The sequence below is a fragment of the Leopardus geoffroyi genome, chromosome C3 (genome assembly GCF_018350155.1).
Source record: "Leopardus geoffroyi isolate Oge1 chromosome C3, O.geoffroyi_Oge1_pat1.0, whole genome shotgun sequence".
NCBI lineage: Eukaryota > Metazoa > Chordata > Mammalia > Carnivora > Felidae > Leopardus > Leopardus geoffroyi.
This window is the reverse complement of record NC_059338.1, coordinates 70,325,109-70,395,240: the sequence shown is the minus strand read 5'-3', so window position 1 is coordinate 70,395,240 and position 70,132 is coordinate 70,325,109. Positions and strand designations below refer to the sequence as shown.

At 49.4% G+C, this 70,132-nt stretch overlaps 2 protein-coding genes across 5 annotated transcripts; one reads left to right on the top strand and one right to left on the bottom strand.

The window, feature by feature from the left end:
- Positions 1-14,643: 14,643 nt before the first annotated feature.
- LOC123585348 (zinc finger protein 252-like) lies at positions 14,644-38,368 on the bottom strand. Of its 4 annotated transcripts, XM_045453383.1 has the most exons (6): positions 37,932-38,368; positions 31,513-31,724; positions 29,327-29,401; positions 28,814-28,940; positions 28,125-28,238; positions 14,644-18,795 (listed from the first exon to the last, which is right to left on the bottom strand). In XM_045453383.1, the coding sequence occupies exons 3-6, from the start codon at positions 29,363-29,365 to the stop codon at positions 16,436-16,438; spliced, it is 2,640 nt and encodes an 879-aa protein (XP_045309339.1). In that variant the 5' UTR covers positions 29,366-29,401; positions 31,513-31,724; positions 37,932-38,368; the 3' UTR covers positions 14,644-16,435. The 4 variants fall into 4 exon arrangements, with proteins under 4 accessions (XP_045309339.1, XP_045309341.1, XP_045309340.1 ...); XM_045453385.1 differs by lacking the exon at positions 29,327-29,401 and having other exon boundaries at positions 37,932-38,367; XM_045453384.1 differs by lacking the exons at positions 31,513-31,724; positions 37,932-38,368 and adding an exon at positions 30,788-31,412.
- CC3H8orf33 (chromosome C3 C8orf33 homolog) lies at positions 38,293-40,425 on the top strand. The gene is made up of 6 exons (XM_045453387.1): positions 38,293-38,577; positions 38,666-38,711; positions 38,849-39,027; positions 39,263-39,347; positions 39,511-39,657; positions 40,006-40,425. The coding sequence occupies exons 1-6, from the start codon at positions 38,572-38,574 to the stop codon at positions 40,143-40,145; spliced, it is 603 nt and encodes a 200-aa protein (XP_045309343.1). The 5' UTR covers positions 38,293-38,571; the 3' UTR covers positions 40,146-40,425.
- Positions 40,426-70,132: the final 29,707 nt, after the last annotated feature.

The window sequence follows — 70,132 nt, the reverse complement described above, 5'->3', positions numbered from 1 at the left end:
GTGGATGTTGAAGGTGATTCCGGTGAGAACTCAGAAAGAAAATGGGAGTGATGTAGAGAAAGCTTCCATCTTCTTAGAGAATACATAAATAATCATGAGTAGAATGTCAGAAGAAATATGCATGGTAGAGGCCTTTCTGATGAGTCTCACATGGAAACAAGAAACATGTTATTGAAAACTGGAGGAAAGGTGATCCTAGTTATAAAGTGCCAAAGAACTTGGCTGAATTGTGTTCGTGTTCTAACATTTTGTGGAAGGTAGAACTTGTAAGCAATTAAATTGGATATTTAGCTGAGGAGATCTTTTTTAAACAAAGCCAGTTTTTTTAAGTGTATTTATTTTGAGAGAGGGAACACACATGAACAGGAGAGGGGCAGAGAGAGAGGGGGAGAGGGCATCCCAAGCAGGCTTTACTCTGTCACTGCAAATCTGGATTCAAGGCTCAATCTCACAAACCATGAGATCATGACCTGAGCTGAAATCAGGAGTTGAATGCTTAACTGACTGAGCCACCCAAGTGTCCCTAGCTGAGGATATTTCTAAATTTTTTTTTCAACGTTTATTTATTTTTGGGACAGAGAGAGACAGAGCATGAACGGGGGAGGGGCAGAGAGAGAGGGAGACACAGAATCGGAAACAGGCTCCAGGCTCTGAGCCATCAGCCCAGAGCCTGACGCGGGGCTCGAACTCATGGACCGTGAGATCGGACCGCGAGATCGTGACCTGGCTGAAGTCGGACGCTTAACCGACTGCACCACCCAGGCGCCCCATAGCTGAGGATATTTCTAAGCAACGTATTGAAGGAGTGCCTTGTTTCCTCCTGACTTCTTATAATAAAATGCAAGAAGGGAGTGATGAATTGAAGAAGGCATTGTTAAGCAAAAAGGAATAAGAACATAAAAAATTGGAAAATTCTCAGCCTGTCCATATTGCAAAAAAAAAAAAAAAAAAAAAAAAAAGTAAGTGTGTTCAGAAGAGAACAGCAGGAATGTGGCTGGATTATGACTTGATAAAGAGCTTATGGGACATGAGCAAAAACACTTACAACTTTCATTGAAGGGGACAGAGATGGGATAAAATGAAGGAAGGTTGTTAGACTTCTAAGATCCTATAGCACTGAACCACAGAGCTACTTGGCTACAAATGTGCACTATTCTGCAAGACAAGTGAAGAATGACCCTAAAGCTGATACAGAGATCACCAAAGCTGTCTTCTCAGTTTCAAAGGGGGTACCTATTACCTTGGTTTCAATGGGCCTGGAGCCTTGGGCAGCCTCTGCAGGACTTTCTGGAGACTTCAGGATGCCACCTGTTTGGCAGAGCCACAGAGGAAAGACTGCTTCCCTGGTGGATCTGGAAGGCAGAGCCCTGAACCTGTAAGGATTATTCTTGAGCCTTAAATATAGTGATATTTTCCCTGCTAGGTTTTCAATTTGCTTGGAACTCATCACCCCTTTCTTCCTGCCAATTCTCTCTTTTGGAATGGGAATTTTTTTTTTCTATGCCTGCCCCATCATTGTCATTTTGAAGTATATAACTTACCTGGTTTCATAGGTTCTCAGCTGAAGAGGAATTTTGCCTCAGGATTCATACCTCAGGTGTCACTTATATCTGACATAGATGATATTTAAATTTTTAATGTTTATTTATTTTTAGAGAGAAAAAGACAGAGCATGAGTAGGGGAGGGGCAGAGAGTGAGGGAGACACAGAATCTGAAGTAGGCTCCAGGCTCTGAGCTTATCAGCACAGAGCCTGACTGGGGGCTTGAACTCACAAACTGTGAGATCATGACCTGAGCCAAAGTCAGGCGCTTTGAACCACCCAGGCACCCCTGACACAGATGATATTTAGATGAGACTTTGGAATTTAGACTTTAAAGTTGATGACTCTTAACTTAATTAGTTAAGACTTTTGGGACTGTAGGAATGGAAAGAATGTATTTTGCATGCAAGAAGGACAAGAATTTTGAGAGGCCATGGAGGGAGTGCTATGGAATGAATGTTTGTGTCTCCCAAGTTCATATGTTGGAGCCCTGATCCCCTATGTGATAGCATTTAGAAGTGGGAAATTTGGAAGATAATTTGGTTACGTGAAGTCATGAGGATGGGATGCCTGTGATAGGATAAGTATCTTATAAGAAGAAGAAGAGTATGCTCTGCTTGTGCTATTTCTCTCTCTCTCTCTCCACTCTCTCTCAGTCACACTCTTGCTGTCTGTCATGTGAGGACATGGTGAGAAAGCAGCCATCTTCAAGTCAGGAAAAGGGCCCTCATCAAGAACCTGATCATGATGGCACCCCGATCTTGGACTTCCCAGCTTCTAGAACTGTGAGAAATACATGTTTGTTGTTCAAGTCACCCAATCTATTGTATTTTGTAATAGAAGCCAAGCTGACTAAGACACTAGTCAACTTTACTTGAAATCTGGGTCTTGGGGCGCCTCGGTAGTACAGTCAGTTAAGGGTCGACTTTAGCTCAGGTCATGAGCTCACAACTCGTGAATTCAAGCCCCACATTGGGCTCTGTGCTGACAGCTCAGAGCCTGGAATCTGCTTCAGATTCTGTGTCTCCTTCTCTCTCTGCCCCTTCCCTGCTCATGCTCTGTCTCTCTCTCTCTCTCTCAAAAATAAATAAACATTAAAAAAATTTTTAAAAAATCTGGGCCTTAGAGGTTTGCCACATTTAACTGTCTTTCTCAGAATAGAGAATTTCCAGGATGCCTGGGTATCTCAGTCAGTTGAGCATCCAACTTCGGCTCAGGTCATGATCTCGAAGTTTGCGAGTTCAAGCCGCATGGAGTCTGCTCTGAATCCTCTGCAACCACCCCCCGAGTCCCTCCCCCACTCACTCTGTCTCTTTCACAAATAAATAAAGTAAAAAAATGGAGAACTTCATATGGCATAGGAGTCACCACATCTGAGTTCACCAGTCCTGAATTTTTCATATAAATGATAAGTCAGCCTCCTCAAGTTGGGAGAAGACAATAAAATGATGAATATGTGTGGAAATGAACAACAATAAATCTTTGGCTATATTGACTGAGAAAAAGATAAAAGACCCAAACTATTATAATTAGAAACAGAAATGGGGATATTACCTCCAATTTGATGGAAATAAAAAGAAATACAGGAGAGGGCTGTGAAGGCACCTGGGTGACTCAGTCAGTTGGGCATCTGACTCTTGATTTCAGCTCAGGTTATGATCTCATGGTTTGTGAGATTGAGCTCCGAGTTGGGCTTTGTGCTGACAGAGCAGAGCCTGCTTGCAATTCTGTCTCTCCCCTCTCTCTGCCCTCATTCACGCGCGCGCGCGCGCGTGCGCGCGTGCACACACACACACACACACAGTCTCTCTCTCTCTCTCTCTCTCTCTCTCTCCCTCTCTCAAAATAAATAAACATTAAAAAAAAAGACGCTTTGAAAAAAAATGAGCGCTGTGAACAACTGTATGTCAACAGACTGGATAATCTAGATGAAATGGAAAAATTCCCAGAAATACACAACCTACTAAGACTGAACCATGAATAAAGAAACAATGTGAATAGTCATAAAATAGGAGATTGAAACAGAAACCTCCAAAAAGCCCCAGACCTGATGGCTTAACTGGTGAATTCTGCCAAACATTTAAAGAAGCATTGACACCAATTTTTCTTAAACCTTCCAATACATTCAAGAGGAGGGACCACATCTCAACTCATTCTATGAGGCCAGCATAGCCAATCTGAAAAGACTAAATATAGCATGAGCCCAGCTGTAGGACATTCTGGAAAAGTCAAAACTATGTAAACAGTCAAAAGATCAGTAGTTTTCAGGGGTAGAAGGGGGCAGGTAAATAAGTGGAGCACAGATTTTTAGGGCAGTAAAATACTCTATATGATACCATAATGATGGATACATGTCATTATATAGTTGTCCAAATCCAAAGAATGTACAATAGCAAGAGTGAATTGAAATGTAAACTGGGTGCCTGGGTGACTCAATCAGTTGAATGTCCAACTCTTGATTTCGGCCCAGGTCATGATCTCACAGGTTGATGGGTTTGGGCCACATGCTGAGCCTCTCTTTCTGCCTCTCCCACCTCCTCTCAAAAATAAACATTAAAACATTATTAATAAAAAAAGAAATGTAAACTATGGCTTTTGAGTGTGTTCGTGTAGATCCATCAATTGTAACAAATGTTCCAGTCTGGTGGGGATGTTGGAACTGGGGGAGGCTGTGATGCGTGGGAGTTTGGGAATATATGGGAGCTCTCTGTACCTTCTCCTCAACTTTCCTATGAACCTAAAACTGATCTTAAAAAACACAAACATCACTCAAGGAAGGGAAACCAAGGTCCAGCCCACCAAAGAGACAGACTCTTTTCTTTTTAAGTTTATTTATTTATTTTGAGAGAGACAGAGAGAGAGAGAGAGAGAGAGGGAGAGAGAGAGAGAGAGAGCAAGCAGGGGAGGAGAAGAGAGAGTGGGAGAGAATCCCAAGCAGGCTCTGAGCTGTCAATGCAGAGCCTGATGCGGGGCTTGATCCCATGATCTGTTAATCATGACCTGAGTGGAAATCAAGAGTTTGGACACCTAATCAGCTGAGCCATCCAGGAGCCCCTCCCAGTTTTCTTTAAAACTTTTTTTTTTTTTTAATTTTTTTTCAACGTTTTTTATTTATTTTTTTGGGACAGAGAGAGACAGAGCATGAACGGGGGAGGGGCAGAGAGAGAGGGAGACACAGAATCGGAAACAGGCTCCAGGCTCTGAGCCATCAGCCCAGAGCCTGACGCGGGGCTCGAACTCAAGGACTGCGAGATCGTGACCTGGCTGAAGTCGGACGCTTAACCGACTGCGCCACCCAGGCGCCCCTCTTTAAAACTTTTTAAAAAAGTAATCTGTCCACCCAACGTGGGGCTCAAACTTATGACCCCAATAGCAAGAGTCCTATGCTCTACCTAGTGAACCATCCAGGCACCCCATCATTTCCACTTTCCTAAAACAATTGCTGGAGCAGAGGACCATTCTCTGATTAAATGGGAACATCCTCAACCTATGAGAATGGGTTGGTCAGGGCATGTGGTCAGGTGAAGACTAGGGCTTCTATCCAAAACTAACAGCCCATATTCTTAGCATGTTGGAAGGGAGCTAAGAGAGCTCAGGACCCCTAGAGGATAGGCCTCACTCACATTGGTTCACCTTGCCACCTCAGGTGTCTCTGGGCCAAGCTTCTCCCTGGATCAGGGCTACTTAGAAATCACTGCTGAGCTCAAAAGACATACCACAAACCACTCCATCTTTCCCCAGGGAGCAGAATTCACAGAATGCAGCACAGATGGTCCCCCAGATCTGACATCTGGACTCCTTTTCAATAGGGGACACTGAAATGTCAAGTGAAGACCAATGCACAAAATGCTTCCTTATTTGGGACTGATGGAAAAGGATCAGTAGAAAGTGTTTTCATCACCTTCAAAATGAGTAACATGAAAACAAATGAGATCTCAACAAAGTTAATGAATGTAGACAATCTACAGTAGGAGGACAGTAAGAAGTAGGCTCCAAACTCTCTTTTAGTCTCTTTTTGTCTTTCAGCAGGAACACAGAAGGAGGAAGAAATGAGTGGGGGCTTTTAAAGATGAGGCTCTGGCGCACCTGGGTGGCTCAGTTGGTTAAGCATCTGACTTCGGCTCAGGTCATGATCTTGTGGTTCATGGGATCGAGCCCCACGTCGGGCTCTGTGCTGACAACTCAGAGCCTGGAGCCTGCTTCAGATTCTCTCTCTGTCCCTCCCCCGCTCGTGTTCTGTCTCTCTCTCTTTCTGTCTCTCTCTCACAAAAAAAACATTAAAAAAATAAAAATTTAAAGGCGAGACTCTGCTGGTCAACCCTGGGCTCCCACAAGTTTGACGATCTCTCTCTCTACCAGGCTCAGATCCCTCAACATGGAGGACACCAGTTCCTAAAGCCAGTCCTTCTCAGAAACCAGAGCACCCTGAGGAACTTGTCAGGGGAATAGGGACCAGGCACACTGCTTGCTCTGCTCTGCCTTCTGTGGGAGTAACAAGTGAGGGAGCTGAGCAGGGGTGTTTACCCTCTAGGGACAGTGACACATAGTGGATATTTCAGAGGCAAAATTTTGGGGTTCTGGCTTTGGACAAGTTATTAAAGTCTCTAATTTTTCATAATCCTTCCTTAAGAAGTCACTTGGTCCCACAGATTTTTGTCATGGCCACTTGGGATATATGTGTGGAAGCACCTTCCACATGACCCAGCAGTCACAGACTGAGCCTTACTGATGTGGCCATTGACACTTTGACCTTGAACACTAATACCTGGTGGCACTCAGGGTTGAGTTTTGAAGTAGCCTACACCCAAGACAACTGCTCAAGCTCCTGAAAGTTCCCTTTGCTCCTCTCTTCAACACTACAATCTGTTTTTCTATTTCCCAGCTGTGAGACTGGCCTGAGAGGCCCTCAAGTGGCAGTGGACAGGCCTCCACCTCAGAAAAGTCATTTGTGCCCTCTATTATCTCAGGGTTCCTCCCCCTAGCTTCCCCATGCATTTCCAGGGCCTGTACAGCATGTGGTTGACCCGGGAGGGAGAAGTATAGGGAAAGGGGGGTGGTGACAGAAGCAATGAGATAAGGGATAGAAGGACTACAAGAAATCAAGGATGTGGGGAAATGGAATGTTTGTCCGCCCCGTCTGGCCTGTCTGCCCCCTTCTCTCCAGGATGCACTTCTCACGTCTTGTCTCTTACAGGCAACTGTGTATGCTCCCCTTGGAGGGTCAAGAAGTTGGGAAGGTCTACTGGGTGGGGTCACTGCATACTCCTAATGGCTCCACCCTGGGGAGCCCCTTGCCCCTGAGCGCCAGATGTTTGGCTCCCTCATAGTGCCAGCAATATCACCATAGGCCCTCTTGAGGGCACCCTCTTCTCCATGCGGGGACTTCAGTGTTCCTAGTCACAACATCATGCTCTCCTCAAGCACTCCTTCCTTTTGAAGATTAGATTTCATCTCCCCAATGGCCTGCCTCTAAAAGCTCACTACAGGTGCATGCACTTTACCCATCAGATCTCAGAGCCTAATCTTTGTGATCTCATGTCTTCCTGTGAACTTTTCTCAGGCCACTCCCCTCTGTACCTTTTCTCTTGATCCTTACATAGACTCACTAATAAGTTGGCCTTAGCCCTTTCAGCTTGGGGTGTTTGCAGAAACCTGTCTGCACTTGCCACCCACATGCAATCACCCCAAGCGCAGCCTGGCTACTACCCCTCTCCCTCCTCCCCACAGGGATTTGCATGCAGTTTCAATGGATAGCCTAGGTATGAAATCCTGGGACACTTTTAGTCCTTATTGTAAAGGACTTATGTAGTATTTGATGCAGTTATCACGCAGGCCTTCAAATTTTTTCCTGCTTCAATGTTACCAGGATCTTATTTTTAGTCTGATTCTACAAATGAGTTCCCTCTCTCCTTGATGGACTCCATTTCCTCTATCTGCCCTCAGTGATGCTTTTGCCCAGGACCCTAACTTTTTACTCCAAACTTCTGCCAATATACAGAACCCCTACATGGCCCAGGGCACCATCACTTCCTCACCTTCTTTCTTATCCATCTCCATACAAGAACACACCAACTTTACTTGATCCACTCAGACACTTAAATAAGAAATGAGGGGTCATTCTTGATCTTATTTCTTCCTCAGTCTCTAAATCTGTCCAGTCAGGAAACAACAAAACTAAAAGGTAGCCTACAGAATGGGAGAAAATATTTGCAAAGAACCTATCTGATAAAGGGTTAGTATCCAAAATCTATGAAGAACTTATAAAACTCAACATCCAAGAAACAAATCACCAATTAAGAAATGGGCATGGGGTGCCTGGGTGGCTCAGTTGGTTAAGCATCCAACTTCGGCTCAGGTCGTGATCTCGCAGTTTGTGAGTTTGAGCCCTGCGTGAGGCTCTGTGCTGATAGCTGGGAGCCTGGAACCTGCTTGGATTCTGTGTCTCCCTCTCTCTCTCTGCCCCTCCCCCACTTGTGCACTTTCTCTCTCTCTCTACCAAAATAAACAAATAAATAAAATGTAAAAAAAAAAAAAAAAAAAGAAATGGGCAGAAGACATGATTAGACACTTTTCCAAAGAAGACATCCAGATGGTTGATACATGAAAAGATTCTCAACATCACTCATCATCAGGGAAATACAAATCAAAACCATGATGAGATACCACCTCACACCTGTCAGAATGGCTAAAATTAACAAACAAGAAAACAGGTGTTGGCAAGGATGCAGATACCAGGGAACCTTCTTGTACTGTTGGTGGGAATGCAAGCTGCTACAGCAGCTCTGGAGAACAGTATGGGGGTTCCTCAAAAAATTATAAATAGAACTACTCTGTGATCCAGCAATTGGACTATTTGGTACTTACCCAAAGGATACAAAAAAATTACAGATTTGAAGGGGTATATGGACACCAGTGTTTATAGCAACCTTATCAACAATAGCCAAACTATGGAAAGAGCGCAAATGTCCATTGACTGATGAATGGATAAAGAAGGCACGCATGCACACACACACACACACACACACAACGGACTATTACTCAGCCATCAAAAACAATGAAATGTTGCCATTTGCAATGATATGGATGGAGCTAGAATGTATTTTGATAAGTGAAATAAGTCAGAGAAAAACCAAATACCACATGATTTCACTCATATGTGGAATTTAAGAAATAAAACAGATTAACATATGGGAAGGGAGTGGGGAAGAAGAGAGAGGGATATAAACCATAAGAGACTCTTAACAACAGAGAACAAACTGAGGACTGATGCAGGGAGGTGGGTAGGAGATGGGCTAGATGGATGATAGGTATTAAGGATGGCACTTGTGATGAGCACTGAGTGTTGTATATAAGTGATGAATCACTAAATTCTACTCCTGAAACCAATATTGCACTACATGTTAACTAAAATTTAAATAAAAAAATAAAAATAGATGTGTCCAGTCATGTAGTCTTTCCAATTTTACCATTTAAACATTTTTGGCATCTCTTCCTTCTCTTGCATACTTATCAAGAATTCAGTCCTATATCACCTTTATCCTAGATAATTCCTATCCCTTCCAGTCCTAAACGACTTTACCTGGCACCCCTTCATCTCCCTTAACCATTTCTGTATGATAAGTTCAGTTCCATATCACCTTCACCAAAATTGACACATTCTTTTTGCCCAGTTCCCCTACTACCAGTTAAATCCCATATCCCTTTACCTGGATCCTCCCTGTAACCTTCTCATTCTTTCCCCCAACACTAAGCCTCTAACAGCTGCTTCCCTGCCTCTTCTTTTTGCTGATTAAAATAACTCCATAAAATTAGTTATCTGCCCAATGTCCCAACATGACAGAGCTTAAATACTCTCAAAACTTTCAGTGCTCCTTTGTTTACAGTTAAAGCCCAGTCCTGGTCCACAGGGTCCTGCATGGTTGGGACACTTTTTGCTTCCTCAGCCTCAGCCTCAGGCTCTGCTTGCCTGGGTGGGGCTCTGCACCTAGCATGAGGCCTGCCCCTGTGCCTATACTCACCTGCCATCATGCATGTCCTGGTTCCTTTCTCTCCTTTCCCTGTCACTGCCTGGCCAGTGCCCCTGGCCCACTAAGACTTGGTCTCTCCCTTACTCACTTGGGGATGGAAGAGAGGGGAGGTGACATTACTGCTCCAACACCCATAGGTAGTACTCACTTTAGAAATTGAGAGGATTGGAGGTGTACATTCCCATGTGGGTGCTGAGGGAGGGCTGGGTTCTCAGAGTTGTTTTTGAGGAGTGGAAGGGAGGTTGTTTTTAGCTATGACTTTGCCCACTTGAGTGGTGTTTACTTCATTTTGATGGTTTGTAGGAAATTTTTTGTGTTCTCATGAAGAAGCTTGGAATGATCAAGACCAGAGAAACTGTGGTGTGGGAAATGGAGAGATGTTGGTTAAAGGACAGAGCCTTATAGTTACAAGTTGGTAAGTTCTGGGGACTTAATGTACAGCATGGTGATTATACTTTTTTTTTTTTTTAATGTTTATTTATTTTTTTGAGATAGAGACAGAGCATGAACGGGGGAGGGTCAGAGAGAGGGAGACACAGAATCTGAAACAGGCTCCAGGCTCTGAGCTGTCAGCACAGAGCCCGACGCGGGGCTCGAACTCACGGACCGCGAGATCATGACCTGAGCCGAAGTCGGCCGCTTAACCGACTGAGTCACCCAGGCGCCCCTACATGGTGATTATACTTAATGATATTGCGTATTATACTTGAAATTTGCTGAGAATAGATCTTAAGTGTTCTCATCACATAAAGAAAAGTGTTGAAAAACTATGTGAGGTAATGGATGTGTTAATTAACTTGATTGTGGTAATCATTTCACAATGTATATTAACTCATCACATTGTATACTTTAAATATATACTATTTTTCTTAATTTACCCCAATAAATGTGAAAAAAAAGACCAGAGAAACTGCCCTGAAAATGCAGCAAGAGGCTTTTGGATGCAGTGCACCTCTCTCACTACTGGGAATTGGATACCATCATGGATGTTTCAGTGTGGCAAGGAATCACTATCCCTAGAAAAAGGGATTCTCAACACAACTGGGAGCCTCTTAAGGCCTCTTTAGTTCTAGGTTTCTGGAAAAATGGGATTGTGAGTAATACAGAGAACTCTCCTGATCTCGATCCTCTCTTTCTGCAGTTAGAATGGTGACCTTGAAGCCCAGACAGTTGAAAAGAGGAAGCAAATTGGGGAGGAGCAAATGAAATGGCCCGGGAATCTGGAAGTGTGAGAATGGGAACTCCATGAGGCTCTCTGCTGTTTCATGGGTCTTGGGGATACTATAGCCTTGTTCTCTAGTTTGATTCACAATGGTTGCCCATACTGAGGACCAGCCTGCGGCCTGCTGCGTTGGTGAGGAAGGCAGGGCAGGTGGGCCCTGAACAACTTGCACTCACTCCTGCTGCTGTCTCCTCTTCCAACTGCTGGGACCCAGGTGAGTCATCAGTCCTTGGAGCCTGGTGCTGCAGCCTGAAATAGTGAAAAGCCTGTGACCCCCAACCCTGAAACCTGATCCCTAATCTCTTCCCAAGGGCATGGTGTGGGTGTAAGGGGTGAGGAATGAGTGACAATGGTTAGCCAGTGTTTGAAACATGCAATGACCACTGTTCTACCTGAAATACTTAGGATACAACAGCAAATAAAGACCAGTCTCCACCCTCAAGCAGGCCCCATAGTTTTGAGGGGAAAACAATTGTTCCCATCCAGGGCACAATTCCCAATCCAAGTCTTGCGGGCTAGGGGACCCAGGCCCTGCAGCTACTTGCCAAATTCTTCTGAGATGAGAGCTTATAGATATTTTTTTTTGGCCACAGGATTGAGAGGACACTTTACTTCTGTTCCATAATGAGGTACTTTACTCCCTGTTTTTCTTCAGAGCATTCACCACCACCATATAATTTCTTTGCTTATCATCTTTCTCTCCTTGCTAGAATGTATGCTCCATGAGGGCAGGGGTTTTATCTATTGCTGTATCCCCAGCATCTAGAACCATACCCAGAATAAGTACTTACCATATACATTTGTTGATTAAATGAATCCATGATCAACCACACTAGTTCTCTTTTAAGAAAGGAAGAGAGTGGTAGTATTTGGGAAAACACCACATTCCATGATAGGAGTTATTGCACATAAATCTCTCTCCAATAGGAGTTATATTATGTCCTCTTTTAAATGAAAAACAGCCCATTGATGTGGAGCCAAGACTCAAGCTAACCCTCTCCAAAGGCAGTGTGCTCTTTCTACTGTTCTTGCTGCCCTGACCAGAGTGGCAGGAAAGAGAGCTGGCTCTGCTGTGTGCCCACTGTGTTCTGAGTAGCACGTTGGTCACTCTGCATATTTGGTTCTACCTAATCCTAACCCCCAAATAGCCCCGCATGGGTTTTTATTTCTTTTCCCATTTTGCAGATAAGCAAACACTCAGAAAGGTTAGTTTGCCCAGAGTAATCCAGCCTACAAGCAGGGAGCTGGGCTCACCTCCAGGCCTGTTTAATCCAAAGATTCCTATCGTAACACCCTGAGAACTCATGTGGGGATTCTGCCAAGTGCAGTATGTCTCCTCTACCTATGCATTCAGGATCTGGGTAAATACCATGGGGTGAGTTCTGGGCCCCAGTGATCTTACTGTGAAATAAATGATCCTGAGTTAAAAATCCATTTGCCACTTGACTCCATGAACTCCTACTCTGGTGAACAACAGCAATATCTTGAACCAACATCAGTTCAGAGCCAGAGTCCAGTATCCCCTCCCCTTGCCTGATCAGCCTCAGACTACCAGGAACAAGCCTATACTCCAACAAAGTTAGGGTCATGGAGCTATTACCACAAGGGTGACAAACGAGATCTGTGGGGTGTCTCACCAAAGGAAAATGGAGTTGTTACAGGACTTCAGGGAAGGGTGTTTAGGTGAAATCTGTCTGAAGCAGTGTTTGGACAGGCAGGAAGCAAAACTAGGCTGTGAGTAGTGGGTCAACATTGGTTCTGGACTGTGAAGTGGACCCAGTCTCCTATTTCCCTGGAAACCACAAAATATAGATGTGGAATATGGGGTCTTAAACTCCTTATCTGGTTCCAGTTGTAAATCAAGGCTGCTTCTCTGTGTCAGTGACTTAGATCTGTCAGGAAAGAGTGGGTGTTTCATTCTTGATAATTTATCACACATCCCTGTTTTCTGTGACATCAGAGAACAAAGTTCTTCAGTAAGAAAACAGAGGTAAAATGTCATGACATTTTAAAGGTACATATCGTTTTTGGGAAAGTATTGTCTCCTATTAACTTTGAAGCTGGCTTTATCCTCGTCTGCAATTCCAGCAGTTTAATAGATTGTTTTCTTCCTCAGTCCAAGCTAATTCTTACTTTCTCATCTCTCATAAGGGTGGGTATTTCCTGTCTTTCAACATGGTTACTCCATAATTGGCCACATTCCCTTTTGGGAAGGAAATAAGGTATAGTATAAAATTGGGGGAGAGCATTAGGGTCTTTCCTCAAGGAAATCTGGCCTTTTCTTCTTTCAAGAGGTTCAGGTGTCTCTTCACCAAATATATGGCTTTTTCACTTACACTGATAGAAACTTTAGTGGGCCGTCTATCTATTTCTGTCTCAGAGACACCATCACCATTATCCAGGGCCAAAACATCTATGTTCTAACTGTTCTGATTACTGCTCTGGCCCTGGGCCTGTTAAGGTGACACACTTCCACTGAAAAGGTTATGAGCTCCTGTCTGGTATTCAACAATCCCCACTGAGTTATGGAACCCATTTTCATGACAGCCCTCCTACTGTCATTCCTAGCCTATAGAAATGAGCCACTGTATCACCTTCCCAGGACGTTGGTGCTCCCCCACCAATGCATTTCTCAAGCCTGGGTGATGCTCCTTGAGGGAAGTAGGCTCCAGCCACTACAGAATGAGTATCTCTTCCAGAAAGCTTCTTTTCATCAACTGGAGAAAGTGAAATGTCCTTCTCTTCTCAATTGTAATTAATTTACTTGGTTTAGAAGCTAGGGTCCCAAGGGATGACTGCTCTGTGGTAAGCAACAAGTGTAGCACAGAGCGGGTCTGCACCATCAGAAGACAGTCTGCCTCCCAGCCAATATTGATGTCATCACCACGCTAAGTAAAAAATTAGGTAAGAGAGAAATTTATGACTGGAATGGGGCATATGAACGACTATGTAAATAAGATCTAATACAATTTGGGTGAAATACTTAACTGAAAACTAAAACAATTAAAAATTCATCACAGGAATTAGAAGGGATGTCTTAGCCATAGTTACTTAAACAGAGGATTAAAATAAAGGCTGGAATTCTTAATTAAGTAAACATCTGCACTGTATATAAAGATGGATTTAAAAAGAAAAAAAAATATTTCTTCTGGATTTGGCATTCTAAGATCGCATGCAATCTTGAGGAAGACACTGTCATGGATTTTTAGTCTTTCTGTCTCTTGAAAGGATGGGAGACCCTTGGAGCAAAAACAGTTAATTTGTCTTCCTTCCTAAAGCGTCCTTCTCTAGAAGCAAAAGTTGTAACTGAATAAAAAGCTCCAAGGCCCTATCTCAGACTGAGAAACCAGGAGAGCCAGAAGGAGCTTCTGACACAACTTCCAGAGACTAAAGTTTCCAGCCACCTCAGGAAAAGACAGACATTCTCTTTCTTATGTGGAACATGCCTGTCGGGCAATGGTTAGTGAAGTCATAAGCCAGAGGCTCCTACCTTTGAACTGTTTCTCATTTTCCGTCATTGATCAAACACCTAAAGACCCATCTACCAAACCACATTTAAGTAAAATGTACCATTTGGAATCAGCAGATGGGCCAGCCTTGGGGCTGCAAGCTTCCTACCAGCACTGCCTTCATTCTTGGGGTGCTGGGGTGCAGCAGGTGCTAGCCTGCAGGACTCAGGAGGTATCAAGAGCCTGGGTGGTGGAGCCACACAGAGAGCACTACCACTGAGCAGACTGTGCCTCAGGTCTCACTGTGAAACAGGGTAAATAAAAGTACCTACGTCACTGAATTGATGTGAGGGCTAAATGAGAAAACCCATGCAAAGCATTAATCACAATGCCTGGCACATGCTAAGGTAAAAAAGTAAAGGTTTATTGACTGAATCACAATTTTCATTCAGCATACAACCATTATTGTCACAGTAAATTCACTCCCATTTTCATTTTTTAAGTCAAAGCTATTTGCGGTGAAGTATGCTTAGGAGGATTATCATCAAGAGGCAGATTTTTCTAATCAGCTTTTCAACATTCTAAGAGAAGTAAAGACCACTGCCACTACCATATGGACAACAGCCTGGAAAATAAAATCTGAAGTACAGGTCAAGTCAATGTAAGAAAAAAGAATGGAGCCAAATTCTAAGAAAGCTCCTTTAATAAATGGGAAAACTGGAATAATTTTATTAGTGAAAATGACACTATAAGGGAATAAAATGGCCAACTGCTCTCACTTATTCTTTCTTACCCTGATTCTTATATACAAAGCACCATTCCATTATAGCTTATCCCAAATATTAACTGGTCAATCTCCTCTCAAGTGTTTGTTCATATGGCATTCAAATTGTTCATCAAAGACTCCAAGCTGCTTTCAGTCGTCAGATTTCAGCTTCTACAACTGTTTCTCACAGACTGCTGTTGCTGAATTTCTATTTATTTATAGCCTGTTTCAGACCATTTTGATGTTAATCTTTCCTCCACAAAGAAAGTAGGAAAAAGTGCTAAAGAAGTTTCTGGAGAACAGGGTTCTGAGGATACTGAAGTGAACCACTCACAAGGGAACCTGGCCCAGAAGCACCACAGGCAAGGGTGGCAACTCTGGAAACTGGCTTTAGGAAAACAGAGCTCCTAGGATATTTGTCATCTCAAATATCAAGAACCAAAGGACACTGAGACCTTGCTGACCAACATCACTCTGGAGGACAAAAGGCAGCTTTAAAACATGCACACAAGAGTTCCCAGGCTGACAAACAACCTGCACAATTATCTACTTACCTACCTCACCTGGAATCCTGTCCTCTGGCAGCAGAAGGACCTGCCACTCCTCACCAGAGTCTGCTCAGTGCCAGGCTGCCCAGAACACAGTTATGACCACTCACCTTCTCCCCCTGAGAAACTGATACGGAATACACCAACCTTGGTTTTGAGAACAAAACCTGTTAAGTCATATCCCATATACCACTGTGTGTCTACTTTATGGCTGCTTTCCTCCCAATTCACAGGATTTTGTCTTTCCCAATTACCTTGTAGAAAAACCCATTTTACTTGTGTCATTCGACTCCTTAGCAGGATCTTACAAGTTTCAATCTACACATAAGCCTCATGTCGTTCCTTAACAAACTTTGCTCAAGCTCATAAGGTTTCTCTCCTGTCTGAATTACCTGATGCTGAAAAGGGATAACATTTTTGAAGTTAAAGGGATATTCCTCACAATAGAACGAAAACATTTTGAAGAGGCCCTAACAAATCCCAACATGGCTCTATCATGATTGAAAGCGCAAGGATTCCAGTGAACTTTTCTTGAACCTGAAATAGATGAGTACAAGGAAAGAAAAGCAAGTGAGCACATAAAATACCTCACTGCACCTCAAGATCTGGTGCTATGAAAACATGATTTTAAATAAGTATATTTAAGCCGTGCTTGTTTAAAGTACTGAAGCACAGGGCCACCCTCTGAATCTGAGGGAAGGCATGTGACCTTGGAATTTTTAGCACATAATTTTGCAGCCTACCTTTAGTTAACAGCACACTGGGAGATCTTAAATCACTGGAGAGACGAATCTCCAAAATGAAAGCTGTAAAAGTGACAGCTTTCCCATCAGTATATTGCTTCTGATGTAAAACAGGGAAGACTATCAAATAAAGTGGAGTTATTCTCCATTGTGAACTTTACGATGCTGAATGAAAGCTGCCTGTGCACTAAAGAGGGCCCCACAATTAATACACTTATAGGCTTGCTCTCCAGTGTGAATTTTCTCATGACCAGTAAGAGTTATTCTCTGACTAAAAGTCTTCCCACATTCATTACACGTATAAGGTCGTTTTCCACTGTGAACTCTCTGATGACGAATGAGGTGAGAGCTTTGTCGGAAGGATTTTCCACATTCAGTGCATTTGTAGGGTTTCTCTCCTGTGTGAATTCTCTTGTGTTGGATAAGGGACAAGCGTGCACTGAAGGCTTTCTCACATTCATTGCACATATAGGGCTTCTCTCCAGTGTGAATCCTCTGATGCTGAATAAATTGTGAATGCTGACTGAAGGCCTTGCCACACTTCTCACATTCATAAGGCTTCTCTCCTGTATGAATTCTGTGATGCTGGACAAGAGAGGAGCGGACGTTGAAGGCCTTCCCGCAGTCACTGCACTCGTAGGGATTCTCTCCAGTGTGAATCCTTCGATGGCGGACAAGGTGTGCACTCTGGCTGAAGGCTTTTCCACAGTCTCCACACTCATAGGGCTTCTCTCCATTGTGTGTTCTCTCATGTTTAATTAGGGTGGATATCTGCCCAAAGGTTTTCCCACACTCGTTACACTCATAGGGTTTCTCTCCAGTGTGGCTCCTCTGATGCTGAATGAGGTGTGAGCCCTGGCTAAAAGCCTTCCCACATTTGTGACACTCATAGGGCTTTTCACCATTATGGACTCTCTGATGTTGAACAAGGGAAGAGAGCACACTGAAGGCTTTATCACACTCATTACATTCATAGGGCTTCTCACCATTGTGTGTCCTTTGATGATGAATGAGATTAAAACTCTGGCTGAAGGCTTTTCCACACTCATTACACTCATAGGGTTTTTCTCCAGTGTGAATTCGCTGATGCTGAATCAGATGTCCCTTTTGACTGAATGTCTTCCCACACTCATTGCATCCATAAGGTTTTTCTCCAGTGTGAATTCTCTGATGCTGGACAAGGGACAGGCGAGCGCTGAATGATTTTCCACACTCATTGCATATATAAGGCTTCTCACCAGTGTGAATTCTCTTGTGCTGAATGACTTGGGAACGTTGACTGAAGGATTTCCCACATTCATTACACCTATAGGGTTTCTCTCCAGTATGAATTCTCTGATGAACGATAAGGGTTCGGTTCAGGCTAAAGGATTTCCCGCATTCATTGCATTCATAGGGTTTTTCTCCTGTGTGAATTCTCTGATGTTGAATGAGAGATAATCGTGCACTGAAGGCTTTGCCACACTCAGTACAGTCATAAGGTTTCTTTCCAGAATGAGTTCTCTCATGCTGAAGGAGGTGTGACTGTCTACTAAAAGCTTTCCCACATTCCTTACACGTGTAAGGTTTCTCTCCGCTATGAGTTCTCTGATGATGAATCAGGTTAGAGCTATGACCGAAGGCTTTCCCACACTGATTACACTCATGAGGTTTCTGCCCAGTATGAATCTTAAGATGTTGACTAGAAGATGAACACGTACTGAAAGCTTTTCCACATTCACTGCACTCATAAAGTCTTTCTCCAGTGTGAATGTTATGGTTCTGAATGAAGTAGGCATGAGCCCTGGAAGCTTTGTCGCACTCAGCATACGTGTGGGGCTTCTCTCCACAGTGAACTCTCTGATGTTGGTTAAAGACAGAGCAGTGGCAAGAAGTTTTTCCACATCCACCACACTCAAAGGGCTTCTCTCTGGTGTGATTACTCCCATGTTGAGAAAGAGCTCTACTCCGGCTGAAAGGTTTTCCACACTCAGTACACTCAAAGGATTTCTTTGGCCTGTTAACCCTCTGACTCTCACCAGGAACTGAACTCTGCCTGGCCACTTTCACAAACATATCTGTCTGACATGATCTTTCTCCTAGATGGAAACATGGGAGATTAATGAGGTCCTGAGTTTGTTGAAAGTCATCTACATGTGGCACATTCTGGTGGAGACTCTCCCCTCTAGACCCTCGATGAAATCCGACAGGGTTTGGGTCTGCAGTGCAGTTTACCTCCATGGAACCGGATATCTGGCCTTCCCCCATAGGGGTTTTCACACGTGTCAATGTCACCGGTCTGGAATTGTTCTTCTGGGAGAAGGATTTCTTAAGTCTTTCCACTGTAGATTTTCCCCAGTAATTCTTTATCTTTCCCTCAGTTTTACACATTTCTTCAAAATCAGATTCCTTGGATATATTTCTTGCATGTTCTTCTGGTTTTGCTCTCTGGGACTCCACTGCTTTGGAAATTTCCTGTTTTGGAGTTAATTCCTTTTTTTCCATTAGAGACTCAAAACCTGAAAGAATGAAGAAAAATGAGTTATGTGTATTCTACTACGGGAAAAAGAATTAGAGCATAAATAGGAACATTTATATGAAACAAGTATCTCCTAGGAGGATACTGGATTTTCAGAATGCAAAAGCAAAAAATGACCTCACTGGGATGAGGAAAGAGGGGAGAGAAGCATTCTATCAAAGCAACAAAAGCTGGTGTGGGGAGGAAGTAAGGAGAAGCCCAAGGTCAAAGTGTTACATCTTCAGATGGGCCAACTAGGCACAGATGGAGCAGAAACAGTGAGGCATGACTTGAGGGCGCTCAGAAAGGTGATGAGGGAAATAGGAGTGGAGGCTCGGAAGGTCACCACCTCTGCTGATCATGTCATTGCTGCATACTTTGCAAACAAGGTATCTTCTTATAGCTGCTTATAGCTTTCTATAATAGATATTCAAATATTTGTTTAAAAATAAATGAATGATAAATGGCTTGTAATGAATAAAGAGTATACAGAGTAATAGATAATGGAAAAATGATTTGATATGGACAAATTGGCTTTATAGAAGCAAATTAGGGTAAATAGAGAAAAATAGATACAAAGAAAAGATACAAAAACAGATACTCATCCAAACAGCAGGCACAGTACGAGGCAGAAACGCTAAATGTGTGCAACAGTCCATACCACACATTCCCAATGTACAAAAGTACCTGAGTATTGGTAAAAATTGTGATACAACCGAATTCTGAAATTCAATGAAAGGAAATTTACTAAAGACAAAACAAAAATTTCACACTAAATCACTGAATCATGTGGACACAATGACTGTTGGAAGGATAACCCAGGTCAGAACACTGAGAGGGGAGCCCTGTTGTGGGATGCCATGAAAGCATAATTGAACCTCTTTTGTAAACTAGTTCTTATAGAGCTGTAACAGGCTGTTATTTGCAGACTGTTTGGCCAGACAAGGAAACAGAGCTGAAAACGTTGATTAGATGGTGTCTAGCATTGGGCTAAGTCCTTTTAACAGACTTCAGTGAACTACTCACAGTACTTCAAAGGGATTTACTTAAGTATGGAAGCTAAAAACAAACAAAAATTTATTCTAGAAACTTATGAGCAGTCTGAAGGGGCAGACTCTGGATGTAAACATCCAGAATTCCTGTGGCTTCTATCAGGAGTATCTGAAGTGTCAAGAGTCCTCAACATCTTAGGAGTGGAGTCTAAAAAGATCCCAGTCGAGAGATATTATTTCCCTGGGTAGGAAACAATGAAGAATGTGAACAAAATGAGAAACCACAGAAGAGGGGTGCCTGGGTGGCTCAGTTGGTTAAGTGTTCAACTCTTGATTTTGGCTCAGGTCATGATCTCATGGTTTGTGGGACTGAGCCCCACTTTGGGCTCTGTGCTCACAGTGTGGAGCCTGCTTGGGATTTTCTCTCTCTCTGTCCCTCCCTGACTTGTGTGCACTCTCTCCCTTTCAAAAACAAACAAACAAACAAACAAACAAACAAACCACAGAATAGAATGATCTGTGGGTCAAGAAGCAACATCTCATGCTGATTCATGCTGCCATTTCCCTCAGGAATCTAGTGATCCTTGGTTGCCTATTTGTATTTTAACATGAGACAATAAAAAGATGCTTGGGAACTCTGTGGATGAATGGTACTTGTCAAGTGGAGGCACATTTGAGTAAGGTGGTAGTTATAAGGCCAGGGCATCCCCAAATGTCAAAATTTAGAAGTCTTTCTTCTATGGTTGGTTTTTTGAGGCAATCCCCTAATTTTTGCCTTAGAGACGATGCCTTACTGTTGGGTATTCTTTGTACAAAGTTAGAGGAAGGATGTGTCACTATTAGCTGTTTCTGTATTTACACCTTTTAGTTGATATCTCAGGATTCAGGTCTTTTAAAAAAAAAAAAACTAAACTAAAAACAACTCTTTATAAGTGGTAGACTGTTTTTCCATCAGGAGGTGCAAAATGTCTGGTTGCTTCTCTTTTTTGCAATGTTAGCAGCCATTAGTGATCATTATTTATATTCACTTTTATTTAAAAAAATTTTTTTAACGTTTATTTATTTTTGAGACAGAGAGAGACAGAGCATGAATGGGGGAGGGTCAGAGAGAGAGAGGGAGACACAGAATCTGAAACAGGTTCCGGACTCTGAGCTGTCAGCACAGAGCCCGATGCGGGGCTCGAACTCACGGACCGCGAGATCATGACCTGAGCTGAAGTCAGCTGCCTAACCGACTGAGCCACCCAGGCGCCCCTATATTCATTTTTAAATTTGGAATTTTGAAATAGTGATTTCTAATTCTGTCATTCTTTTATTTTTCTTTTATTTTTTTTAAAGCTGGGAGCTCTATGAAGAGAAATTTCTACTCACCAATTGTTCAGTTATCCTGAGGTATAATACATCTTATAAAGGCAGAATAAACACTTGATATTTTTATTCACCAGTTTTCAGAATAATGAATCAACTCCCTAGCATTCCTCAAAGGTGACCAATGAGTAGGAAATTACTCTAACAAAGTCGAACTCTAACAGCTCTAACAAAGCCTAAGACCAACCCCTTGACAAGACATGGTGATTCAATGTCATGTTATCTTTCTGCCAAAAGGAGACTTAATCCTCTTTCAAGAGTATGACATCAAATGGAGACTCTATAATGTTTTATCTATAATATTGACTCTCAATTAAATATCAGAAAGTATGTTAAGAAAAAGAATAATGACAAGAAACCAAGAGAAAAAAATACACAACAGAAACAAACCCACAGGTGATTCAGATACTGTCATGAACCAATATCAAAAGCAAAACTGATTAGTATATATAAGAACATAAAGAGATACAGAATGTGACCAGAAATCAAATGGAAACTGAAATTAAGAGTTCAATAGAGAGTTTGTTAGCAGATAGGACATAATAGAACAGAGGATTACTCAACTGGAAGGTACACAAGTAAAAGTATTCTTAAGTTTCAGATTGAAACACAGAGGGGGAAAAAAGGACAGGAAATATAGAAAAGAGCATAAGAAACAGGTGTGATATGGTAGAACAGTGTAATATATGTATAGTTACAATCCCAGAAAAAGAGGAGAAAAGGAACAGGACAAAAGAAATACTGGCTTCCTCACACCTATCAGAATGGCTAAAATCAACAACCCGAGAAATAATAGATGCTGGCAAGGATATGGAGAAAAAGGAACGTTTGTGCACTGCTGGTGGGAATGTAAGCTGTTGCAGCTGCCCTGGAAAACAGTATGAAGGTTTCTCAGAAAGTTAAAAATAGAACTACCATATGACCTAGCAATTGCACTACTGGGAATTTTCCCAAAGAATACAAAAACACTAATTCAAAGGGATTCATGCACCCCTATGTTTACAGGAGCATTATTTACAATAGCCAAGATACGAAAGCAGCCCGAGTGTCCATCCATTGATGAATGGATACACATGGTGTATATATGGGCAATGGAATATTATTCAGCCATAGAAAAGAATGAAATCTTGCCATTTGTAACGACATGGATAGAGCTAGAGAGTATTATTCTAGGTGAAATAAGTTAGAGAAAAAAAATACCATAATTTTATTTTATTTTTATTTTTTATTTTTATTTTTTTTAAATTTTAACATTTATTTTTGAAGGAAAGATACACAGAGCATGAGCGGGGGAGGGGCAGAGAGAGAGGGAGACACAGAATCCGAAGCAGGCTCCAGGCTCTGAGCCATCAGCACAGAGCCCGATGCGGGGCTCAAACCCACAAACTGTGAGATCATGACCCGAGCTGAAGTCGGATGCTTAGCCAACTGAGCCACCCAGGTGCCCCTCATATGTGCAATTTAAGAAACAAAACAAATGAGCAAAGAAAAACAAAAGAGAGAGAGGCAAATTAAGAAACAGACTCTTAATTATAGAGAACAAACTGATGGTTTCCAGTGGGGAGGTGGGTATGGGGATGGGCTAAATAGGTGATGGGGATGAAGGGGTGCACTTGTTCTGATGAACAGTGGGTGATGTATGGAATTGTTGAATCATTCTATTGTACACCTGAACCTCATATCACACTGTATGCTAGCCAACTGGAATTAAAATAAAAACTTAAAAAAAAATATTAGCTTACAACTTTCCACAACTGACAAAAATCTACAAATCATTGCAAAAAGCTTGAAGAATCATAAGCAATATAAATGCAAAAAGACCCCACACCTGGGTATAACATAATCAAAGTGCTAAAAACTAAAGAAAGAAAATATTTAGAGCAGCAAGAAGAAAAAGACTTATCAACTTAAAAGCAAAATAAGACTGCAGGCTGACTGTTCAACTGTAGAAGTGGAAGGCAGTAGACAAAAGGGTGTTGTTAATGGGCTGAAGAAAATAAATGGCAACACAGATTTCAGCATCTAGCAAAAACAGTCTTCAAAACTGAAAGCTAGGAAATTGCATTTCCAGGATGACAGTGTAAAGAACTCACTGGATCCATGTTACAGCAAAACAAAGATGGTAAGAATTATAAAAACAGATGAACACAGGGGAAGGGATAGAAAAATAAGATAATAACAGAGAAGGAGGCAAACCATAAAAGACTCTTAAATATAGAGAACAAACAGGGTTGCTGTAGGGGAGGTGGGTAGGGGGACGGATTAAATGGGTGAAGGGCATTAGGGAGGGCACTTTTTGGGATGTGCACTGGGTGTCATATGTAAGAGATGAATCACTGGGTTCCATTCCTGAAGCCAAGACTACACTGTATGTTAACCACCCTGGATTTACATTAAAAACAAAAACAAAAAAACAAAAAACAAAAATGACAACAACAAAAAACCAAACTAACAATGATTTAGTCTCCAGAAATTATCCTAAGGGCAAACTGCAAATCAAGAAGCAGTTTTCTTATTCAAGAAAGTCTACTAAAATTTGGTATGAACACTGAGAATGTAGGGCATTTGAGCCATGACCCACTCCATCTCTACCCACAGCTCAGCCTGACAGATGCTGTACTTGGGTTCGGTGGGGACAGGAAGAAGGGGTCTTTCTCCTTGGCTCCCAGTGAAAGCTTACCACATCTCCCCAGGAGGTTAGGCCACGGGTAGTTACCATTCCTTCCAACTCCAAGGCAAAGAGGCAAAAGTCCTGGTGAGTGTGGCTGAGAGGGCAGGGAGTCACCCTGCTGGAGTCAGAACAAACCTCTAACAATGCTTTAAAAATACCACAGCCCAAGTTTAATTGGATCAGACTGCTGAGCTATTTATACCCTAGGGTATTATCAAAACAGTAGAGCAATCTTTGTTGCTTTCCTCACATAGGAAATTCCAAGGGATTCAGGAGCTCTGTGCCAGAAATGGGGATGAGAACCAAATATGTATTCATTATAAATCACAGTATCACAGATAGGAATATTTTATATGTGACAAAGACAGCACAGAGGAGGTGAGTGAATGCAGAGCGCTGTTGGGAGTCAGAAAATGACAGCAGGTGGCTAATGGAATGTACAGGAACAAATGTTTATTTATTTTTTGAGAGAGAGAGAGAGAGAGGCAGAGTGTGAACTGGGAAGGGGCAGAGAGAGAGGGAGACACAGAATCCGAAGCAGGCTCCAGGCTCCAAGTTGTCAACACAGAGCCCAATGAGGGGCTCAAGCCCACAAACCATGAGATCGTGACCTGAGCCGAAGTTGGGACGCTTAACTGACTGAGCCACCCAGGTGCCCCTGTCTACTTCTCTTTAAACATGTGTGTCTCTGTTCTGGTCTGTCCTCCCCTGTACACTATAGGCTCTGACAGCCACGAGGATGCTACCCAGCTTGTTCACCGTAAGTAAGCCAGATCATAGCTGAGTGATACATTTGAATTCATACACGTTCTGTGCCCAATTCCCAGCCTGTCCTTGACAAATTCTTCTGCCTGGGTGTCCTTGTCCTTGGACCCCCTTCCCTTTTGCTCAGGTTCTTCTCAGGCTCCTCCTCCTACCTAAGAGGCAAAACCACAGGACCACCAGGACCACCAGACAAGGCCACCAGGAGGAGAAGCATGTTAAATGCTCAGCTGCAGGACGGTGAACATCCCTGAAACTGGGCAGAATGACAAAGTCCATCCTGGTCTCAGGTGGCACAGAGGAAACCACACAGTCTTGGAGCCAAACAGCCATGATTCAAATCCCAGCTACTCCCCAGCTGTGTGTAACTGACTCATCTCTCTGATCATCAACTTCCTCATCTATGAAATAGGGAAAATAATGCTTCTGGCATGGACTCTGAGCCCTCAAGAAATTGTAATGGGAGGTTGCACCAAAGGCCCTTGGAAATCTCCTGGAAGATAAACCACTTCTTACTTCCAGGTAAGGAGATATGACAAAATAGAAGTCATCAGGGGACAATGTTTAACATATTGTGTAACCCACAGAGGGTGGTGCATGTGGAGAAACGAAGGGGGACCCAAAAATAAGTTTAACTGGTTTAATTTCATCAGGCAAAATCTGGGTAAGAGAGTTACAGAGGCATGCTACCACTCAGTTATTTTACAGCACTTCTGCCAACTCTACCCCTTTCCTGCCAGCATGGACTCATTTCCCTATATGCCACCATTCCCACTGTGTGCACCCACGTAAAAAGGAAACTCGATAAATGGACTGTGCAAAATTGCAGGGTACAAGAACAATTTGCAAAAATCAACTATATTTTTATACATAAGTAATGAAGAATTGGAAATACCATGCACAGCAGCAGAAAAATAAAAATACTTAGGAATAAATCTGACAAAAGATGTTAAATGCCTAAACGTGGAAAACTAAAATACTACTGAGAAACTGAAACATAAATAAATGGAGACGTACATCTTGTTCATGGGTCAGAAAACACAATATATGTCAATTCTCCCCAAACTGGTCTGTAGATTCAAAGCAATCACAGTAAAATGCTAGCTGTCTAGCAGGAGCAGAAATCAACAAGCTGATTTTAAAGATCATATGGAAATACAGAAGACCTAGAATAGCCAAAGCAACTCTGAAAATGAAGAACAAAGTTGGAGAATTAATACTACCTGATTTCAAGACTTTTTTTTTTAAGTTTACTTATTTATTTTTGAGCGCACTTGAGTGGGGGAGGAGCAGGGAGAGGGACAGGGAGAGACAAGAGGGAGAGAGAGAGAATCTCAAGCAGGCTCCACACTGTCAGCATGGAGCCCAGTGCAAGGCTGGGACTCATGATCCATGAGATTATGACCTGAGCCAAAATCAAGAGTCAGACACTTAGCTGACTGAGCCACCCAGGCACCCCTGATTTCAAGACTTTTCATAAAGCCTCAGTAATCAAAACAGTATGATACTGCAGTAGAGACTGACAATAGACAAACAGAAGAGAGCAGAGGGTCCAGAAATAAACCCACACATATATGGACAACTGATTTGTGACAAAAGCACAAAGGCAATACAAGTGGAGAAAAAATGTTTTTTTTTCAACAAATGGTGCTGGAACAAGTGGATTAACAAATTAAACAAATTAAAACTTGGTGGGGCACTGGGGTGGCTAAGTCAGTTAAGTGTCCAACTTTGGCTCAGGTCACAATCTCATGGTTCATGATTTTGAGCCCCATGTCAGGCTCTGTGCTGACAGCTCAAAGCCTGGAGCCTGCTTCGGATTCTGTGTCTCCCTCTCTCTCTGCTCCTCTCCTGCTCACGCTCTGTCTCTGTCTGTCTCAAAAATAAACATTAAAAACATTTTTTTTAAATAAAAATTAAAAAACAAAAAAAATTTAACAATCGGAAAGCAAAAAATCCAGTTAAAAAATTGGCAAAGACATGAACAGACACTTCACCACTGAAAATACACAGAAGGGAAACAAGTACATGGAAAGACAGCTAACATCTTTAATTACTAGAGAAATTAAAATTGAAACCACAATGAGACACGACTACACATCCATCAGAGTGGCTAAAATGAAAAAGATTGATGACACCAAGTACTGATGAGGATGTAGAGAAAATGGAACCCTCATCCATCGCTGGTGGGAATATCAAATGGTGCAACCAGTTTGGAAAAGAGTCTGGCAGTTTCCTAAAAAGTTAAATATATACCTACCATGTAATCCAGCCATTCTATTCCTAGGTATTTACCCAAGAGTAAAGGAAATGAATGGTCATACAGGGGTCTGCATACAAATGTTCTTAGCAGCTTTATCTGTTATTAACCCCACACTGGAAACAACCCAAATGTCTGTTAACAGAATTGATAAACAAATTGTGGCATTTCCATACAATAAAATACTAATCTAAAAAATAAACAAAATAAAAAATAAAAAAATTAATAAATAAGTTATTGATACATAACATGGAAGAATATCAAAAGAACTATGTTGAGTCAAAAGATGACAGACAAAAAAAAAGAATACATGCTCTATGATTCCAATTATATAAAGCTCTAGGAAATGTAATTTATACAGACAGAAAGCAGATCAGTAATCACTTCATGATAGAGATGGGAAGAAGTGAGAAGGAGGGATTAGAAAGAAACAGGAGAAAGTTTTGGGGGTAAAGGATATTCTTGCTATCTCGACTGTGGCGAATAGTTTCACACGTACATACATAATGCACAAATGTTAGCATATTGCACATCTTAAACATGCATGGCATATTAATGCTTAATATACCTTAATAAAGCTGTTTCTAAAAGGGGGGAAAAATGCATGGAGTGTGGAGCCAGTATGCCAGAGATCCAACCCAGCTCTGTTCCTGGCCAGCTGTGTGATCTCAGGTCAGCAACTGAATCTCTCGTGCCTCAGTTTCTTGAGCACCAACTGTGAGGACCTTGGAAGATTGCATAAGTTCATGTACTGAGCACAAATGTCCAGGCATTGTTAGCTGCTGTGGTAGCACAGAGGATTCAGCTACACTTACTGTTCACTATTTATATGCCCATACTCTTTGCTACACATGAAGAAACCCTAACTCATGTTTTTCTCCAAGGCCCTGAATCAGCCTGGGAAGTCTAAGTGAGCAACAGCAGGAATGACTCTGGGCAGGAGGGCATATCTCTGGGTGGTCTTTCCAAGCAGCCAAGGCAGAGCTGACCAGCAAGGCCTGAGAAGGAATGGGCAGCCAGGGCAGGGAGTCAGCACCCCAGAAAGATACCTGAGCTCTTTTCTGGGATCTTTCTGATCATTTTCTAGGGTAAGGGAACCATGAACTCATTTATGGGTATAGAGAGAAACGAGAAGAAAGGCAGAAATGGGGAAGAGGGAAAGCAAAGCCTTGGCAGTGACAAGAGATGTGGCCCAGAGCTCACAGAGAAGGGCCTGGAGAAGTGGCAGCACCTGCCAGCAGGGGCAGGAGAGCATGGGGGCATTCCTGGAGACTTACTTCCACTCCTGTGATTCCGGATCCAGCTCTCCTCAATTCTCAGTGAGTGTGGGGCCCATGGTTCTTCCCCCTTCTCCAGCCTGGAGATGACATCAGGTTTGGAACGTTGAAGTCCTGTTCCAGAGAAAGGAAGCAAGACTGACAATTCATCCAAGTCCAGGGCAGGATGGCCCCATGGGCAGCACATGTGTGCTGGTCATGACCTCCCCTGTCACCTGGTCTGCAAATCAAGGAGACAGATTCAGGCCTCTGCCCCAGCTGAAGAAAAGTTAAACCCAGCTCTTCTGGGGGCTGTGGATAAGGGACAGAGTTGGGGCCTGAACACATCACACTAGAAGACTCACAGAATCTTGGTGTCTACCAAGGACTGTCTACAAGGACTAAAGGGAAGCAGCACATTCTGGTGTAAGGTAGGGCTCTGAAACCAAATGGATTCAAATCCTAGATCTGTCCCTGACTGCCTGCATGAACTTAAATGAATGATACTCTTCTATACTTCCTACAAGGAAATCGGGGTGTCCATGGCACTGCCTGTCTTCTCCTCTATGCAGACCAGGCCTGCCTGGGACCAGGGTCATAAATGTCTTGCGTTCGGACCCAGGGGATGAGGAGCCTCTTAGCCCCAAGCCTAGCCCCAGTCCCATTCATGAGCAAGGAACCCAGAGCCCAACTTCAGAGAGAAGCCTTACCCAGCGAGACCAGATTTCTGTAGGTTTCCAGCATCACGTCCCTGTAGAGGCCTTTCTGAGCGGGGCCCAGACAGCCCCACTCCTCCCAGGAGAGGAGCACAGCCACTTCCTCAAAGGAAACTGAGACCTGGAATGACGAGATCTTGTTGCAACCCCAGGATCAGGCCCAGGGTGGGTCTCGGGTGTGGAGGAGCCATTAGGCTCAGGATGGGCAAAATCCCTCTGAACGCATGTACCAGACTTATCCTCACAAGAGTGGCCTCTTTGAGGCAGGCACCATTTCCACTTGTCTTTGTCTGCCGAACCCCTGCCCTCCACTGTGTCTGGTCCAGGGATTGGGAAGACACAGTGTGGAGCACATTTCAGGGACCTGAACTCAGGGACCGAGGACACTGGTGAAGACAGGGAGCCAACTACCCTCCGGGACCAGCCCCTCATAGAGAGAACCAGGGAGAGACTCCAGCCAAGAAAGGGCTAAGGCCACACAGAGGTGTCTCCATGCATACCACTCACCTGGGGCTCATCAGGAAGGAGCTGCTTGACGGCTATCATCGGATCTCTGAGCTTTTCCCAAGGAGGTGGGCAAAACTGTAGGGAGAGGGAAGACTGTAATGGAGTGTGACCAGCCTGCTTTTCTCACAGCAACACTGAGACTTCTGTGCCTGGATCTCAAGAGGTCTATGGCAGCAGACATGGAGTGTGGGGCTGCCAGAAAGCCCTGGGAAGGGCAGATGGACTAAGCACCCAGTAGTCCCCGAGACTATATCCCCTTGCCCACCATGAGGCCTCCCCAGCAGCCCCTGGTACAACAGCATCCTAAGGCCACCACGTGATGGCCCCAGCAGTGCACCTGGCTGGAGGAGCCAATGGGCTGCATCTCAGGCCCACTTAGGAGGTCCTGGAGAGTGGGCAAACACCTGAGGACAAGCAGACCGGGTTCTTTCTAATGCAGTGCACAACAAGTAGGGAGGCTGACAGACAAAATTTTAAGTGCCTATGACAGGTGACGATAAAGGATAGAAAGAATGAGTAGCATGAGGGCAGTACTTGGTGGTAGGAGATATTTTACAGAGGATAGTCAGGGAAGGCACCTTTGATAAAGCAACATCAAAGGAGAGATCTCACTGTAGTGAGGGCAGGCAGTAAGTGGATATTAGGGGAGATATATCCCAGGAAGGGGAAAGCACAAGTGCAAAGGGTATGAGGTGCAAGCTCACTTGATGTGTTCAAGTAAGGGCAAGGAGGCCAGAGGGGCTGAAGGGGAGCTGGGGAGGGCACGAGAAAAGAGGGTGGAGAGCCTCATAGACTATAGGATTTGGGCTTTAAATCTGAATGAGATGGGAAGCATCTAGAAGGTCTGGACAGTGATATGTCCTTGACAGGTCTTGTGGCCTTTCCAGCTGCTGCTTTGCGAACAGACTGGGGGTGGGGGTGGGGGCTATCAGGGCCTAAACAGGAAAACCAGTTGGAAGGCTCTGGCTATAATCCACTAGAGGTGACCAGAGTGGTGGCAGCAGCTGATAAGTGATCAGATTCTAGATGCATTTCAAAGGCATACTTAATAGGATTTGCTGATGAATTAGATCTGGGATAAAACATCAAGAATTCTGGCCCAAGCTACTGAGATGATGACATCTCCATTCACTCAAAAGGATAAGACTGTAGAAGTACATCTGAAGGGTAAAAATTAAAAATTGGTTTTGTATGTGTTGTATTTAAGATGCCTATTAGACTTGCAAGTGGAGAATGAGAGCTTTTGCATATATGGGTCCATAATTCAGGAGAAAGGCCGAAGCTGGCTGGGTATACACTGGGAACTGTCAGTATACATATGACATTTAGAACCCCTCCTCTGGTTTTACTACAGGCTGACAGGTGACATGAGGGTTATCACTCTCAGCAAAACCTTCCCAATCAGCCTCTTATACAAAGCTAGCTCCCACCCCCACAGCTCCCCGCTCCATGCAAACGAACCCCTTAGTTCAAGTAGAAATGTGTATCGCTGGTGGGTCTGCACTCTGCCTTTGCTTCCAGACTGGCAGGAAGGCATGTAACACTGCTGCTGGAAGCATGGGCTCTGGAAGCTAAGACGGCTGAATTCCAAATTTGGATACACCACCTACTAATGCAAAGGTCCCCGGTAAGTGACGAGTTTCTACACAGACCTTAAAATGAGAACACTACCGCTATCCTAAGCGACTATTTTGAGAATTAAATGAGGAAAATGTATAAAGTACTTTGTATAGTGTTGGCAAACCATAACCAAGAAAAATATAACTAAACCTTAATCACTATCATTAAGGCAATGTTTATTGACCGCCCAACAAATGAATGAACGAACGCTGTGATTGTTCTAGCTCCAGAAAGTGATCTCCTGTTTGTCCCCTTCAGACCCAGGAACCGAGGTCCCTTCCCTGACAGCTTTAGCAACTCTATCCTTTCACCTAATCTGCTGCGTGAAAAGCACTTTTCGAGAAAAAGCACAATTTGATTCATCCCCTGACCACGTCCCAACCTCGCCTCCTCGTTAAGGCCTTCCTCATCCACGCGGCAACCCGGGGAGCCTAGACGCCACGGAGCGGGTCTCCGCGGGGGCCTCCGCCGCTCCCCTGCCCGCCTCCCCACACTCCACGCCACCTCCGCGCGCTACCCACGGCCGCTCAGACACCTCCGCGCCGGCCGCCCTCGCCCAGACTCACTCAGCTCGGACACGGGTGGACGCGCCCCTCGCACACGCCAGGCCCTGAGCGCCAGAGCGGCCGGACAGGAAGTGCCCGCCTTGAACTTCCGCCGCGCCCTCCATCTCACTACCAATCGGGTTCCCGGTTCCGGAGGCTGCTCACAGAAGACTCTGCGCTCCTGGCAAGTTCCTGGGTCCTGGTCCTGACTTGGTTGCCAGAAGCAGACTGGCCTTGTGAGAAATGCTAAAAGCTCTTTAGAGAGTTGGGAACTGTCACAGGGCGGAAACTCATGAAGAAAGGAAAAGGGTCAGAGAAGGAATAAGTGACAGTGAAACAAAATCTTTTATTTTTCTTATTCCCGATTATTCTGAAAGATTACTGTTTTTCAAAGTAATAATAGCAACGATATATTAGGTTATTATAGCACATGGATGAGTAAAATGGAAGACAGAAATGTCGTAAGGGATGGGAGGGAGGAATTGGGAATACTTGGTTATAAGTACCTATGCTACCTATGAAGCAGTATAGTGTTACTTGAAAGCCGACTCAGATTAGTTCTACTAGATATATTTGCAACCATTAAAATATTTTCATTTATTATTATTTTTTTTATTTGAGAAAGAGAGAGCGAGTCGGGGAGAGGACAGAGGGAAAAAGGATCTTGAGCAGGCTCCATGCTCAGCGTGGAGACTGAAGTGGGGCTCCATTCCATGACCCTGGAATTATGACCTGACCTGAAATCCAGAGTTGATGGTCAACTGACAGATGCACCCAGGAGCCCTTTTTTTTTTTCTTCTCCCCATGCTATATGGAGACTTATTTAAAACCTGAGGACACAAAGTTTAATGTTTTTTATTTATTTTTGAAGGAGAGAGAGAGAGAGAGAGAGAGAGAGAGAGAGACAGCATGAGCGGGGGAGGAGCAGGGAGAGAGGGAGACACAGAATTCGAAGCAGGCTCCAGGCTCTGAGCCAGGAGCACAGAGCCCGATGCGGGGCTCAAACCCACAAACTGTGAGATCATGACCTGAGCCAGAGCTGGACACTCAACGGACTGAGCCACCCAGGCACCCCGTGAGGACACAAAGTTTAAAAGTAAGAAGATGGTGGAATGCCTACACTAACTTGGAAGCTCCTCAAATCCCCTCCTGTAGGGGTTTCCATTGAGGTCTCATTATGTAGACATGAGTGTGGTCATTGATGATTGGCTCAATCTCTAGCCCCTCTCTCCTCTCTGGAGGTTGGGAGATGGTGCTGAAAGGTATAAGCCTCTAATAAAAGCTTATTATTATTTTTCTGCTGACCAGCTCCCATCTTTTTTTTTTTTTTTTTTTCAACGTTTATTTATTTTTGGGACAGAGAGAGACAGAGCATGAACGGGGGAGGGGCAGAGAGAGAGGGAGACACAGAATCGGAAACAGGCTCCAGGCTCTGAGCCATCAGCCCAGAGCCTGACGCGGGGCTCGAACTCACGGACCGCGAGATCGTGACCTGGCTGAAGTCGGACGCTTAACCAACTGCGCCACCCAGGCGCCCCATCCATCTTTTTTTTAATGTTTATTTCTTTTTGAGAGAGAGAGAGCACGTGAGTGGGGGGAGGGACAGAGAGAGGGAGACAGAGGATCCGAAGCAGGCTCTGTCCTGACACCAGAGAGCCTGGTGTGAGACTCAAACTCAGGAACCGCGAGATCATGATCTGAGCCAAGGTCAGACACTTAACTGACTGAGCCACCCAGGTGCCCCTGACCAGCCCCCATCTTGAAGCTTTCTAGGGGCCCACAAGAATCATTTCATCAGAACAAAAGATGCTCCTATCATCTTTATCACTTAGGAAATTCCAAGGGTTTTAGGAGCTCTGTGCCATGAACCAGGAACAAAAATCAAAAATTTTTTTTATTATATATATAATTTGTGTCCCACTTTGAATCCTAATAGCAACTAAACAATAACATATGCAGGATTAATTACCCCCAAATGTGAAAGGTCTTTAGGGAGGAAGTTGTAAAACTTTATTGAAAAATATTATAGAAGATTTAAATAAATGAGAGGTATACAAGGATCATGTAAGATTCATGACTGTTTACTACAGAGATTCAATCTGCAACAAAATCCTCTATAGAATTAATTTGAACAAAATCCCAAAGGAGTTTTTAGTAGAAACTGACAAGCCAATTAAAAAATTTATATGGAAAAACAAATAGTCAAGGTGCCTTTGAAGCAAAAGAAAAGGTGGGGTTTACCTTATTTAGATCAGACTCACTATAAAGATTGGTAGTGAGGGACTCCTGGGTGGCTCAGTCAGTTAAGCCTCCGACTTCGGCTCAAGTCATGATTTTGTGGTCCCTGAGTTCAAGCCCCACGTCGGGCTCTGTGCTGACAGCTCAGAGCCTGGAACCTGCTTCAGATTCTGTCTGCCTCTCTTTCGGCCCCTCCCCCACTCACGATCTGCCTGTCTGTCTCTCGAAAAGAAACATTAAAAGAAAAAAAGATTGGCAGTGAAGCATAGTGGCATTAGTGTGGGGATATACAAAAGGTCTAATGGAACACAGTGCAGAGCTCTCAAATACACCCACACATATGTGGACATGAACTACAACAGATGGACACTGCAGATCTGAATTCACAAATGAGGGTAGAAAAGTTGATTATCCCTATTTGAAAATTTGAAAAATAAAACTGAATTCTACTTTATAAAAGACACAAAAATCACCCCAGACTAAAAATTTGAATATGAAAGGTAAAGCCATAAAACTTTAAAATTTTTTTTTTTTTAACGCTTATTTATTTTTGGGACAGAGAGAGACAGAGCATGAACGGGGGAGGGGCAGAGAGAGAGGGAGACACAGAATCGGAAACAGGCTCCAGGCTCCGAGCCATCAGCCCAGAGCCTGACGCGGGGCTCGAACTCACGGAGTGCGAGATCGTGACCTGGCTAAAGTCGGACGCTTAACCGACTGCGCCACCCAGGCGCCCCTAAAGCCATAAAACTTTTAAAAGAGGAAGTTAGCTCTAGGTTCCCAGGTTAACAAGAGGTTCTTAAGGCACAAAAGGGGAAAATAAAAAGATTGATACATTTAACACTGTTAAAAGTAAGAATTTCTTTTCATCAAAGTATACTATAACAGAGGTGAAAAGACCCTACAACTCAGTTTTTCCACTCCTGGATATATCTTAGAGAAATTCATTTTTTTTTTAATTATTTTTTTAAATTAATTTTATTTATTTATTTATTTATTTTTTAATTTTTTTAAAAATGTTTATTTATTTTTGAGACAGGGAGAGACAGCATGAATGGGGGAGGGTCAGAGAGGGAGACACAGAATCTGAAACAGGCTCCAGGCTCTGAGCTGTCAGCACAGAGCCTGACGCGGGGCTCGAACTCACGGACCGCGAGATCATGACCTGAGACGAAGTCGGACGCTTAACCAACTGAGCCACCCAGGCGCCCCTAAATTAATTTATTTTAGAGAGAGAGGGAGAGAGAGCATGCATGTGCAGGGAGGCGCAGAAAGAGAGGGGGACAGAGGATCCAAAGCAGACTCTGTGCTGACAGCAGAGAGCCCCATATGGGGCTCGGACCCACAACTTGTGAGATCACAACCTGAGCTAAAGTAGGATGCTTAACCAACTGAGCCACCTAGGTGCCCCAATAAATTCTTGAACACAGGATACATATAAGAATATTCCTAGTGCATTGTTTATAATAGCAAAAAAGTGTAAGAAGCTCAAATGTTTATTGTTGGGTTTCCTTATTCGGTGGAGTATTATCATCAGTGAAGACAGTGAACTACAGCTGTCTGTACACAGCAACATGTGTAACCCTCACAAACTGATTGAGAAAAACAAGCTCAAGAACACATATAGGGTGATTTAATGTATGCAAAATTCAAAGCATGCAAACAATGTTGTTTAGAGATACATATTTATGTTACATAAGAACACAGGAGTCCTGAAAGAATGGTAATGTCTGTTTCTGCAACTGGGTGGTAGGTAGATGCATTTTTATTTTTAACTTCACATATGCTTATATATAGTTAGTCTTCATTACTCTGATTCCATATTTGTAAATTCACCTGGTTGCTAAAATCTACTTGTAACCCTCAAAACCAACACTCACACTTTCACGGTATTCATGGACATGCACAGAATAATGAAAATCATGTGTTCCCAGCTTAGGCTGAACAGGTGACACTCTGCTCTCATACTGTAAATCAATGTCCTTTTCATAGTATATTCAATGGTACACTTTTTGTATTCTTGTGCTTTTTGGTGGGGATTTTACTGTTTAAAATGGCCCTGAAGCATAGTGCTGAAGTGTTGTCTAGTGTTCCTAAGGTGTGCTGTGCCTTATGGAGAAAATACTTCATTCAGGTACTAGTTATACCATGACCATGACTTCAATGTTAATAAATCGACAACATATGCTAAATATATGTGTTAATGTATATTAAATGTGACTTAAAAATTTTTTTTCAACGTTTATTTATTTTTGGGACAGAGAGAGACAGAGCATGAACGGGGGAGGGGCAGAGAGAGAGGGAGACACAGAATCGGAAGCAGGCTCCAGGCTCTGAGCCGTCAGCCCAGAGCCCGACGCGGGGCTCGAACTCACGGACCACGAGATCGTGACCTGGCTGAAGTCGGACGCTTAACCGACTGCGCCACCCAGGCTCCCCTATTAAATGTGACTTTAAATGGAAACATACAAGGTGATGTATCAATCGATTGATGAAAATGTTGTGACGAGGTTCCCAGGAACCCAACTGTATTTCCCCTAGGAGCAATGGTTCAGTATTCACAAATTCAGCCTTCTCAGATATTTTATAGGACTACCTTGGATGATAATTGACTGCATATGAATACTGATATTTTCAGGTATGAAATTTGTAATAGATTTTCTAAAGAGGCTAGAGGAGTAGACAGAGGAAATATGGTTTTGGTGGAGACCAGTGGAACTTATCTATTCAAGAGATAGGAAGTAGCTATGGTGATGGAGAGTGAAATGTTAGGAGCGGTTTCTAGAGTGGTTGTGGAGGTGTAGATAGTCAGGAAGAGGTAGCTTCCTTTTATGAATCCTCTTTCCGTGTCAAGGTGGGAGGTGGTGGAGAGATTTGGAGACTTATTGACATGAAATGCTGGGTCCTCTAGGCCTTCCTCTCTGAAGTCCTTCAAGGACCTGCCTTCTGGGTTTGGGGGTTTGAATAGGTGTTGGTAATGCCAGGGAAGGAAAATGAAGTCTCTGTGCAGGACAGGGGTTGCAGGGGCCTGTAAGGAGATGCTCAGAAGGCTGGGGGCTCAGTGGGACCACAGCAGAGTGAGGTCTGGAAAAAGTTGCCTCTGTATGATTTGAAGGGCATGTGCTGGCTGGAAGGTCAGGCAAACAGCTGTCCATGTTAACTAAGGAGCTTGGACTTCATGCTGGAGGAAATGGAAGATTTCCAGGCAAGAGAGTAATGTAGTTTTTGTTTTAGAAAGTTCACTCCCACAAGATGCTTCAGAAGAGACAAAAAGGGAATGGAAGTATAGAGATTAGCAAGGCCTGGATTGAGGTTGTTCAGGGCAGAGATGGTCTGGGGTGGGGTGGGGGTGGAGACCATTTAGGAGATCAACTGATAGGACTGGGTGGCTGATTGCATATAGGGCTGTGGAAGAGGACAGTCTGCTGTGAGGATTGTGCTCAATCACAGATGTCTGGGCTGAGAAGGCTTTCTGGAAGAAGCAGTTCTGGGCCAAATCACACAGGCTGATTCACAGCCAAACAAGGCAGTAAAAAGTCCCTTTGGATCTGGAACCCACTCACCGCCAAAACCTCCAGTCTCCCAGGTATGAGATACATCCTGACTGTGGTAGTTTAAAAATATGTCTAAAAGTTTATGAAATTCCTCCTTTCAAGAGTGGTCATGAGAAATCCTGAGTTAGAACCACACAGCTATGCTGTTGCTGCATTCCTGATCCTCAGAAACTCTATGAGATAATGTTTACTGTTTACAATCTGCTAAATTTTGTGACAACTTGTTATGCTGCAATAAATACCTGTGATGACCAAACTCCTACCCTTTGACACCTCTCAGTCCAGGCAGGCAGCGGTTCCCATTCACTGGGTCAGGAAACGACGCTTTCTACCCTGATTTCCCTGACAGGAGTCATAAGACAACACTCACAACTCCTGTTCTCCTGACGTTCCTAGTTCCTCTTGGTTGTGGCGGTCTGCTAACGACTGTGACCCTAGACAGGGAGGAGGCACCCGGGTCTCTAGTGCCATAAGGTGGAAGGACTGCCCTGGGCAGAAAGCGAAGAAGGGCAAGGTAGACTGTGGGGTGGGATGGCCTCCCTCTCTGCACCGCCCCCCCCCCCCTCCCGTGTTCACATCCAGACCACCAGCAAGTGCGCAGGCTTTCCCCCCTCAGTTTCTGAAACTCCTCCACATCCCCAGGCTCACCTGCCCCCAACCCGTCCGGCCTTCGTCACAAGACAGCAGAATGATCTTTAAAATACACATCTGAGTAAGACCACATCACTCCTCGGATGAAGGTCTCTCAATGGCTTCCCATTGCGTTTAGAATAGAGGTGGACTGCGGGCTATCCTACGGGGTCTATGACCAGATCTCGCACAACTCCGAGCCCGCCTAGCACCACGGCCCCAGCTCCCCGGCCTCCTTCTTGGCTACTCGACCAGTCCCGCCGGCCAGGCACAGGCTGCTCCTGGGAGGTTTTTGCTGACCGCTCGCCGTCCTGTTTCGGGCCGCTATTGACGGCGCTTCTCTGCCCGATGGTTTTTCTCTCCGCACTAAGTGAGCTTTGAGAGCATTCCCTTGCTTCAGGCGTTGTCCTTTCACCCAGAGTGGTGCCTTCAACGTAGTAAGTGCCACGAGAGCGCCGTCCAGAGGCTCCCCTTCCGACCTTTCCTAGGTTCCCTGCGGCGGAAGCGCCGCGCGCTCCCCCGCCCCCACTGCGTCCAAGGCACCGCCCACAGCGCCGTCTGTGCCCAGCGGAACTCTGCGCCGCACAAGCGTTTCTGCAGGGGGGATTTCGGCCTCGGACCTCAGGCCCCACGTAGTCTCCGGCGGCGACTGCGGCGCATGGCGGTGAGCTGCGCGGTGAGACCGCAGGGGTCCCAGGGACTTGGGCCGTTGGCGGCCCCCCATGACCCTTGTGCTGCCCCCCTTTCTCCAGGCCCTAGGACATCCTGCTCGGGAGACATCAGTGGCCGCAGGCCCAGGTACCGCCCGCGCTCCGCAGCCCGCGGCTGCCTGGGTTGTTTCCCGGCTCCCCGGGTCGTTTCCCGGCTCCCCGGGTCGTTTCCCGGCTCCCCGGGTCCTTCCGCTGTAAGGTCCCATCCAGTTCGTCTCTGCTTAGGGCACTCCACACGCAGTGACGCCGCCGCCCGGGCGCACCCCGAACGTGGTGAAGGCGACGCAGCCTCTAAGAAGCAAAAGAAGAAGAAAACCCGGAACGGAGCCTCTGTGGCGAGTGGAGGCGGGAAGGTCTCAGAAAAGCCCTGCTCAGAGGAAGCGCCCCTAAGCGCGGAGGCTCAGGCAAGGGCGGGCCTCTGTCGGGGCGGGTGGAATTCAGCGCTGCATCCCGGGTGTGAGTGTGCTGGCGGGTGTGTGTAGTCTCGGTTTTTCTGAGTTAAGGCCGGGATGGGATGGGGTGGGATGGGATGGGATGGGATGGGGACGGAGGGTGGGAGGGAGGGGTGCCTGTGGGATGGGGCTGGAACCCACGCTGTCCTGGTGCCGTCTCACAGCCACTCTCCCCGTTTCATCACAGGCAGAGCAGCTGGCCCGGGAACTGGCGTGGTGCGTGGAGCAACTGGAGCTGGGCCTCAAGATGCAGAGACCCAGTCAGAAACAGAGTGAGGGTCCTTTCTGTAGAATTGGGGAGAGGTGAACCATGATAAAGCTGTGGCCTTCAGGTGGTGCCAGGGGATGGAATTGTTGTCTTTCCTGTAGGATGATAGGCGGTCAGAATAGAGGAGATTCCTAGTTATTATTTATTTATTTATTTTTAATCCGCAGAAGAGCAGGCTCTTGGGGCAATCCGAACCCTGCGTAGCGAAAGAACCCCTCTGCCCCGGAAGAGGCAGCTGATGCGCTCCTTGTTTGGGGACTACAGGGCTCAGATGGAAGCCGAGCGGCGAGAGGCCCTTCGGGTTCTCAGGACTGGTGAGGAGCTGGAAACTGATTGATTTCAGGGGGTAGGGAGGAAGAACCTAGGGAGTGACTGGAAGAAAGCTAGAGTAACAGGGCTGGCAGGGGTGGAGAGAGGAGATGGACTCAGGGAGGCCTGGGAAAACATGGAGAGAGAGCTGGGTCCTCTCTGGAACACAGATGTCAGGCTTGGACCTGGGACGCAGAGCAGCAGAGTTAGTGAATGTCTCAGTGATTCTAAGTGGAGTGTGATGATAATACCTACCCTAAGACTTTGAGAAGTGAATCAGTTGATTTGTCTTAAGGCACAGGTAATGTTAGTTGCTTTTACTCTGTTCTGATACTCTGTCCTCTCCCCCACAGCAGCCCGCACAGCCCAGGTGCGGCCTGTAGCTGAGGCCACCAGAAGGAAGAGCGGAAGGGTCTGCAGGACTCGCCAAGCAGGGGTAGCCAAGGCCACCCTGGACACTCCTGATGAAGAGTTCAGGTTCAATTTCTTTTAGCCTGTCCTCCATCCTGGAACAGTTTCCCTCCCTGGGGAGCATGGGGTTTTCTGTTGAGTGTAGAGCTTTTCTGGGAATGCGCTGTTGGACAGATGTGGTTTTGTCCATGGTCCGTGGATCTGGTGCCATGGCTGCTGACAGATGTGAGACCAGCATATTGGGCAAATTTCAGATAAGCACAAGACCCATTTGTAGGTTTTCAAATGAAATGTGCTTCCTGCCAGAAGAAGGAGCTCCATTCAGAAAAGCTTCTACAATAAACTGAAGTGAGTGTTCAGCATGTCGTTGAAAGAATGTTTTACTTAATCTTTAGCCTGACATTAAGCAGCTGTTTGTAATAAGGACAATGGAGGAAGCTATAGAATTGTTCAGTGGTGCTCACCTATAAAAGAACGTCCTGTCAAATGATGTAGTGCTTTATTCTGTAATATCACATTGTAGTAAGAAAACTATTTTCTGTACAAATGGATTAGTGAATTTGTGTGCTAATTATCTGTGTTAGGTGAATACAGGTGAGGCAGGTGCCTGGCACTTCTGGGTCCAGGCTCACCACAGTGTGTGGTCTTTTGTATTGCTTTCATTTCTGAGCATGTGTCATCCTCAGGGAGCCAGTGTAGCTCCCAGAAGGGCAGATTTGTTCTTAGGACAAGAGAGCTTCTTGCCCTAACAATCCTGGCTGAAGACCTGGGTTGAGCTTCAGTAGATGACCTCTGCAACGTTTGGCTACTCCAAATGATAGTCCCAGTACATCTGCATCAAATTGGGTGACTTAATCCTCAGTGGCTGTGATGCTGTCTTTGCTGGTGTCTCCCAAGCTTGCATCCCAAACTGGATAGATACCAGGAGCCCAACTGCCTATTCAGCATTTCTACTTAGATGTTTTGTGGGCATTTCAAACTTGACATATCCAAAACATTTATTGGCCCCTACATCTCCCTTTGTCTTTTGCTTTTGAGTCAGTGGCCCTACTGCCCACCTAGTTGATTAGGCCAAAAACCTGTGTCATCCTTTCTTGCTTTCCTTCTCCCATACATGTGTTTTGTACTTCAGCTGGTATATGAGTTCTGTCTTCAAACTAAATTTCTAACCTTTTGTGCTTTCTCTCTTTACTGCTAGACATTCTAGTCCTGGCCCCAGCTCTTCCCCTGACTGCTCTGTGAGCCTCCAGGTGTTAGTGTCCCATACATCACTCTTACATCTTGTGTGTTCATTGTAGCCAGTGATCATATGTATTGGGTCCTATTTCTCTGACCTAGTGACTTTATTGTACCCAGAAAACAGTGTGAAAGCTGGTGTATGAGGCCCCGCTTAGGGCTTGCACACATTTAGGCTTCTGACTTTTCTCTCTGATGTGGCTCCCTTTTCTTGTTCCCTCCTTGCTGGCTTCTTGTCTGCTCCTGCGATAACCAACTCAATCCTGCCTTAATGGCTTCAATCCTGTTAGGATGTTCACAAAAAGTCCACTTACTTGTAGCAGGTCGTAGACTCTGGGGAAATATAGTGCAAGGGGACTGGGAAACAGGAAGCATCTGAAGGCCAGAGATGGGAGGGCACTGTGTGGCCTCTGACTGGGCCATCAATCCTGCTTCCCTCTTAGGTCATTTTTCTACTCAGGGTGCTCCTCCTTCGGCTTATACCCAGCTATGTTCTTGGTAGTGTTTCATCCATGGCTTGCGTGTTGGGCAACCACAGCTAAGTCACACTCTTTAGCCTGGGCCTCAGTTCATCCATCTATAAGTGGGGTGGTTGTAGGTAGTTCTGGGTGAGGTCAACTGGAGCTTAACCTGCACTGCTCTCGGGTGTCAGTGTTCTGGTCTATGCAGCAGGCCCTGGTGTGTAGGGTGGGGGTCTCAATACCAGCTTCGAGGCTCTGCAGCTCATGTTTGGCTTTTCCCAGTGGCCTTTGCAGCTGCACTCACATGTCTGATACAAATACCACTGGATGATGATCATTTGTTTTACAAACTTTTATCAGCACATGCTTAGTGCCTGATGGCTTGTTCCAAAGACTATATTCTTTCCAGCAGAGGCGAACCCTCCTCCTTATTTGAGTCCCATTGTCTCCTGAAAAGATGGAGGTGTATCACCTACCTACTGGGTGCCTGGACAGGATACACCCCAACCCCTGAGGTTTTGGAGGTCCCTTTAATGCACACTTGCAACTGCACATACCCCAGGTATCCTGGGACTCCCAGGAAGCCCCCAGCCTACTTTGCCCACTTGCTGTGTCCCTGTGGGACTCACTAAAAGCTGGGTCCACTGGCCTGAAACCCCCTCCAGTCCTGCCCTTCCAGTCCTGGGCTCAGTTGTCCCCTCACTTCTGGTAATGTGGACCCCCTACATGGGGAGCTTCAGAAACAGGTCACACTCAGACCTTCTCCCTGTTGTTTTCCTTGGAAAGAAATGCTAGTTCCTTACAATTCTCAATAATAAATTCCAGAGGAGTAGAAGACAAAAAGCTGTAAACTAACCTTTAGAAATGCTAGGGGAAACGTAGAAAGACCTGTTAAAGATTGGAGTGTGGGAAAGACTTTTGTAATTGAGGAAAACAGAGAAAGTGAAAACCTAGGTTCAAGAAGTGGAATGTAAAATGAGATCACTGCACACCTGGTAAGGGAAGATTTGAAGAATTTTACAATTGATTCCATATCTAGGCTCAGAGTATCTGTGTCAGTGAAGCTGGGAGAACTTCCTAGCCAGACTACAGACTCACTTGGATCAGGTAGCAGATGGAAGTGCCAGAATTAGATGCCCCATGACACTAATCAACACTCACTTTTGTCCCAGGTGTGGTGAACCTGAAAGCCAAGACCACAGTGATGGTTTTGGCCGAAACCATGGAAAGACCTATAGTAAGCACACCCTAAATGTGGATTGCCACAGGATGCAGGTGGCTGTGTTGGGGACCAATGAAGAGTAAGGAGCAGAGGAAGCACAGGGTGAAGGAGGTGAGCAGGATGTAGCTGAGGGTTTGTTGATGAACTTCACTATGGGGGTTTCTCAGTGCCTCACAAAGACCCCAAGTATCATAGCTGTGAGAACAGAGGAGAGAGTTGTGTTGGCCAGAGCTTTCCTCAAAAACCAGAAAGGTCACAGCCTTTGGGGCAGGGAGGGGTGGGGGTGGCAATCTCTCTTATTCTTTACAAAGTGATTGTCTGGATACTTCACATAGTGGTCTGCATTGATGACAAAGCAGAAATGTAATGTCTCAGTTTCGGTAATTCTTACACATTTCTATTGAAACAGTCATATTGGAACGTTTGGACATATTTCTCCACGCAGCTACAGGGAAGGTCTTTATGCATAATTTAAATTTACATTTCTCATTCCCTGGTGATTTTATGCAAAAAAACAAACAAACAACCCCCCCCCCCCAAACCCCTCTATTCCTCTTCAGTGTACAAGGGAGCTATTTATTTTGTTGTTTCTCAAAGGGAAATTATACTAGATTCTTAGATTTACAAGTATCATTTCTCCTGGTTATGTCTTCAGTATGCATGGTAATGTTAATTGGTTTTTAGAAAATCCCTCCTAACTGAACATTGATGATATGTGAGAGTTACTGATTTTATTAGGTTCAATACTGGTGATGAGAGAGTGTGGGGCAAGCTGAGGGCAAAGTACAGGCTAACAGCACTCCCCCCTCCGCCCAGGTGGGATATTCCTCAGACACTCCTGGCTACCCAAGAACAGAGGAAAGGGGTTTAAGTGCTTGCCATGGTGATATGGGGAACAAAGGCAAATGAAAAATTAAATGCTCTTACTGCCTATAGCCCACTGACAAGTCCTTGAAGCTTGGCTGTCTTGATGATGGCACTTTGCTAGGGGCAAAAGAGAATCTTAGCTTAACATTATCTCAACCTTGAGGATCCTGTAAGTCTACCTTAACATATAAAAATTCCTTTGGAAACTTCCTTTAGCCCAACTCTCCCAATATACATACTGCAATCATACTCCAAGCTTATGGCCCTTGATATACATCTGAAGGGTCTCATGATTGAGGTTTTACTAAAAGGTAATACATGGTGTTTTCCTAGCAACAGCTAGCCCCTCAAAGTCCTGGAAACCTGCTTTCAAAATATGTTAAGACTTTATCCCTAACTCCCCCCCTCTGCCCCTGCCCTGAAGGTATATAATCAGTTACCCTGCCACAACCCCGGTGCAGCTTTTCCTGCACACAGGTCCTGCTCTTGTGCCTTAACAAAATCGCCTTTTTGAACCAAAGATGTTATCAAGAATTCTTTTTTGGCCATTGGCTCCGGACCACCCCACCATCACCCCAAAACTTCATCAGTATTGCAGTTCTGTGGAAAATCGTGCTAGTATTTTTGGAAGTGCATACTGAGATATTTAGGTGTGCAGTGTTGTTATGTTTGTAATTTATAAGATTTTATAATACAAGAAAATATTTTACAATAAAAAATGTGAAGCACATATGGCTAATTATTAATAAGTCAGTCTAGATAATGTGTTTTATGGTATTCACTACACCATTCTCTTCACTATATTTGAAATTTTTCTTATTACATCAAAAAAGATGAAAAGCCAAATTGTCAATGGCAAATCCTGCTAAGTTTAAAATACATTTACCTTAACTTTTAGTGGGAGAGTATTCATTAATCTCTTAATCTCCCAAGTGAATTTCTAGTATAAATTTAAACAATGTAAAGTCCTAATAAGAAACAAAACTATTTTGTCAATGTTAGTAAATTCTACCATAAGATAGCAGTTTCCCCTCATTTATGACTGACAGCAGTGTGGACAGCTTGCCCATTGTCATCTCTGAACAATGCCATTGGTAGGGATTTTGGGGTAACACCAACTTTCTGTATAGTTTGAAGGCCAATTCTGCAGTGTGATTTGGACATTGTCCTGAAGGCTTACTACACCTCAGGCCCATTTATCTAACTCTATTGACATTTCTCTGAGCTTCCTATCACTTCTTAGAGAAAACAGACACATTTGACTGTAATTTGAAGAGTCCATGTCTGCTCTTAGGTCTCACTTAGAATATTTTTCAGTAGCTGGACAACTCCCAGGTCTCTTCAGCCTGTTGAATCTTTCCATTTCTTTTCTTTAAAAAAAGAAAAAAAAAGCTTATTTTTGGGAGAGAGGGAGAGAGACAGAGAGAGACAGAACGTGAATGGGGAAGGGGCATAAAGAAAGGGAGACACAGAATTGGAAGAAGGCTGCAGGCTCCGAGCTGTCTGCGCAGAATCCAATGTGGGCTCGAGATCATGACTTGAGCTGAAGCCAGATGCTCAACCGGGTGAGCCACCCAGGCGCCCCGAATCTTTGCATTTCTGAGACATCAGAACATCATTGAACATCATTGGTTCTCTTACCAAGGTCTTTCACAGAGTACAAGTTTTAATTTTATAAACCTCACATTATCACTTGTTTGTTTGTGGATCAGTGTTTGGTGTTGTGTATTAAAATCCATCACCAGGGGTGAGAAGGAAGATGGTGGAGCAGCATGGAGACCCTGAGCTTGAGCTTGTCTCATCCCTGAAACACAGCTAGATCTGCACCAAACCATTTGAACACCTAGGAAATTGATCTGAGGAATAACACAACAATCTGCATAACTTGAGCCACAAAACTCAGTAGGTACATGGTGTGGAGAGGTGAACTGGAGGAGAGAAAAACCATGGAGGGTAGGGAACCATTTTCATGGAGAGAGGACAGAGAGAGAAAGAGAAAGGGAGACAGTGTGGCACATTGGGATCATGCAAGAAAAGCACTCCCCCTGAAAATTGCTGGAGAGAAAGAGAAAGAAAGAGTGAAAACACTATTAGGGGACTGAACAAGAAATCTGTTCCCCAAAACCATTGATGGGGAAAAGGAAAGGGTTTCAATACCATCAGGATTCTATAAACAGTGGAGCGTAGAGTCTGAAGTTTCAGAGCTCAGTGCCTAGCAGTGCTCTGGTGAGGAAGTAGGGCGAATCCCCAGGAGCAGGCAGTGTGGTCTGAGGGGTCTGTGTGCCACACAGGGAGAAGTGGTTCCCCTGCGTGGACTGCATTTGGTTCAGACCATAAGGCTTTTCCACAGGCAAAGGTCCCAGCAGACTCTGGAGAGCAGCCTGTTGCTGCGCACTGAAGAAAAAGTTCTCAGACATTAGGCTGAGTGGACATGCAGGGCTGCCTCTGGCAGCAAAACAGCAGCAGCATCAGGCTGCACATAGCCTTTATTTAGATAGAAGTATCAAAGAATATCAAAGCAAGGAAAGAGAGTACAAAGGATCTTTAGATAGTAGCCAGACATACGTCCGGTGGCTACCTGAAGGTGTGAACAGAGTGTGTGTGGTTTTAAGGAATCTCAGGGAGTTATAGCAGGTGTTATATCTCAACTGTCCTTTGGGGGATCATGGGGTTCTGTCCTCATAATGCTATCATTTGCAACCTTGAGACCAGAATATTACTGATGTTTCAGCAATTACCTCATTCACCCTTTAGGACTTATACACTCTCTAGAAATAACTCCACAGCAGCCACATTTGCTGGTACTGGAACAAAGATGCCAGAGTGTGGGGAAACCTGGCACCAGCTGTGTGTTGTGATTTGCCATAATCTCTGAACCTCTGCCACTGTGCCATCCCACAAGTGTTTTCTGGGGCAAGCTGGCACCTGGCCATTCCTCAGTGAGACCTTCCCCTGGAGAGGTGGTGCAGGTCCAAGCCGCAGGGGTCTCTGAAGTGTGGGGTTTTGAAACACAACCCTGTCTGAGATAAGGCTCTGGAGGGAGGTGCTCATCTGGCAGGCAGACAGCTTGGACATGGAGAGGGTAGAGGCAGGGAGTGGACAGAGGCCTGGAACAAAGGAAGGGTGCTTGATTGTGGGTGGGTGAGAGCCCAAAGCTCCTGCACCAGAGACTGAGGAGCTGGGTGAAGCCATTTCCACCTCTCCTGCGCAGCGGAAGCACACATACACACTCATCCACCCTAGTAAGCTAAGCAGCACCACCTAATGGAGAACAGAGCCATTACACCAAGCGCCACCCAACTCACCCTCCAAGCACATCCCCCAGAAGACCAGCACCAGTCACTCCACCTGCTTAATGCACGGACTAGAGACTGCTTCATAGTTTCAGTTCTAGGGTAAACTGGATGTAACTTCATTTGGGTTTCACTCTGTTTGCTTGTTCATTGATTTGTTCGTTTTCTTTTTTTCTGTTTTTGCTCAAATTGTTTTCTTTTTTCTGTCTTTCCTTTCCTTTTCTTGGACACAGAAAGAGAAAAATTTATTTTTTTTTACTTTATTTTTTTTTCAACGTTTATTTATTTTTGGGACAGAGAGAGACAGAGCATGAATGGGGGAGGGGCAGAGAGAGAGGGAGACACAGAATCGGAAACAGGCTCCAGGCTCTGAGCCATCAGCCCAGAGCCCGACGCAGGGCTCGAACTCACGGACCGCGAGATAGTGACCTGGCTGAAGTCGGACGCTTAACCGACTGCGCCACCCAGGCGCCCCATTTTTTACTTTATTTTTAAAATTTTATTCTATTTCATTTTCTTTATTTTATTCTATTATGTAATTTTTAATAATTTTTATATATTCTTCTTACCTTTCTCCCTTTCTCTATTCTATCAAGCTTCTTTCAACAAGGAGACCAAAACACACCTAGGATCTATCTTCCTTTATTTGATTTTTGTTTTGTTCTTATTTTTTTAATTTTAATTTTATTGTTTTTTTCTTCCTCCAAAATGACAAAATGAAGGAATTCACCCCAAAAAAAGAACTGGAAGAAATGGCAGCCAGGGACTTAATCAAAACAGATATAAGTAAGATGTCTGAACTAGAATTTAGAACCGCAATAATAAGAATTCTAACTGGGGTTGAAAAAAACATAAAAGACACTAGAGAATCCCTTTCTGTGGAGATAAAAGAAATAAAATCTGGTCAGGCTGAAGTTAAAAATGCTATAACTGAGATGCAATCTCTAATGCATGCCACAATGGCAAAGATGGATGAAACAGAGCAGCATATCAGTGATATAGAAGATAAAATTATGGAGAATAATGGAGCAGAAAAAAGAGGGAAACAAAGGCAAAAGATCACAATATAAGACTTAGAGAACTCAGTGACTTAATAAAAAGGAATAACATCTGAATTATAGGAGTCCCAGAAGATGAAGAGAGAGAAAAAGGAGAAGTTTTATGTGAACAAATTATAGTAGAAAACTTTCCTAATCTGGGGAAGGACACAGACGTGAATATCCAAGAAGCAGAGAGAACTCCCATTAGATTAATAAAAAAACCAGTCATCACCAAGGCATATCATAGTCAAATTCACAAAATACACAAAGAAAGATTATGAAAGCAACAAGGGGGAAAAAAAAAAAACAACCCTTAACCTATAAGGGAAGAGAGATCAGGTTTGCAGCAGACCTATCCACATAAATTTGGCAGGCCAGAAAGGAGTGGCAGGATGTATTCAACATGCTAAATTGGAAAAATATACAGTCAAAAATTCTTTATCCAGCAAGGCTGTCATTCAAAATAGAAGGAGAGAGACAGAGTTTCCCAGACAAACAAAAACTAAAGGAGTTCGTGACCACTAAATCAGCCCTGCAAGAAATTTTAAGGGGCAGCTCTTTGAGTGGAGAAAAGACAAAACAAAATAAAAAGACCAAAGCCAACGAAGACTAGAAGGGACTAGAGAACATCACCAGAAACACCGTCTCTACAGGCAACACAATGGCACTAAATTCATATATTTCAGTAAATGGACTAAATGCTTCAATCAAAAGACATAGGGTATCAGAATGAATAAGAAGACAAGGCCCATCTATATGCTGCTTACAAGTGACTCATTTTAGACTTCAAGACACCTTAGAATTGAAAGTAAGGGGATGGAGAACCATCTATCATGCTAATGGTCATCAAAAGAAAGCTGGAGTGAGGTGCTTGGGAGGCTCAGTCGGTTAAGTGTCTGACTTCAGCTCAGGTCTTGATCTCCTGGTTTGTGGGTTTGAATCCTGCATCAGGTTGTCTGCTGACAGCTCAGAGCCTGGAGCCTGCTTCAGATTTTGTGTCTTCCTCTTTCTCTGCCCCTCCCATGCTTGCACTCTGTTTCTCTCAAAAATAAATAAACATTAAAAAATTTTAAAAAGGAAAGCTGGATTAGCCATACTTATATCAGACAAATTAGAGTTTAAAATAAAGACTGTAACAAGAGATGAAGAAGGGCATTATATCATAATTCAGGGGTCTATCTACCAAGAAGAATTGAAAATATTTATGCCCCTAAAATGCAACACCCAAATATATGTCAATTAATCCCAAACATAAATAAACTTATTAATAATATACCATAATAGTATGGGACTCCCAACACCCGACTCACAGCGATGGACAGATCGTGAAAGCAGAAAATCAAAAAGGGAACAATGACTTTGAATGACACACTGGACCAGATAGACTTAACAGATATATTAAGAACATTTCATCCTGAAGCAGCAGATACACACTCTTTTCAAGTGCACAAGGAACATGTGGGTTAGGGTTAGGGTTAGGGTTAGGGTTTAGGGTCAGGGTCAGGGTCAGGGTCAGAAAGAGGGATAGGGTTTACGGTTAGAGTTTAGGGTTAGGGTTAGTGTTAGGTCCCAGGAGGCTTCTGGCACTGACCCCACTGCAAAGCAGCTGTGTCCCTGAAGGGTTGAGTGGAGGTCCCAAGGTAGGGTGCCGGTCAGGATTAGTGATTGGGTTCCAAGGGTTAGGGTTAGGGTTAGGGGTTAGGGTTAGGGTTAAGGGTTAGGGTTAGGGTTTGGGTTAGGGGTTAGGGTTAGAGTTAGGGTTAGGGTTAGGGGTTAGGGTTAGGGTTAGGGGTTAGGGTAGGGGTAGGGTTAGGGTTAGTGGTTAGGGTTAGGGTTAGGGTTAGGGGTTAGGGTTAGTGTTTAGGGTTAGGGTTAGGGTTAGGGTTTGGGTTAGGGTTAGGGGTTAGGATTAGGGTTAGGGTTAAGGTTAGGGTTAGGGGTTCGGTATAGGGTTAGGGGTTAGGGTTAGGGTTAGGGTTAGGGATTAGGGTTAGGATTAGGGGCTAGGGTAAGGGTTAGGGTTAGGGATAGGGTTAGGGGTTAAGGGTTAGGGGTTAAGGGTTAGGAGTTCGGGTTAGGATTAGTGTTAGGTTTAGGCCTCAGGAGGCTCCAGGCTCCAAACGCAAGATAGGGCAGTAGTTTCCCCGAAGGGCTGAGTTTAGGGCACAAGGGAGGGTTCCGGTCAGGATCAGTCTTTGGCTGCAAGGCCACACACGTTGATGGGACCCTGGTAAAAGAAGCCTCCGGAATCCACTCGGGCGGCTGCAGCCGGGCCCGGGAAGCCACATGCTGAGCTTCCACGTTCCATGACGGGTTAGCCTGCACTGCTTGGGAACCCCAGGCGCGTGGTGATTTCACACGTTGGATTTGAGTCCAATGGGGAGACAGCCTAAGCTAGGGTTAGGGTTCGGCCCAGGGAGGTCACCAGGGCCGAAGCGGCGCTAGTCTTGTGATCTCCCTCGAGGGCTGAAGTGAGGGCCCATGCGACAAGGCATCTCAAGTGCAGGCTTAGGGTTCGAGGCAAGCTTCGATTTCCCTGGAGGGTCCCGGTTCGGGGTAGGGTCAGGGTTAGGGTTAGGTCCCAGGAGGCTCCTGGCGACGAACGCACAGTTGGGCAGTAGTCTCCCCGAAGGGCTGAGTTGAGGGCACAAGGGAGGGTGCCGGTCAGGATCAGTCTTTGGCTGCCAAGGCCACACACGTCGATGGGCCCTTGGTCGACGAGGCCTCCGGAATCCTCTCGAACGGCTGCAGCCGGGCCTGGGGAACCACACGTGGAGCTTCCAGGTTCCATGCCGAGTGAGTCTGCACCGCTTGTGGACCCCAGGCGCGTGGTGTTGTCACACGTTGGAATTGGGTCCGCACCGGGAGACAGCCATAGCTAGGGTTAGGGTTCGGACCAGGGACGTCGCCAGGGCCTAAGCGACTCTGGTCTCGTGATCTCCCTCGAGGGCTGAAGTGAGGGCCCATTGGACAAGGCGGCTCAAGTGCAGGTTTAGGGTTCCAGGTAGGCTTAGGTTTCCCCGGAAGGTCCCGGTTCGGCGTAGGGTTAGGGTTAGGTCCCAGGAGGCTCCAGGCGCCGAAGCATAGCAGGGCAGTAGTCTCCCCGAAGGGCTGAGTTGAGGGCACAAGGGAGGGTGCCGGTCAGGATCAGTCCTTGGCTGCCAAGGCCACACGTCGGTGGGCCCCTGGTCGAGGAGGCCTCCGGCATCCTCTCGGAAAGCGGCAGCCGGGCCTGGGAATCCACTTGCTGAGCTTCCAGATTCCATGCCGAGTGAGCCTGCACCGCCTGCGGACCCCAGGCGCGTGGTGTTTTCACCCGTTGGAATTGGGTCCGCACCGGGAGACAGCCTTAGCTAGGGTTAGGGATCGGACCAGGGACGTCGCCAGGACAGAAGCGACTCTGGTCTCGTGATCTCCCTCGAGGGCATAAGTGAGGGCCCATTGGAAAAGGCGGCTCAAGTGCAGGGTTAGGGTTCGAGGTAGGCTTAGATTTCCCTGGAGGGTCCCGGTTTGGGGTAGGGTTAAGGTTAGGGTTAGGGTTAGGTACCAGGAGGCTCCATGTGCTGAACGCACAGCAAGGGAGCAGTCTCCCCGAAGGGCTGAGTTGAGGGCACAAGGGAGGGTGCCGGTCAGGATCAGTCTTTGGATGCCAAGGCCACACACGTCGATGGGCCCCTGGTCGAGGAGGCCTGCGGAATCCTCTCGGGCAGCTGCAGCCGGGCCTGGGGAACCACATGCTGAGCTTCCACCTTCCATGCCGAGTTAGCCTGGACCACTTCTGATCCCCAGGCGCCTGATTTTGTCACACTTGGGAATTGCGTCCGTCCCGGGAGACAGCCTCAGCTAGGGTTAGGGTTCGGACCAGGGACGTCGCCAGGGCCGAAGCGATTCTGGTCTCCTGATCTACTTCTAGGGCTGAAGTGAGGGCCCATGCAACAATGCGGCTCAAGTGCAGGTTTAGGGTTCGAGGGAGGCTTAGGTTTCCATGAAGGGTGCCGGTTCAGGGTAGGGTTAGGGTTAGGGTTAGGGTTAGGGTTAGGTCCCAGCAGGCTCCAGGCGCCGAACGCACAGCAGGGCAGTAGCCTCCCCGAAGGGCTGAGTTGAGGGCACAAGGGAGGGTGCCGGTCAGGATCAGTCTTTGGCTGCCAAGGCCACACACGTCGATGGGCCCCTGGTCGAGGAGGCCTCCGGAATCCTCTCGGGCAGCTGCAGCCGGGCTTGGGGGAACCACATGCTGAGCTTCCAGGTTCCATGCCGCGTGAGGCTGCACCGCTTGTGGACCCCAGGCGCGTGGTGTTGTCACACGTTGGAATTGGGTCCGCACCGGGAGACAGCCTTAGCTAGGGTTAGGGTTCGGCCCAGGGATGTCTCCAGGGCCGAAGCGATTCGCATCTCCTGATCTCTATCGAGGGCTGAAGTGAGGGCCCATGCGACAAGGTGGATCAAGGGCAGGGTTAGGGTTGGAGGCAGGCTTAGGTTTCCATGGAGGGTCCCGGTTCGGGCTAGGGTTAGGGTTAGGGTTAGATCCCAGGAGGCTCCAGGCGCCGAACGCACGACAGGGCAGTAGTTTCCCCGAAGGGCTGAGTTGAGGGCACAAGGGAGGGTGCCGGTCAGGATCAGTCTTTGGCTGCCAAGGCCACACACGTTGATGGGACCGTGGTCGAGGAAGCCTCCGGAATCCTCTCGGGCGGCTGCAGCCGGGCCCGGGAAGCCACATGCTGAGCTTCCACGTTCCATGACGGGTTAGCCTGCACTGCTTGGGAACCCCAGGCGCGTGGTGATTTCACACGTTGGATTTGAGTCCAATGGGGAGACAGCCTAAGCTAGGGTTAGGGTTCGGCCCAGGGAGGTCACCAGGGCCGAAGCGGCGCTAGTCTTGTGATCTCCCTCGAGGGCTGAAGTGAGGGCCCATGCGACAAGGCATCTCAAGTGCAGGCTTAGGGTTCGAGGCAAGCTTCGATTTCCCTGGAGGGTCCCGGTTCGGGGTAGGGTCAGGGTTAGGGTTAGGTCCCAGGAGGCTCCTGGCGACGAACGCACAGTTGGGCAGTAGTCTCCCCGAAGGGCTGAGTTGAGGGCACAAGGGAGGGTGCCGGTCAGGATCAGTCTTTGGCTGCCAAGGCCACACACGTCGATGGGCCCTTGGTCGACGAGGCCTCCGGAATCCTCTCGAACGGCTGCAGCCGGGCCTGGGGAACCACACGTGGAGCTTCCAGGTTCCATGCCGAGTGAGTCTGCACCGCTTGTGGACCCCAGGCGCGTGGTGTTGTCACACGTTGGAATTGGGTCCGCACCGGGAGACAGCCATAGCTAGGGTTAGGGTTCGGACCAGGGACGTCGCCAGGGCCTAAGCGACTCTGGTCTCGTGATCTCCCTCGAGGGCTGAAGTGAGGGCCCATTGGACAAGGCGGCTCAAGTGCAGGTTTAGGGTTCCAGGCAGGCTTAGGGTTCCCCGGAAGGTCCCGGTTCGGCGTAGGGTTAGGGTTAGGTCCCAGGAGGCTCCAGGCGCCGAAGCATAGCAGGGCAGTAGTCTCCCCGAAGGGCTGAGTTGAGGGCACAAGGGAGGGTGCCGGTCAGGATCAGTCCTTGGCTGCCAAGGCCACACGTCGGTGGGCCCCTGGTCGAGGAGGCCTCCGGCATCCTCTCGGAAAGCGGCAGCCGGGCCTGGGAATCCACTTGCTGAGCTTCCAGATTCCATGCCGAGTGAGCCTGCACCGCCTGCGGACCCCAGGCGCGTGGTGTTTTCACCCGTTGGAATTGGGTCCGCACCGGGAGACAGCCTTAGCTAGGGTTAGGGATCGGACCAGGGACGTCGCCAGGACAGAAGCGACTCTGGTCTCGTGATCTCCCTCGAGGGCATAAGTGAGGGCCCATTGGAAAAGGCGGCTCAAGTGCAGGGTTAGGGTTCGAGGTAGGCTTAGATTTCCCTGGAGGGTCCCGGTTTGGGGTAGGGTTAAGGTTAGGGTTAGGGTTAGGTACCAGGAGGCTCCATGTGCTGAACGCACAGCAAGGGAGCAGTCTCCCCGAAGGGCTGAGTTGAGGGCACAAGGGAGGGTGCCGGTCAGGATCAGTCTTTGGATGCCAAGGCCACACACGTCGATGGGCCCCTGGTCGAGGAGGCCTGCGGAATCCTCTCGGGCAGCTGCAGCCGGGCCTGGGGAACCACATGCTGAGCTTCCACCTTCCATGCCGAGTTAGCCTGGACCACTTCTGATCCCCAGGCGCCTGATTTTGTCACACTTGGGAATTGCGTCCGTCCCGGGAGACAGCCTCAGCTAGGGTTAGGGTTCGGACCAGGGACGTCGCCAGGGCCGAAGCGATTCTGGTCTCCTGATCTACTTCTAGGGCTGAAGTGAGGGCCCATGCAACAATGCGGCTCAAGTGCAGGTTTAGGGTTCGAGGGAGGCTTAGGTTTCCATGAAGGGTGCCGGTTCAGGGTAGGGTTAGGGTTAGGGTTAGGGTTAGGGTTAGGTCCCAGCAGGCTCCAGGCGCCGAACGCACAGCAGGGCAGTAGCCTCCCCGAAGGGCTGAGTTGAGGGCACAAGGGAGGGTGCCGGTCAGGATCAGTCTTTGGCTGCCAAGGCCACACACGTCGATGGGCCCCTGGTCGAGGAGGCCTCCGGAATCCTCTCGGGCAGCTGCAGCCGGGCTTGGGGGAACCACATGCTGAGCTTCCAGGTTCCATGCCGCGTGAGGCTGCACCGCTTGTGGACCCCAGGCGCGTGGTGTTGTCACACGTTGGAATTGGGTCCGCACCGGGAGACAGCCTTAGCTAGGGTTAGGGTTCGGCCCAGGGATGTCTCCAGGGCCGAAGCGATTCGCATCTCCTGATCTCTATCGAGGGCTGAAGTGAGGGCCCATGCGACAAGGTGGATCAAGGGCAGGGTTAGGGTTGGAGGCAGGCTTAGGTTTCCATGGAGGGTCCCGGTTCGGGCTAGGGTTAGGGTTAGGGTTAGATCCCAGGAGGCTCCAGGCGCCGAACGCACGACAGGGCAGTAGTTTCCCCGAAGGGCTGAGTTGAGGGCACAAGGGAGGGTGCCGGTCAGGATCAGTCTTTGGCTGCCAAGGCCACACACGTTGATGGGACCGTGGTCGAGGAAGCCTCCGGAATCCTCTCGGGCGGCTGCAGCCGGGCCCGGGAAGCCACATGCTGAGCTTCCACGTTCCATGACGGGTTAGCCTGCACTGCTTGGGAACCCCAGGCGCGTGGTGATTTCACACGTTGGATTTGAGTCCAATGGGGAGACAGCCTAAGCTAGGGTTAGGGTTCGGCCCAGGGAGGTCACCAGGGCCGAAGCGGCGCTAGTCTTGTGATCTCCCTCGAGGGCTGAAGTGAGGGCCCATGCGACAAGGCATCTCAAGTGCAGGCTTAGGGTTCGAGGCAAGCTTCGATTTCCCTGGAGGGTCCCGGTTCGGGGTAGGGTCAGGGTTAGGGTTAGGTCCCAGGAGGCTCCTGGCGACGAACGCACAGTTGGGCAGTAGTCTCCCCGAAGGGCTGAGTTGAGGGCACAAGGGAGGGTGCCGGTCAGGATCAGTCTTTGGCTGCCAAGGCCACACACGTCGATGGGCCCTTGGTCGACGAGGCCTCCGGAATCCTCTCGAACGGCTGCAGCCGGGCCTGGGGAACCACACGTGGAGCTTCCAGGTTCCATGCCGAGTGAGTCTGCACCGCTTGTGGACCCCAGGCGCGTGGTGTTGTCACACGTTGGAATTGGGTCCGCACCGGGAGACAGCCATAGCTAGGGTTAGGGTTCGGACCAGGGACGTCGCCAGGGCCTAAGCGACTCTGGTCTCGTGATCTCCCTCGAGGGCTGAAGTGAGGGCCCATTGGACAAGGCGGCTCAAGTGCAGGTTTAGGGTTCCAGGCAGGCTTAGGGTTCCCCGGAAGGTCCCGGTTCGGCGTAGGGTTAGGGTTAGGTCCCAGGAGGCTCCAGGCGCCGAAGCATAGCAGGGCAGTAGTCTCCCCGAAGGGCTGAGTTGAGGGCACAAGGGAGGGTGCCGGTCAGGATCAGTCCTTGGCTGCCAAGGCCACACGTCGGTGGGCCCCTGGTCGAGGAGGCCTCCGGCATCCTCTCGGAAAGCGGCAGCCGGGCCTGGGAATCCACTTGCTGAGCTTCCAGATTCCATGCCGAGTGAGCCTGCACCGCCTGCGGACCCCAGGCGCGTGGTGTTTTCACCCGTTGGAATTGGGTCCGCACCGGGAGACAGCCTTAGCTAGGGTTAGGGATCGGACCAGGGACGTCGCCAGGACAGAAGCGACTCTGGTCTCGTGATCTCCCTCGAGGGCATAAGTGAGGGCCCATTGGAAAAGGCGGCTCAAGTGCAGGGTTAGGGTTCGAGGTAGGCTTAGATTTCCCTGGAGGGTCCCGGTTTGGGGTAGGGTTAAGGTTAGGGTTAGGGTTAGGTACCAGGAGGCTCCATGTGCTGAACGCACAGCAAGGGAGCAGTCTCCCCGAAGGGCTGAGTTGAGGGCACAAGGGAGGGTGCCGGTCAGGATCAGTCTTTGGATGCCAAGGCCACACACGTCGATGGGCCCCTGGTCGAGGAGGCCTGCGGAATCCTCTCGGGCAGCTGCAGCCGGGCCTGGGGAACCACATGCTGAGCTTCCACCTTCCATGCCGAGTTAGCCTGGACCACTTCTGATCCCCAGGCGCCTGATTTTGTCACACTTGGGAATTGCGTCCGTCCCGGGAGACAGCCTCAGCTAGGGTTAGGGTTCGGACCAGGGACGTCGCCAGGGCCGAAGCGATTCTGGTCTCCTGATCTACTTCTAGGGCTGAAGTGAGGGCCCATGCAACAATGCGGCTCAAGTGCAGGTTTAGGGTTCGAGGGAGGCTTAGGTTTCCATGAAGGGTGCCGGTTCAGGGTAGGGTTAGGGTTAGGGTTAGGGTTAGGGTTAGGTCCCAGCAGGCTCCAGGCGCCGAACGCACAGCAGGGCAGTAGCCTCCCCGAAGGGCTGAGTTGAGGGCACAAGGGAGGGTGCCGGTCAGGATCAGTCTTTGGCTGCCAAGGCCACACACGTCGATGGGCCCCTGGTCGAGGAGGCCTCCGGAATCCTCTCGGGCAGCTGCAGCCGGGCTTGGGGGAACCACATGCTGAGCTTCCAGGTTCCATGCCGCGTGAGGCTGCACCGCTTGTGGACCCCAGGCGCGTGGTGTTGTCACACGTTGGAATTGGGTCCGCACCGGGAGACAGCCTTAGCTAGGGTTAGGGTTCGGCCCAGGGATGTCTCCAGGGCCGAAGCGATTCGCATCTCCTGATCTCTATCGAGGGCTGAAGTGAGGGCCCATGCGACAAGGTGGATCAAGGGCAGGGTTAGGGTTGGAGGCAGGCTTAGGTTTCCATGGAGGGTCCCGGTTCGGGCTAGGGTTAGGGTTAGGGTTAGATCCCAGGAGGCTCCAGGCGCCGAACGCACGACAGGGCAGTAGTTTCCCCGAAGGGCTGAGTTGAGGGCACAAGGGAGGGTGCCGGTCAGGATCAGTCTTTGGCTGCCAAGGCCACACACGTTGATGGGACCGTGGTCGAGGAAGCCTCCGGAATCCTCTCGGGCGGCTGCAGCCGGGCCCGGGAAGCCACATGCTGAGCTTCCACGTTCCATGACGGGTTAGCCTGCACTGCTTGGGAACCCCAGGCGCGTGGTGATTTCACACGTTGGATTTGAGTCCAATGGGGAGACAGCCTAAGCTAGGGTTAGGGTTCGGCCCAGGGAGGTCACCAGGGCCGAAGCGGCGCTAGTCTTGTGATCTCCCTCGAGGGCTGAAGTGAGGGCCCATGCGACAAGGCATCTCAAGTGCAGGCTTAGGGTTCGAGGCAAGCTTCGATTTCCCTGGAGGGTCCCGGTTCGGGGTAGGGTCAGGGTTAGGGTTAGGTCCCAGGAGGCTCCTGGCGACGAACGCACAGTTGGGCAGTAGTCTCCCCGAAGGGCTGAGTTGAGGGCACAAGGGAGGGTGCCGGTCAGGATCAGTCTTTGGCTGCCAAGGCCACACACGTCGATGGGCCCTTGGTCGACGAGGCCTCCGGAATCCTCTCGAACGGCTGCAGCCGGGCCTGGGGAACCACACGTGGAGCTTCCAGGTTCCATGCCGAGTGAGTCTGCACCGCTTGTGGACCCCAGGCGCGTGGTGTTGTCACACGTTGGAATTGGGTCCGCACCGGGAGACAGCCATAGCTAGGGTTAGGGTTCGGACCAGGGACGTCGCCAGGGCCTAAGCGACTCTGGTCTCGTGATCTCCCTCGAGGGCTGAAGTGAGGGCCCATTGGACAAGGCGGCTCAAGTGCAGGTTTAGGGTTCCAGGCAGGCTTAGGGTTCCCCGGAAGGTCCCGGTTCGGCGTAGGGTTAGGGTTAGGTCCCAGGAGGCTCCAGGCGCCGAAGCATAGCAGGGCAGTAGTCTCCCCGAAGGGCTGAGTTGAGGGCACAAGGGAGGGTGCCGGTCAGGATCAGTCCTTGGCTGCCAAGGCCACACGTCGGTGGGCCCCTGGTCGAGGAGGCCTCCGGCATCCTCTCGGAAAGCGGCAGCCGGGCCTGGGAATCCACTTGCTGAGCTTCCAGATTCCATGCCGAGTGAGCCTGCACCGCCTGCGGACCCCAGGCGCGTGGTGTTTTCACCCGTTGGAATTGGGTCCGCACCGGGAGACAGCCTTAGCTAGGGTTAGGGATCGGACCAGGGACGTCGCCAGGACAGAAGCGACTCTGGTCTCGTGATCTCCCTCGAGGGCATAAGTGAGGGCCCATTGGAAAAGGCGGCTCAAGTGCAGGGTTAGGGTTCGAGGTAGGCTTAGATTTCCCTGGAGGGTCCCGGTTTGGGGTAGGGTTAAGGTTAGGGTTAGGGTTAGGTACCAGGAGGCTCCATGTGCTGAACGCACAGCAAGGGAGCAGTCTCCCCGAAGGGCTGAGTTGAGGGCACAAGGGAGGGTGCCGGTCAGGATCAGTCTTTGGATGCCAAGGCCACACACGTCGATGGGCCCCTGGTCGAGGAGGCCTGCGGAATCCTCTCGGGCAGCTGCAGCCGGGCCTGGGGAACCACATGCTGAGCTTCCACCTTCCATGCCGAGTTAGCCTGGACCACTTCTGATCCCCAGGCGCCTGATTTTGTCACACTTGGGAATTGCGTCCGTCCCGGGAGACAGCCTCAGCTAGGGTTAGGGTTCGGACCAGGGACGTCGCCAGGGCCGAAGCGATTCTGGTCTCCTGATCTACTTCTAGGGCTGAAGTGAGGGCCCATGCAACAATGCGGCTCAAGTGCAGGTTTAGGGTTCGAGGGAGGCTTAGGTTTCCATGAAGGGTGCCGGTTCAGGGTAGGGTTAGGGTTAGGGTTAGGGTTAGGGTTAGGTCCCAGCAGGCTCCAGGCGCCGAACGCACAGCAGGGCAGTAGCCTCCCCGAAGGGCTGAGTTGAGGGCACAAGGGAGGGTGCCGGTCAGGATCAGTCTTTGGCTGCCAAGGCCACACACGTCGATGGGCCCCTGGTCGAGGAGGCCTCCGGAATCCTCTCGGGCAGCTGCAGCCGGGCTTGGGGGAACCACATGCTGAGCTTCCAGGTTCCATGCCGCGTGAGGCTGCACCGCTTGTGGACCCCAGGCGCGTGGTGTTGTCACACGTTGGAATTGGGTCCGCACCGGGAGACAGCCTTAGCTAGGGTTAGGGTTCGGCCCAGGGATGTCTCCAGGGCCGAAGCGATTCGCATCTCCTGATCTCTATCGAGGGCTGAAGTGAGGGCCCATGCGACAAGGTGGATCAAGGGCAGGGTTAGGGTTGGAGGCAGGCTTAGGTTTCCATGGAGGGTCCCGGTTCGGGCTAGGGTTAGGGTTAGGGTTAGATCCCAGGAGGCTCCAGGCGCCGAACGCACGACAGGGCAGTAGTTTCCCCGAAGGGCTGAGTTGAGGGCACAAGGGAGGGTGCCGGTCAGGATCAGTCTTTGGCTGCCAAGGCCACACACGTTGATGGGACCGTGGTCGAGGAAGCCTCCGGAATCCTCTCGGGCGGCTGCAGCCGGGCCCGGGAAGCCACATGCTGAGCTTCCACGTTCCATGACGGGTTAGCCTGCACTGCTTGGGAACCCCAGGCGCGTGGTGATTTCACACGTTGGATTTGAGTCCAATGGGGAGACAGCCTAAGCTAGGGTTAGGGTTCGGCCCAGGGAGGTCACCAGGGCCGAAGCGGCGCTAGTCTTGTGATCTCCCTCGAGGGCTGAAGTGAGGGCCCATGCGACAAGGCATCTCAAGTGCAGGCTTAGGGTTCGAGGCAAGCTTCGATTTCCCTGGAGGGTCCCGGTTCGGGGTAGGGTCAGGGTTAGGGTTAGGTCCCAGGAGGCTCCTGGCGACGAACGCACAGTTGGGCAGTAGTCTCCCCGAAGGGCTGAGTTGAGGGCACAAGGGAGGGTGCCGGTCAGGATCAGTCTTTGGCTGCCAAGGCCACACACGTCGATGGGCCCTTGGTCGACGAGGCCTCCGGAATCCTCTCGAACGGCTGCAGCCGGGCCTGGGGAACCACACGTGGAGCTTCCAGGTTCCATGCCGAGTGAGTCTGCACCGCTTGTGGACCCCAGGCGCGTGGTGTTGTCACACGTTGGAATTGGGTCCGCACCGGGAGACAGCCATAGCTAGGGTTAGGGTTCGGACCAGGGACGTCGCCAGGGCCTAAGCGACTCTGGTCTCGTGATCTCCCTCGAGGGCTGAAGTGAGGGCCCATTGGACAAGGCGGCTCAAGTGCAGGTTTAGGGTTCCAGGCAGGCTTAGGGTTCCCCGGAAGGTCCCGGTTCGGCGTAGGGTTAGGGTTAGGTCCCAGGAGGCTCCAGGCGCCGAAGCATAGCAGGGCAGTAGTCTCCCCGAAGGGCTGAGTTGAGGGCACAAGGGAGGGTGCCGGTCAGGATCAGTCCTTGGCTGCCAAGGCCACACGTCGGTGGGCCCCTGGTCGAGGAGGCCTCCGGCATCCTCTCGGAAAGCGGCAGCCGGGCCTGGGAATCCACTTGCTGAGCTTCCAGATTCCATGCCGAGTGAGCCTGCACCGCCTGCGGACCCCAGGCGCGTGGTGTTTTCACCCGTTGGAATTGGGTCCGCACCGGGAGACAGCCTTAGCTAGGGTTAGGGATCGGACCAGGGACGTCGCCAGGACAGAAGCGACTCTGGTCTCGTGATCTCCCTCGAGGGCATAAGTGAGGGCCCATTGGAAAAGGCGGCTCAAGTGCAGGGTTAGGGTTCGAGGTAGGCTTAGATTTCCCTGGAGGGTCCCGGTTTGGGGTAGGGTTAAGGTTAGGGTTAGGGTTAGGTACCAGGAGGCTCCATGTGCTGAACGCACAGCAAGGGAGCAGTCTCCCCGAAGGGCTGAGTTGAGGGCACAAGGGAGGGTGCCGGTCAGGATCAGTCTTTGGATGCCAAGGCCACACACGTCGATGGGCCCCTGGTCGAGGAGGCCTGCGGAATCCTCTCGGGCAGCTGCAGCCGGGCCTGGGGAACCACATGCTGAGCTTCCACCTTCCATGCCGAGTTAGCCTGGACCACTTCTGATCCCCAGGCGCCTGATTTTGTCACACTTGGGAATTGCGTCCGTCCCGGGAGACAGCCTCAGCTAGGGTTAGGGTTCGGACCAGGGACGTCGCCAGGGCCGAAGCGATTCTGGTCTCCTGATCTACTTCTAGGGCTGAAGTGAGGGCCCATGCAACAATGCGGCTCAAGTGCAGGTTTAGGGTTCGAGGGAGGCTTAGGTTTCCATGAAGGGTGCCGGTTCAGGGTAGGGTTAGGGTTAGGGTTAGGGTTAGGGTTAGGTCCCAGCAGGCTCCAGGCGCCGAACGCACAGCAGGGCAGTAGCCTCCCCGAAGGGCTGAGTTGAGGGCACAAGGGAGGGTGCCGGTCAGGATCAGTCTTTGGCTGCCAAGGCCACACACGTCGATGGGCCCCTGGTCGAGGAGGCCTCCGGAATCCTCTCGGGCAGCTGCAGCCGGGCTTGGGGGAACCACATGCTGAGCTTCCAGGTTCCATGCCGCGTGAGGCTGCACCGCTTGTGGACCCCAGGCGCGTGGTGTTGTCACACGTTGGAATTGGGTCCGCACCGGGAGACAGCCTTAGCTAGGGTTAGGGTTCGGCCCAGGGATGTCTCCAGGGCCGAAGCGATTCGCATCTCCTGATCTCTATCGAGGGCTGAAGTGAGGGCCCATGCGACAAGGTGGATCAAGGGCAGGGTTAGGGTTGGAGGCAGGCTTAGGTTTCCATGGAGGGTCCCGGTTCGGGCTAGGGTTAGGGTTAGGGTTAGATCCCAGGAGGCTCCAGGCGCCGAACGCACGACAGGGCAGTAGTTTCCCCGAAGGGCTGAGTTGAGGGCACAAGGGAGGGTGCCGGTCAGGATCAGTCTTTGGCTGCCAAGGCCACACACGTTGATGGGACCGTGGTCGAGGAAGCCTCCGGAATCCTCTCGGGCGGCTGCAGCCGGGCCCGGGAAGCCACATGCTGAGCTTCCACGTTCCATGACGGGTTAGCCTGCACTGCTTGGGAACCCCAGGCGCGTGGTGATTTCACACGTTGGATTTGAGTCCAATGGGGAGACAGCCTAAGCTAGGGTTAGGGTTCGGCCCAGGGAGGTCACCAGGGCCGAAGCGGCGCTAGTCTTGTGATCTCCCTCGAGGGCTGAAGTGAGGGCCCATGCGACAAGGCATCTCAAGTGCAGGCTTAGGGTTCGAGGCAAGCTTCGATTTCCCTGGAGGGTCCCGGTTCGGGGTAGGGTCAGGGTTAGGGTTAGGTCCCAGGAGGCTCCTGGCGACGAACGCACAGTTGGGCAGTAGTCTCCCCGAAGGGCTGAGTTGAGGGCACAAGGGAGGGTGCCGGTCAGGATCAGTCTTTGGCTGCCAAGGCCACACACGTCGATGGGCCCTTGGTCGACGAGGCCTCCGGAATCCTCTCGAACGGCTGCAGCCGGGCCTGGGGAACCACACGTGGAGCTTCCAGGTTCCATGCCGAGTGAGTCTGCACCGCTTGTGGACCCCAGGCGCGTGGTGTTGTCACACGTTGGAATTGGGTCCGCACCGGGAGACAGCCATAGCTAGGGTTAGGGTTCGGACCAGGGACGTCGCCAGGGCCTAAGCGACTCTGGTCTCGTGATCTCCCTCGAGGGCTGAAGTGAGGGCCCATTGGACAAGGCGGCTCAAGTGCAGGTTTAGGGTTCCAGGCAGGCTTAGGGTTCCCCGGAAGGTCCCGGTTCGGCGTAGGGTTAGGGTTAGGTCCCAGGAGGCTCCAGGCGCCGAAGCATAGCAGGGCAGTAGTCTCCCCGAAGGGCTGAGTTGAGGGCACAAGGGAGGGTGCCGGTCAGGATCAGTCCTTGGCTGCCAAGGCCACACGTCGGTGGGCCCCTGGTCGAGGAGGCCTCCGGCATCCTCTCGGGCGGCTGCAGCCGGGCCTGGGAAGCCACATGCTGAGCTTCCAGGTTCCATGCCGAGTGAGCCTGCACCGCTTGGGACCCCAGGCGCGTGGTGTTTTCACACGTTGGAATTTGGGTCCGCACCGGGAGACAGCCTAAGCTAGGGTTAGGGTTCGGACCAGGGAGGTCGCCAGGGCCGAAGCGACGCTGGTCTCGTGATCTCCCTCGAGGGCTGAAGTGAGGGCCCATGGACAAGGCATCTCAAGTGCAGGCTTAGGGTTCGAGGCAGGCTTAGATTTCCCTGGAGGGTCCCGGTTTCGGGGTAGGGTTAGGGTTAGGGTTAGGTCCCAGGAGGCTCCTGGCGACGAACGCACAGCAGGGCAGTAGTCTCCCCGAAGGGCTGAGTTGAGGGCACAAGGGAGGGTGCCGGTCAGGATCAGTCTTTGGCTGCCAAGGCCACACACGTCGATGGGCCCCTGGTCGAGGAGGCCTCCGGAATCCTCTCGAACGGCTGCAGCCGGGCCTGGGGAACCACACGTGGAGCTTCCAGGTTCCATGCCGAGTGAGCCTGCACCGCTTGTGGACCCCAGGCGCGTGGTGTTGTCACACGTTGGAATTGGGTCCGCACCGGGAGACAGCCTTAGCTAGGGTTAGGGATCGGACCAGGGACGTCGCCAGGACAGAAGCGACTCTGGTCTCGTGATCTCCCTCGAGGGCATAAGTGAGGGCCCATTGGAAAAGGCGGCTCAAGTGCAGGGTTAGGGTTCGAGGTAGGCTTAGATTTCCCTGGAGGGTCCCGGTTTGGGGTAGGGTTAAGGTTAGGGTTAGGGTTAGGTACCAGGAGGCTCCATGTGCTGAACGCACAGCAAGGGAGCAGTCTCCCCGAAGGGCTGAGTTGAGGGCACAAGGGAGGGTGCCGGTCAGGATCAGTCTTTGGATGCCAAGGCCACACACGTCGATGGGCCCCTGGTCGAGGAGGCCTGCGGAATCCTCTCGGGCAGCTGCAGCCGGGCCTGGGAATCCACATGCTGAGCTTCCAGATTCCATGCCGAGTGAGCCTGCACCGCCTGCGGACCCCAGGCGCGTGGTGTTTTCACCCGTTGGAATTGGGTCCGCACCGGGAGACAGCCTTAGCTAGGGTTAGGGTTCGGACCAGGGACGTCGCCAGGGCCGAAGCGACTCTGGTCTCGTGATCTCCCTCGAGGGCATAAGTGAGGGCCCATTGGAACAAGGCGGCTCAAGTGCAGGGTTAGGGTTCGAGGTAGGCTTAGATTTCCCTGGAGGGTCCCGGTTTGGGGTAGGGTTAAGGTTAGGGTTAGGGTTAGGGTTAGGTCCCAGGAGGCTCCAGGCGCCGAACGCACAGCAAGGGAGCAGTCTCCCCGAAGGGCTGAGTTGAGGGCACAAGGGAGGGTGCCGGTCAGGATCAGTCTTTGGCTGCCAAGGCCACACACGTCGATGGGCCCCTGGTCGAGGAGGCCTCCGGAATCCTCTCGGGCAGCTGCAGCCGGGCCTGGGGAACCACATGCTGAGCTTCCACCTTCCATGCCGAGTTAGCCTGCACCACTTCTGATCCCCAGGCGCGTGATTTTGTCACACGTTGGAATTGCGTCCGTCCCGGGAGACAGCCTCAGCTAGGGTTAGGGTTCGGACCAGGGACGTCGCCAGGGCCGAAGCGATTCTGGTCTCCTGATCTACTATCGAGGGCTGAAGTGAGGGCCCATGCAACAATGCGGCTCAAGTGCAGGGTTAGGGTTCGAGGCAGGCTTAGGTTTCCATGGAGGGTGCCGGTTCAGGGTAGGGTTAGGGTTAGGGTTAGGGTTAGGGTTAGGTCCCAGGAGGCTCCAGGCGCCGAACGCACAGCAGGGCAGTAGCCTCCCCGAAGGGCTGAGTTGAGGGCACAAGGGAGGGTGCCGGTCAGGATCAGTCTTTGGCTGCCAAGGCCACACACGTCGATGGGCCCCTGGTCGAGGAGGCCTCCGGAATCCTCTCGGGCAGCTGCAGCCGGGCTTGGGGAAGCCACATGCTGAGCTTCCAGGTTCCATGCCGCGTGAGCCTGCACCGCTTGTGGACCCCAGGCGCGTGGTGTTGTCACACGTTGGAATTGGGTCCGCACCGGGAGACAGCCTTAGCTAGGGTTAGGGTTCGGCCCAGGGAGGTCACCAGGGCCGAAGCGGCGCTAGTCTTGTGATCTCCCTCGAGGGCTGAAGTGAGGGCCCATGCGACAAGGCATCTCAAGTGCAGGCTTAGGGTTCGAGGCAAGCTTCGATTTCCCTGGAGGGTCCCGGTTCGGGGTAGGGTCAGGGTTAGGGTTAGGTCCCAGGAGGCTCCTGGCGACGAACGCACAGTTGGGCAGTAGTCTCCCCGAAGGGCTGAGTTGAGGGCACAAGGGAGGGTGCCGGTCAGGATCAGTCTTTGGCTGCCAAGGCCACACACGTCGATGGGCCCTTGGTCGACGAGGCCTCCGGAATCCTCTCGAACGGCTGCAGCCGGGCCTGGGGAACCACACGTGGAGCTTCCAGGTTCCATGCCGAGTGAGTCTGCACCGCTTGTGGACCCCAGGCGCGTGGTGTTGTCACACGTTGGAATTGGGTCCGCACCGGGAGACAGCCATAGCTAGGGTTAGGGTTCGGACCAGGGACGTCGCCAGGGCCTAAGCGACTCTGGTCTCGTGATCTCCCTCGAGGGCTGAAGTGAGGGCCCATTGGACAAGGCGGCTCAAGTGCAGGTTTAGGGTTCCAGGCAGGCTTAGGGTTCCCCGGAAGGTCCCGGTTCGGCGTAGGGTTAGGGTTAGGTCCCAGGAGGCTCCAGGCGCCGAAGCATAGCAGGGCAGTAGTCTCCCCGAAGGGCTGAGTTGAGGGCACAAGGGAGGGTGCCGGTCAGGATCAGTCCTTGGCTGCCAAGGCCACACGTCGGTGGGCCCCTGGTCGAGGAGGCCTCCGGCATCCTCTCGGAAAGCGGCAGCCGGGCCTGGGAATCCACTTGCTGAGCTTCCAGATTCCATGCCGAGTGAGCCTGCACCGCCTGCGGACCCCAGGCGCGTGGTGTTTTCACCCGTTGGAATTGGGTCCGCACCGGGAGACAGCCTTAGCTAGGGTTAGGGATCGGACCAGGGACGTCGCCAGGACAGAAGCGACTCTGGTCTCGTGATCTCCCTCGAGGGCATAAGTGAGGGCCCATTGGAAAAGGCGGCTCAAGTGCAGGGTTAGGGTTCGAGGTAGGCTTAGATTTCCCTGGAGGGTCCCGGTTTGGGGTAGGGTTAAGGTTAGGGTTAGGGTTAGGTACCAGGAGGCTCCATGTGCTGAACGCACAGCAAGGGAGCAGTCTCCCCGAAGGGCTGAGTTGAGGGCACAAGGGAGGGTGCCGGTCAGGATCAGTCTTTGGATGCCAAGGCCACACACGTCGATGGGCCCCTGGTCGAGGAGGCCTGCGGAATCCTCTCGGGCAGCTGCAGCCGGGCCTGGGGAACCACATGCTGAGCTTCCACCTTCCATGCCGAGTTAGCCTGGACCACTTCTGATCCCCAGGCGCCTGATTTTGTCACACTTGGGAATTGCGTCCGTCCCGGGAGACAGCCTCAGCTAGGGTTAGGGTTCGGACCAGGGACGTCGCCAGGGCCGAAGCGATTCTGGTCTCCTGATCTACTTCTAGGGCTGAAGTGAGGGCCCATGCAACAATGCGGCTCAAGTGCAGGTTTAGGGTTCGAGGGAGGCTTAGGTTTCCATGAAGGGTGCCGGTTCAGGGTAGGGTTAGGGTTAGGGTTAGGGTTAGGGTTAGGTCCCAGCAGGCTCCAGGCGCCGAACGCACAGCAGGGCAGTAGCCTCCCCGAAGGGCTGAGTTGAGGGCACAAGGGAGGGTGCCGGTCAGGATCAGTCTTTGGCTGCCAAGGCCACACACGTCGATGGGCCCCTGGTCGAGGAGGCCTCCGGAATCCTCTCGGGCAGCTGCAGCCGGGCTTGGGGGAACCACATGCTGAGCTTCCAGGTTCCATGCCGCGTGAGGCTGCACCGCTTGTGGACCCCAGGCGCGTGGTGTTGTCACACGTTGGAATTGGGTCCGCACCGGGAGACAGCCTTAGCTAGGGTTAGGGTTCGGCCCAGGGATGTCTCCAGGGCCGAAGCGATTCGCATCTCCTGATCTCTATCGAGGGCTGAAGTGAGGGCCCATGCGACAAGGTGGATCAAGGGCAGGGTTAGGGTTGGAGGCAGGCTTAGGTTTCCATGGAGGGTCCCGGTTCGGGCTAGGGTTAGGGTTAGGGTTAGATCCCAGGAGGCTCCAGGCGCCGAACGCACGACAGGGCAGTAGTTTCCCCGAAGGGCTGAGTTGAGGGCACAAGGGAGGGTGCCGGTCAGGATCAGTCTTTGGCTGCCAAGGCCACACACGTTGATGGGACCGTGGTCGAGGAAGCCTCCGGAATCCTCTCGGGCGGCTGCAGCCGGGCCCGGGAAGCCACATGCTGAGCTTCCACGTTCCATGACGGGTTAGCCTGCACTGCTTGGGAACCCCAGGCGCGTGGTGATTTCACACGTTGGATTTGAGTCCAATGGGGAGACAGCCTAAGCTAGGGTTAGGGTTCGGCCCAGGGAGGTCACCAGGGCCGAAGCGGCGCTAGTCTTGTGATCTCCCTCGAGGGCTGAAGTGAGGGCCCATGCGACAAGGCATCTCAAGTGCAGGCTTAGGGTTCGAGGCAAGCTTCGATTTCCCTGGAGGGTCCCGGTTCGGGGTAGGGTCAGGGTTAGGGTTAGGTCCCAGGAGGCTCCTGGCGACGAACGCACAGTTGGGCAGTAGTCTCCCCGAAGGGCTGAGTTGAGGGCACAAGGGAGGGTGCCGGTCAGGATCAGTCTTTGGCTGCCAAGGCCACACACGTCGATGGGCCCTTGGTCGACGAGGCCTCCGGAATCCTCTCGAACGGCTGCAGCCGGGCCTGGGGAACCACACGTGGAGCTTCCAGGTTCCATGCCGAGTGAGTCTGCACCGCTTGTGGACCCCAGGCGCGTGGTGTTGTCACACGTTGGAATTGGGTCCGCACCGGGAGACAGCCATAGCTAGGGTTAGGGTTCGGACCAGGGACGTCGCCAGGGCCTAAGCGACTCTGGTCTCGTGATCTCCCTCGAGGGCTGAAGTGAGGGCCCATTGGACAAGGCGGCTCAAGTGCAGGTTTAGGGTTCCAGGCAGGCTTAGGGTTCCCCGGAAGGTCCCGGTTCGGCGTAGGGTTAGGGTTAGGTCCCAGGAGGCTCCAGGCGCCGAAGCATAGCAGGGCAGTAGTCTCCCCGAAGGGCTGAGTTGAGGGCACAAGGGAGGGTGCCGGTCAGGATCAGTCCTTGGCTGCCAAGGCCACACGTCGGTGGGCCCCTGGTCGAGGAGGCCTCCGGCATCCTCTCGGAAAGCGGCAGCCGGGCCTGGGAATCCACTTGCTGAGCTTCCAGATTCCATGCCGAGTGAGCCTGCACCGCCTGCGGACCCCAGGCGCGTGGTGTTTTCACCCGTTGGAATTGGGTCCGCACCGGGAGACAGCCTTAGCTAGGGTTAGGGATCGGACCAGGGACGTCGCCAGGACAGAAGCGACTCTGGTCTCGTGATCTCCCTCGAGGGCATAAGTGAGGGCCCATTGGAAAAGGCGGCTCAAGTGCAGGGTTAGGGTTCGAGGTAGGCTTAGATTTCCCTGGAGGGTCCCGGTTTGGGGTAGGGTTAAGGTTAGGGTTAGGGTTAGGTACCAGGAGGCTCCATGTGCTGAACGCACAGCAAGGGAGCAGTCTCCCCGAAGGGCTGAGTTGAGGGCACAAGGGAGGGTGCCGGTCAGGATCAGTCTTTGGATGCCAAGGCCACACACGTCGATGGGCCCCTGGTCGAGGAGGCCTGCGGAATCCTCTCGGGCAGCTGCAGCCGGGCCTGGGGAACCACATGCTGAGCTTCCACCTTCCATGCCGAGTTAGCCTGGACCACTTCTGATCCCCAGGCGCCTGATTTTGTCACACTTGGGAATTGCGTCCGTCCCGGGAGACAGCCTCAGCTAGGGTTAGGGTTCGGACCAGGGACGTCGCCAGGGCCGAAGCGATTCTGGTCTCCTGATCTACTTCTAGGGCTGAAGTGAGGGCCCATGCAACAATGCGGCTCAAGTGCAGGTTTAGGGTTCGAGGGAGGCTTAGGTTTCCATGAAGGGTGCCGGTTCAGGGTAGGGTTAGGGTTAGGGTTAGGGTTAGGGTTAGGTCCCAGCAGGCTCCAGGCGCCGAACGCACAGCAGGGCAGTAGCCTCCCCGAAGGGCTGAGTTGAGGGCACAAGGGAGGGTGCCGGTCAGGATCAGTCTTTGGCTGCCAAGGCCACACACGTCGATGGGCCCCTGGTCGAGGAGGCCTCCGGAATCCTCTCGGGCAGCTGCAGCCGGGCTTGGGGGAACCACATGCTGAGCTTCCAGGTTCCATGCCGCGTGAGGCTGCACCGCTTGTGGACCCCAGGCGCGTGGTGTTGTCACACGTTGGAATTGGGTCCGCACCGGGAGACAGCCTTAGCTAGGGTTAGGGTTCGGCCCAGGGAGGTCACCAGGGCCGAAGCGGCGCTAGTCTTGTGATCTCCCTCGAGGGCTGAAGTGAGGGCCCATGCGACAAGGCATCTCAAGT

What these genes read in the sequence shown, in the direction of transcription:
- LOC123585348 (XM_045453383.1), bottom strand. Translation starts at nt 29,365, where the DNA reads ATGATAGCCGTCAAGCAGCTCCTTCCTGATGAGCCCCAG. An exon ending in CAGAAATCTGGTCTCGCTGG is followed by an intron (nt 28,239 to 28,813) that starts GTAAGGCTTCTC and finishes TCTCTGGAACAG; the next exon opens with GACTTCAACGTTCCAAACCT. An exon ending in CCGGAATCACAGGAGTGGAA is followed by an intron (nt 18,796 to 28,124) that starts GTAAGTCTCCAG and finishes TCATTCTTTCAG; the next exon opens with GTTTTGAGTCTCTAATGGAA.
- CC3H8orf33 (XM_045453387.1), top strand. An exon ending in CCCTAAGCGCGGAGGCTCAG is followed by an intron (nt 39,028 to 39,262) that starts GCAAGGGCGGGC and finishes GTTTCATCACAG; the next exon opens with GCAGAGCAGCTGGCCCGGGA. An exon ending in CCTTCGGGTTCTCAGGACTG is followed by an intron (nt 39,658 to 40,005) that starts GTGAGGAGCTGG and finishes TCTCCCCCACAG; the next exon opens with CAGCCCGCACAGCCCAGGTG.